At 62.2% G+C, this 66,146-nt stretch overlaps 2 protein-coding genes across 2 annotated transcripts; one reads left to right on the top strand and one right to left on the bottom strand.

The window, feature by feature from the left end:
* The first annotated feature begins 25,965 nt into the window (after positions 1–25,965).
* Positions 25,966–48,305, top strand: LOC119113740 (activating transcription factor of chaperone). The gene is made up of 6 exons (XM_037237987.1): positions 25,966–26,096; positions 41,180–41,322; positions 42,159–42,401; positions 45,329–45,576; positions 45,911–46,125; positions 46,190–48,305. The coding sequence occupies exons 1-5, from the start codon at positions 26,054–26,056 to the stop codon at positions 46,074–46,076; spliced, it is 843 nt and encodes a 280-aa protein (XP_037093882.1). The 5' UTR covers positions 25,966–26,053; the 3' UTR covers positions 46,077–46,125; positions 46,190–48,305.
* An 11,671-nt stretch (positions 48,306–59,976) lies between these two features.
* Dic1 (Dicarboxylate carrier 1) lies at positions 59,977–66,045 on the bottom strand (the record flags this gene model as incomplete). Its single annotated transcript, XM_037238359.1, is given in 7 exon segments — positions 59,977–60,783; positions 61,250–61,306; positions 62,510–62,590; positions 63,736–63,810; positions 64,605–64,737; positions 65,230–65,299; positions 65,949–66,045. Coding segments are annotated over 7 exon segments (618 nt in total), but the record flags the coding sequence as incomplete, so codon positions are not given.
* Between the last annotated feature and the right edge of the window lie 101 nt (positions 66,046–66,146).

Raw genomic sequence — 66,146 nt, 5'->3', positions numbered from 1 at the left:
CTTCGGCGAAAGGAGGAGAGTGCACCGCCCCGTGCCCCCCCCCCCCCCTTCTGGATCCGCCACCGGTCGCGCCTTGTGCAGGGCTAGTGTCCGGTGAAGCCCCGCCCGTGTTCTGAGTGGCGCTGGCGTCCCGTGCTGGGCGGCTGTTCCCGCCCAAGATCGCTCTGGCAGACCTCCAAAGTTCCCAGTCGTTGCGCTACCCGGTGACCCTCGGGAGCCGCCGGCGGGTCGGAGCTGGAGCACGCGCCGCGTGGAGCCGCCTGGCCGGCCGCGTCGCTGTCGCAACGGGGCGGCGCCGCTGGAGCGGTGTGCGCGGGCGCCGGGGCGGCATCTGCAGAGGTGGAGCTGCGCTGGAGGGGGGGGGGGGGGGGCACTGGCTGACCTTGGCTGTGCCGGTCGCCAGGTGCCGGCTGGCCCGCCTTGCAGCTGGGCGGCCAGCAGGGAGAACGGGTGCCCAGTCGCGGTGTGTTGTCTAATTGCTATCGGTTGCGTTTGACAGCTGATCGGTCCGACCTGCTCGAAAAAGCCGATGATTGAGATGTGCGGCCGGTAATGAGAAATGCCGCGTCGCGGGTTTCGTTGACGCGGGCCTCCTCGTAAACAAGAAGCACTCGCACAGGTCCGTGCGGGTCCCTGCCTCGAGCGGGCGTAGCTGGACCGTCAGCACAGAAGCGCCTGCTCCCAGAGCTCACCCCTGGCTTCTCCGCGGCGTACTCCGTGTCGGCGGCGAGCCGGTGGCCCCGGCTCCGGCTGCGGGCACGCCGGGGCACGCCGTCCTCCCCGCCTGTGGGAGTCCCGCCCCGCCCGCCGACCCACCCGGGCGGGCGGCCGACTGCGCAGTGGCCCACTTCGGGCGGCGGCCGTCACGCGGACGCCGCGTGACGGCCGCGGCCGGCGGCGGCGCCGCGGCTCGGCTCGGCCGCGGCTTGCCGGGGCCGGGCCGCTGGGCCACGCCGGGACAGCCCGCACGACCGTCCGAGCCGGCGCGTGGCGCGAGGTGTCGGGCGCCTCGGGCGGATTGCCGAACGGCCGAGTCGTTGCGCGCGTTGGGCTCATGATTGGGAGACTTAGGCTCGATTCCTGTAGCAGGGAAGTCGCTTGCACGGCCTTCGTCGGAGAGGGTGACGCCGGCGGTCGTAACCGATACACGTGCCGGTGAAGTCCGGGCAAATTTGTTGATCCGACAGTTCCAATGTCGGCAGACGGGCACTGGCTGCTCGTTCACCCTGTGCTCCGCGTAGGGGGGCAAAAACCGCCAGCACCCGGTTAGAAGGCCGCGTTTATCAATGCTACGCGGACCACCCGTCTCCGCCCTCTCCCAACGCCCCCTCATGTCTCCCCGAAGCGGCTGAGGGTCAAGACCGAGGAAGACCCGCGAGGCCTTGGTTCAGGAGTCGAAGTTCACGGTGTCCCAACGCGGAAGTGATTCCAGGCGCGTCCGAGGCGACATGCAGACAGCTTCCGTGGCCCTGCTGCGCCACGCCACACCATGTGCAATTACGCAACGCCGCCGCCGCCCGCTGCGTTATTGCTGCATGCTCGCGCCGCGGCGGGTGTCAGCGCTGGGTTTTTGACAGGTGACATTTGGAGGTCGCTTCGTCGACAGTTTTCTTTTTGTGGTGAAGCAGGTTTTTCACTGCAGACGCACGCGAACTTGAATGCTTAACACAGTCCAAGGAGAAGTCAAGGCCTGCTTCGTTTCACTCAACACAACCCCAGCATAAAACGTCGGCCTGCTTCGCTTCAAACTTGCTGCCCGTATCGAAACTGAACGTGACGTGACGTGACGCGGCGTGACGAAGACGAAGCATCCTTCTCGTGCCTGTGTCAGGCCCACGGTTCAGGCCAACTGTAAACGGGTTTGAGCGGTCGAAATGTCAGTTTTCCGCCGTGTGTTCTGCGAAGCTGAGCCGTTTTTTGGCGGTGTTCACCGTCCCAGCACCGCATATCCGATCAGCTGTCGCGGTGGGCGGTGAGCGCCTCGCTGAGCAGAGCCAGAGCGACGCTCCGAGCTGGCACGCTGGGGGTTAAAAAAAAAAAACGGGTTCCGGCCCGCGCTCCTCTCGGCCCTGTCCGGACCGGGCAGGACCCGGTGACGGGTGTAGTGACACTTGGCTCCGCAACCCAGGAACGCCTGGACTCGCCGTGCGTGTGAAGGGGGGGGGGGGCTGGCAGACCGGCAGGGCCCAAGTCAGATGCCCCAGCTGGCCGCTGTTGTCCGGACTCGCTCGGAATCGGACTCGGACTCGGACTCGGACTCGGACTCGGAATCGGACTCGGACTCGGACTCAGACTCAGACTCGCTCTGAGCCGTCGGAGGCGTGCCGTCACATTGCCGGCCGACTTCCAGCGTATAGGCTCGGGATCATGAGAGCCCGATGTGAGGTCAACGGAGGAACACAGGCCGATGTGGGGTCGTCAGAGTGACACGGGCCGGTGCGGGGGTCGGCACAGCCGGGCGCCCGCGAGAGGCTCCGCCCTCGGCTGGTCCGGCTCCCCTGGCTGCTCCCGGAAGGCGGCCTTGGTCGCACTGGCTGCCGGCGGTCGACTCCGCTGGGTCCGGTGACTGCCGCGCCCTTGCTGCTGCTGACTGCTGCACTTCTGCTGCTGCTGACTGCTGCACACCTGCTGCTGCTGACTGCCGCACTCCTGCTGCTGCTGACTGCTGCACTCCTGCTGCTGCTGACTGCCCCGCCCCTGCTGCTGCTGACAGCCGCACTCCTGCTGCTGCTGACTGCTGCACTCCTGCTGCTGGTGACTGCTGCTCACTCGTGCGAGTGGCCGCAGCGCCCGTGCTGGGTGCCGTGGTCGAAGCAGTGAGAGGTGAACCTGGCGGTCTTGGAGTTAAGCGCTCAGTGCTGGATCAGGAGATCTGGGTTCGGTTCTCGCTGCGGGTAACTTTCAGCAGTCTCGTCCCGTGCTAGGTGTGTGCGGCCGCGCCAGTAGCTTCAGTGGTCACTTACACAGACTGGTCGCGCTGCGGCGGGCGGAACTACCGCGGTACGGGCTCCGGTCGCGCGCCAGCTCGGAGCGGCCTCTCACCCGAGCCTCACTCTCTCCTCGCTCACTCTCTCCTCCTCCCCTCACTATCCCCCCCCTCTCCCCGTCTCACCAGCAGGACCGGTGCCCTCGGCCGTCTGGCGGCGTGGCGACGAGGTTTTTGCTGGGGACGTCGAGGCCGCTGTGCCCCACGCTCCCCTTCAGTCCAGGGGGTCGGTGCTGATGGAGGTGCGAGGACGCGCCGACGTCAGGTTTTTTTGCGCTCGTAGAGTGTTGCCAACTGACTTGTGATGAGCGAGGTGTGCAGATAGCCGAAAAGGGACTGGCTGGTTCGCAGCACGAGCCGTGAGGATCAGGGGACGCGAGGGCTCCCAAGGACATAGCCCGGACACGAGGTGTCCCGTGGGTACGGTCGGAGCACGAGGACTCCCTCGGGCACGGTGTGGACACGGGGACGCCCAACGATACGGTGTGGATACGAGGACGCCCAACTATACGGTGTGGACACGAGGACGCCCAACAATACGGTGTGGATACGAGGACGCCCAACAATACGGTGTGGATACGAGGACGCCCAACAATACGGTGTGGATACGAGGACGCCCAAACAATACGGTGTGGATACGAGGACGCCCAACAATACGGTGTGGAGACGGGGACGCCCAACAATACGGTGTGGATACGAGGACGCCCAACAATACGGTGTGGACACGGGGACGCCCAACAATACGGTGTGGACACGGGGACGCCCAACAATACGGTGTGGATGCGAGGACGCCCAACAATACGGTGTGGATGCGAGGACGCCCAACAATACGGTGTGGATACGAGGTCTCCCGAGGACACGCTCTGGAGCTCGCCACCCAGCACACCGTCGGTCAACAGCGTTCGGGCGGTGTCCACGATGTCCACGCGCGGTGTCCACGGGCGGTGTCAGGCCCTGATGTGGCCAGCCGGTGCGACGGCGGCGGCGGCGGCGGCGGCGGCGGCGGCGTGACCCACGCACCCACCCCGCGCAGCCGACGGCTGCGCGCCGCCAGGAAAGTCGCCGGCTGGCGGGGCGTGGTCCGGCCGATGTCTGGGAAAGCCGCGCGGCGGCCCCGCCCACCGATGCCGCCACGCCGCCGTCACGTGATCGGCTGGCCATATTCGCCCCTGCTATCATTCAACGGTGTCGGCGGCCGGTACCAGCGCGTGGGCCGCGACGACGGAAAGAATTCGGTCGCGGCGTGCGAACCACGCCGCCGACCGTCGTCTTTCTCAGAAGCGTCCTGGAAGCGGCTTCGGGGGGGACCCGCGGGCGTGAGTCATTCGAGCCGCTGTTGACAAATCGGCGCCAACGCCCCGGCGTTTGGCTCCGCGACCTGGACCGGCGTCCGTCTCGGAGACGGCTGTTGCGCGACCGTGCCCGTTCCTGTTCGTCTCGCCCGCACTGGTCGGGAGAGGCGGTGGTCGGCGGGGCGTCGTCCAGCCTGCTGGCGCCGGCCGAGCGAGACTGGTCGCCGACGTTACGTAAGCGCCGGCGGTGCCAGCCTCGCCGGCCGTCAGCGATGATTTGCACCCTGTCGCGGGTACTGCTGCCAGGGGAGGGGGCGAACTGAGGGAAGGGGAGGGGCAGCGACGGCGGTGGGCGGAGGCGCGGCCCTGAGCGGCGGCCGCATGCCGCAGCTGGCTGGCTCGGTCGCGTCGCTCCGGGCCGGTCGACGCGCTGTGCCGCCCGGCTGCGGAGTCCATGCTCCCGAGGGCTCCGGCGGCCACTTCCCTGCTCAGTCGGTGGGAGTCACCCGGAGGAGGTGGCGCTGGATGACGATGGGGGCGGAGGGACGGAACTGAGGCGGCGCAGCCGTCTGCGCAGCGTTGCAGGGCACTGCCTTCGGACTTCTCGGACCGGGTGCGTGTGTATGATTTCATATATGGACACTCGTGGCTAGGGTCATTGGCGGAGCCACCTCTCGGGAAAACGGAGCCGCGGAATGTTTCCTGCGGCGGGAATCGAACCCGGGACGGTTCGGTCAGAAGGTCGCCACCGGAGCCCGTTCCCGTGTAACCGCGTCAGAGCGGCGGACCGTCGCGCATCTTACCGGTGGGGAAAGGGGGAGGGGACGTCCGCCCGCACGGCAACGGCGCACCGATCGACTTTCGCCGGGCGCGAGCTCTGCTTGAGACGACAGGCGGAGCCGCTCGTTAACTATCTTGTTTGCGTATGTTTTTCGACACCCCGCCCGGGCTGCGCAGTGCGGACCGAAAGCGGCGACGTGTTCGGACCGGTTTTGGACGCATCGCGGCACCTCATCTGTCGGATTGACGGGGGTCACGTCGTTAGTAATGATCTCCTTCACCGGCCGTCACAGACAAACAATAGCTGACTGCTTACGCCGGTGCGGCGGCTGAGCGCGAGGGCCGGCGTCGGTCGACACGGGGCCTGCGGGTGTTTGTACTGCAGTGTCCGCGCGGTCTGTACTGCCGATTCGCTGCCTGTGGCCCGGGACTGCTCGTGGCCGCGCAGTCCTCGGCTTGTAGCCGTTCATGTGTACCATGTTCAGGAACTGTAAGACGTCCGCGGGTGATACCGAGCTGGCGGTTTGTGATGATAGTCTATTGCGGTATGATGCAGTACTAAACTACAATGTTTTTTCATGTCCCTCGAATTAAGGACGCATCTTGCTTGCTCTGCCGAGCATCCGCTTCGCCAATGAGCAGAACGATATAGGCAGGCGCTTCGAGACGTCGATCCCCTCCAAGAGGTAGCTGGACGCCGTGCTGTGCTAATACCTGGCCGTGGACAAGCCCAAACCCCAGACACCAGACACCAGACACCAGACACTAGATACCAAGCCCCAGACCACAGACCTCACACCTCACACCTCACACCTCACACCTCACACCCTGGATCTTAGATTCCAGATACCAGATTTCAGACTCCAGACATGAAACCTCACTCCAGACTCTAGACTCCAGACCTCCAGCCGCCAGCCGCCAGCCGCCAGCCTCCAGCCTCCAGCCTCCAGCCTCCAGCCTCCAGCCGCCAGCCGCCAGCCGCCAGCCGCCAGCCTCCAGCCGCCAGCCGCCAGCCGCCAGCCGCCAGACGCCAGACGCCAGACGCCAGACGCAGCCGCAGACGTCGGACGTGGGCGAACGCCAAGGTCCGCCGGGCCATTAGCCGTACTGTGGCGGCCGCGGCTCCGGGCTGTGTCTAGCGGCCGGGGTGTGTGCGGCGCTTCGGGCGGGTAACGGTCGGGCTCGCCCGGGCCCTGACGATGGGGGAGGGGAGGGGGACCATCTCCGCGATCTTCGCCGGGCTCCGGCCGGCTCGGGCTGGGCCGGCCCCCTCCCTGACTGAAGACAGAGACATGCAGCGGCCATTGCGGCTTCGTCACGGCTCCGCGTACTGAACTGTACAGTTCCACGTCCTCTTGTTCCATGCCCTGTATAGTTCTGCGTCTACAGTTCCGCGCCCGTTATAGATCCGCCTCCTCTACAGTTCGGCGTGCTCGACAGTTTCGCGTTCGCTACAGTTTCGTGTCCTGCAGCGTTTCGCATCCTCTACCGTTCCTTGTCCTCCACAGTTCCGCTATTGTACAGTTCCACGTCCTCTACAGTTCTGCCTCTACGGTTGCTGTGTTCCGCCTGTACAGCTCCGTGTCCTCTACAGATCCGTATCCTCTACAGTTTCGCTCCACAGTTCCGTGTCCTCTACAGTTCCTGTTCTACAGCGTCGTGTCCCGTACAGTTCCGCCCCTACAGTTTCGTGTCCTCTTCAGCCCCGGCTCTGCAGTTCCGCCTCCTCTATAGTTCCATGTCCTCCACAGTTCCGGCTCTACAGTTCCGTGTCCGCTACAGTTCCGCGTCCTCTGCGGTGATTTTGTCACCCGATAATTGGCCGAATATGTTTATTCGACCGGATCCAGTTTCTGACCTGTTTTTCCGACAAATCAAGGACACCACTCTTAAAGTGTCAGCAGACAGGGGGGGGGGGGGGGTAAGATCAGACGCAGTCGGCAGGACGCCTAATGACGGCCGGCGGGCCAGAAATGGCGCGACCCAAGGTCACAGTCGCGTGTGCGACGATGTGGAGAGTCGTGCGTTTCCAGTGTTTGGCAGTGCGCTGGAAGATCTGAGAATGTGAGGATGTCAGACTCAGGATGTGAGGCCGCTGTTGGAGGAGTCCATGAGAAAATAGATGAGAGGAGGAGCAGGGGCGGCTTCCGTTTCCATATAGAACCGCAGCGTGAATGCTATATTTTTTCCAGAGATGAAGGACGGCGCCCCCCCCCCCCCCCACCCCCCAACCCACCTTGCCAAACGCTCCTCCCCCCCCTTTCCCTGGGTAAGACGCCAACACAGCGGTGAAAATGGCTCGTATTGATCAGAAATGCGGGCTGGTACACGAAGCCGTACTGATGCTTGGTAGGCTTGCCGTGACCGCGCTGGACTTTGCCCAGTGTGCTCAATGGGTGTCCTTCGGAATTCCCGTACGGACGATCTGCTGGCGAAAGAGCGCCGGTTTGTTTGTCCGTCGTCCACGGGGTCCTGGCCGGCTCGGTCGTGGCGGTGTTCTCGGCAGAGTACTGAATGATGGAGGGCTTGCATGCTAACGCGTCCAGTCCCATTGGTGAAAGGATTGTCAACGTCTACGGGCTGCAGCCAATGGCGGCCTTGCTATCCCGCTGTTGACGTCATCAACAGCGGGCGTCAGCCAATCGCAACGGTCACCGTTGCCAGCCAACGGCACACACGCGCCTCCGTCGCCTGGCAACGCTGCGGGCTCCAAACTTTGGCACCCGAACGGCGGCGGCGGCGGCTGTCGCCCCGGCCGGTTTGAGAGCCGCTGGTGGGCGGGCGCCGTGGCCGGCTGCCGCGCCGCACAGCGCAGTTCACGGTCCAGCGTTGAGAAGGAACGCGCGCGCGCACTGTGCTCCCCCGGGTGCCGGGATTTCTGCGACAGTGGCGCTCCGCTATGCAGGTGCAATGAGTGCCGGGTACCGCTTCCTGTGGAGACGCGAGATTGTCGTGAACAGCGAGAAATTGACCAAAAGAAGGTAGTCGCCGCTCTGGGAGACACGCCAGCCGCGACCAGCCGGCAGGCAGCCCTTCCTCGTGTCCCCTTGTCGGCGAGCGACGCTCACGGCCGCGGCCCGAGCCGGCCGCTTTAGCCTAGTCCGCCGACGGCGATCTGGTGCCGGCCGTGATCCCCGGCTGCTGGCCGAGAGCCCGGTCGCCGCTCTGGCCGCGCGGTCAGTGCAATACGCCCTGTGATATCACCGACCCCTCCCGCCGTCCGCCACACCCGCACCCGACCCGCCGCCATGGCCGTGGCCTACCTCATCATCCCGGTGACGCCCAGCGCGCAGACGTTCCCGTCGCTGTGCGCGCGGCCGGGCGGCCTGGCCCACCCGAGCCTGTTCCCGCCGGCGCCGCCGGTGCCCACCGACGCGCGCCGCGCCCGCGGCCTCTCGCCGCCGGCGCCCTGCGCGGCCGCGCCCGGCGCCGCGCTGCCGCTGCTGACCGGCCTGCCGCTGGCCGTGGTCGGCGCCGGCGGCCTGTCGCAGCTGATCCTGCCGCAGCCGGGCGCGCCGCGCGCCGACCGCCGTCGCGCCCGTCGTCACGCCCGCCGTCACGGCGCCCACCATGGTGCGCGACAGCGTGGCGGCTAGCCGGTGTGTGAGCGCACTGGCCGGCGGCGGCGCGCCGCGCCCCGCCGTCCCCGCCGTCAGCGTCGGTAAGTGGGGGAGCGGTGCGGTGGAGGTTGGGGGGCGCACCTGACCCGGGTGACGCTGCGGGCGGTGGCCTGTCGTCCACGGGCGGCGGTCTGCCCTCCGCGGACGGTGGTCTGCCGTCCGCGAGCGGTGGTCTGCCGTCCGCAGGCGGTGGTCTGCCATCCTCGGGCGGCAGTCTGCCATCCTCGGGCGGCGTCTGCCATCCGCGGGCTGTGGTCTGCCCTCCGCGGACGGTGGTCTGTCGTCCGCGAGCGGTGGTCTGCCGTCCGCGGGCGGTGGTCTGTCGTCCGCGAGCGGTGGTCTGCCCTCCGCGGACGGTGGTCTGCCCTCCACGGACGGTGGTCTGCCCTCCACGGGCGGTGGCCTGTTGTTCTCTTGCGGTGGAGCTGATGGTCCCGTGGACTGTGCGATGCGTGAAGAGACTGTGACTGGCGGTGGTGGCGGCCTGTAGATCCGTCGGCGACGCCGAGAGAACGCAGCCGCTACTGGAGACCTAATCCCAGATTTGGCGAGATTTCGCGCTCCCGCGTTAGCGAGTGTGCAGTAAAGGGCAATGCCCAGAATTTCCTTTGTGAAGGGAATTACGCCGCTTTAGAAATGATGCGCTGCTTGAAGAAACGCGCAGCGGCATGAAGTCTTACATTTAAAAGTGCAATGCTTTTGAAGCGGATTTATTCGCCTGGCGTGCAGACCGCAGGTAGGAGCCCCCCCTGCGCCCCCCCCCCCCCCCCTCCAGTAGGTGCACTTCTGTGCTCTGTAACGCAGCAACAGTGCACGAAAGTGCGGCGATAAGTCGGGTGAGGACGGCGTGAACTTTCAGGGCAAAGGTCACGTGACGCCGAACGGCCACGGTCAGCACTTACATCAGACAAATGCATGGCATGAGGCATTCTCTGGCTGGTATGCCCTGCCGCGACTTCGTGCTTGAGACGTGGCGCTGATTTTCGCAAAGCGATCGAATAGCCTGTGCGACATAATTGAGGGTTGCGAACATGTTGGGAAACACGCTTGTCTGTTTCCCCACCAACTCTTGGCGTAACAGGTTATAAGCCACAGACCACGTTGGCAGGTTTCCCACCAATTCTTGGCGTAATAGGCTTTTTTAAATTTATTCCGAATGGTCTGCATGGGTGACTTCGGGTTCAGAGTACCCGCTAAACTTAGCTTGTTGCGTGTACCCTGAACCCACCACCCAAGTCGTGCCGTCCAGTTCAACGGATCATTTTGCCCCCGCTCTTTTTGCCAGGTAGAGGTTTTCCAGGGGTTTTCACGTGCCGCACAGTGCCGTGGCACGGCCGCCTCGAGCCTGGGTTGCCCTCGGTGGCCAGTTGCCAGCTGACCTCTCCACTTCAGCCGGGTCAAACAATGCATCCGCTCTGGGACTCGTACCCAGTGCCGCTGGATTACGAGTCCAGCATCTTTCCCCAGGACCACCCAGGCGCGCAGCAGGCTTCAGGTAACAAACCATGTCGCCGTACACCGCCTAACTCTGATGCAGACTAGGACTCACGTGTCAGTCGGGGCATGTTCGTTGTCTCTCGTGCGAGCGATATCGAGACATTCGCGGAACACCACACGGGCCGAACGGACCCGCTGTCCGGATGATAGCGAAGCCTGTCCATCAGCTTCGGAGCACAGTGCAAGCGCGAGCGGCTCGCGCGGCTCCCGGCTCGCGCTGGCGGCCGGCTTCGTCATCCGGACCGGATTCATGTGCGCTGAAATGCGCAGGCGCCTGTCCTTCCCGTCCGTCCTCCGCGTGCCCATTTCATCATCTTCCGCATCGGAGGCATCGCATCGGCACGTGCCGGCGGCGGCGGCGGCGGCGGCGGCGGCCCTTCGTGCCCGGCCCGGTGCGGCCGGGAGGCCGCGACGGGCCGCCGCCCGCCGGTCACGTGAGAGTCGGTCAGCTGGGCGGCCGCGGCACGTGCGCCACGTGGCGACCCCAGCCGCAGGGTCCACCCGCGCGGTGCGCGACCCGTGGAAACGGGCCAGCGGCCGATATCCGTTATCGGACGGCTGGGAAGAGCTGTTGTTGACTCCTATGGTGTGAGGCTTGGGGCTGGGTGCCGCGCGTTCAACGCTGGGTACTCGGTGTGTTGTGGTAGGCGGCAGCCTTCTGATGAGTGGGCGGCTGCGAGAAACCGCGAGCTGGTGCTGTAGTTGGGTAGCCGGGTTCGAAGTATGGACTCCAGCACAACAAAAACGAGTCGGTCCAGTTGGTTTCGAAACAGGATTACTTTTGGGTCTCATAATAAGCGGTGGCTGGTGCGATCTGTTTTGAACGATCTGTGTGGATTGCAGGCTTTTCTGCAACACTGCGTCATTCGTCATTGTGCTGGTGCAACCATTGTTGGCCTGTTGAGCCGTCTGATGCTGCAAGGCCGGCGCGGCCCGGACATCTTTGAGCCGATGCTCGATAGTACCAGCGCGTCTCGGCCGGTGCGACCAGAGAGCGTTCGGAACGCGGGCGCGGCACGTTCTCTAGGGGCGTCCAGGCTGGACTGGGGGCCGCGGCACCGCCCGCGGGCTCGTGCGACCGAGCGCGAGGTGGCCTCGGTAGCCGATACACTCATGAAGCCGCACCCGGTCATCGGCGCTGGCGCGGCGCGGCGAGCCGTTGGCTGGGTGGGCGAGGTGCCGGCGGCGGCTGGGAAGCGAGCGCCGACCTAAGGTGACCCGCCAGCGCGACAGCGTAGCGCGGCGTGTTCGACCCGCGGCCCTGGCGTCGGCGGCTCGCGGCCTTTGGCCGGCTGCTCCTGGGCGTTTCACGCTGCCATGGGCGCAGCGCTCCGCGGCGCAGTTGCAGTTCTGCCGCAACGCAATCGGGGAATCTGATGTCGGCGGCGGTGGCGGTGGCGGCGGCGGCGTTGGCGTAGGAGGAGGACCGCGGCGGTGTCTAATCTGCGGCCCGGGGCCAGCGCGGCGGCGGCGGCGGCGGCGGTGGCGGTACACTTCGCCGCCCTGTTGTCGCCGCCCGCGCGCGGGACGGCCGCCCTATCGGCCGACCCATCTGGCCGGAGGTGGCGGGAGGGGAGGGGGAGGGGAAGGCACGGCCGGTCCCGGGGTCGGCGGGGCGCCCGCTCCGCGCACTGCGCCCTCATGTGGCGCCCTGCGCCGTCGGGCCACGATGCGCGCTGGCGGCAGGCAGCGGGAGACGGCGCCGGTGAGTGGTCTCGGCGGCGGCTGTCGTCGGCGACGGCGGGCGTGCGCGGTGCGTGTGGCGGGTGTCCGGTCGGGCGCGCTGTGGAGAGTGTGGAGTCGGTGGAGTGTGCGAGTGTGGTGAGCGGTGGAGTCGCACCAGCGTGTAGACGGACTGCGTGTGTGACGGCGTCGTCCGAGGCGATCCATCTCGAGCCTCTGAATCGGCATCGTCGGTAGCGAGCCGACGACGCCATGCCATGATGCCCTGGCCATAGGCTACAGATTCCCTGTGGCGTCGAGCTCGCCGCCGGCGTGGTGCGGGGACGCCTGGCAGTGTCTATCCAGCGGTGGCGCTGGGACCCGATCCAGACGCCACCTGCTGGACCTGTCCGGACGCCGCTGCTGGACCCGGTCCAGCTCGTTCAGCGGTCGGCGCCGGCCCAGAGCGGCCGCGGCTGCAGGCTGTCGGAGGGGCCACGCGCGGTGCCTGTGCGGCGAGGTTTTTCCCCTTGGCTCGCGGTGAAAGCCGTCGTGTTGGCCTGGACCGGCTCGGGCCGGGCGGTGACAGGCGTCTGACGTCTGACTGCCGTCTGACGAATGACCTCTGTTGTCTCGTGTCTGACGTCTGGTTGTTTGCCGTCCGACGGCTGTTGTTTGACGCAGTGTCTGCGAAGACGTGTGCCAAGTCTGCAGACTGTTGTCCTACGATTAGCTGATGGTTGACACTAGCGCCCATGAGCGTCACCGTCTGTTACGGTGCTCTATCGGAGGGAGCCGAATCACAGCTGTTGGCGGGTCCCAAACGCACGTCCTCGCTGTCACTGGCCAGGCACACCACCCTGGAGCTACTGCGTGCTCGCCGCCGCCGCTTGTCCTGAATGCGACGCCGCCGCGGCCTGCGGCGGCGTCCCTCTCTGCGGGGACCGCCACGGCGCGTGTTTATTCCGCGCCGCGGCCCCCGGCAAGGTCCGTGATGCGGTGGCCGGCTTTCGGCCGGCCGTAAATGCCCGGCGGCGGCGGACCCGAGAGGGCGCGGGGGAGGCAGGCGAGCGGCGCCGGACGGGGGGCTCGCATAGGGTGGGTGACGAGCCCCTGGCTATAAACAGGGGGACAGGGGGAGGCCATTCAAGTGATGGGCCGAGGAATGGCTGCAGACGGAGGTGCGCGCGGTGGCGGCGGGTCGGGGCGACCGTGGGGGGGGGGGGGGGGGAGTGACAATGGGCAACCGAGGATGGCTCGGGTCGCATTGTCGGAACATCGCCGCCAGGCTGAAGTGGGCGTCGTCAGAGCGCAGAGAGTCGAATGTGCCGCACTGCCGACAGCACTGCTCTCAGGGCAGTGCGCTGTGGCGACGGTGCGCGGCCCGGTGCCCCCGTCTGTCACGAACTGGTGTACCTCAGCACATTGCCACCTGGCTTTCCGTGCGTGGGTTGCCGGCGTGGCTGTCCTCTTTGACGCGTCGTCCGTGCGGCGCGTACGTCGCCGCGGCGTCCGTGCGGCGCGGTCGTCACCGCGGCGGCCACCGGGGCGGGTGGCGCGCGGTCTACCGCCGTCTGTGTACATTACCGGCGTCTGAACACGACAACGCGCCCGGCTGTTAGCCTACTTACCGACGGTCGGAGGAGTGTCCATGCTGACGGACCGGTGAAGTGTCCGTGGTGATGGCCGGTGGAGGGTCCTTGCTGACAGCCAGTGGAGTGTCCGTGCTGACGGGCCGTGTCGCCGGTCCGGCGGCGGCTCCTCTGACGTTCGGCGACGATGGGGGGACCTGCAGGCTCCGGTCATCTCTCGCGCTCGTCTGCCGGATGTGACCAGTCGTAGTCCAACATGGAATCTTTGCGGGGAACAAAGGTGTGACAATCTCGGAACAGTGGGATGTCAGGAGTAGTCTGGTCACCGCTGGCGCGACCAACAGTGCGTTGGTCTCCACGGCCGGGGCGCAATGTGCCGCGGCTCGGCGAAAGGCTTCGCGGCGTCCGCCACGTGATGTGGGCGTGACTTCAAGGACGGAAGCTGGCGCTGCTTTTACAACCTTGAGTGGTGCTGGTCTGGTCATGACGGCAATTCGGTGGCCCGATATCGGCCCGTGTTTCCCGCCGTGTTTGGCGGGCTGCACGATTGTTATTATTCGCTGATGCCACGGGCGCTTTCTGCTGATGTGGGCCGCTGCGGGTTGTCGCTTGACCTTGTTTGGTTGTTGGAAGCGGCGTTGTTAATTAGAACACTTATGGTACTGGCCAATTATGATAGTTTGTGCGACCTAGCCACGCCTGTGTCGGTGTGCCGGTTGCGCATTGCAACTACGCAATGACCTCGGGGTATTCCAGTCACTCGCACCTCCCGTGACTTGGGCCTCCACCAGTTCGGCGTTGCCGGCGTAAATCCACCGGGCTGACGGCGTCACGTTGGCGATGACACCCGGTCACCGGCGAGGGGGCCGGTCCGGAAGCGGAGGATCGGTGACGGAGAGGGCCGAGCGGCCGGCGGCGGCGCGACTGTCACGGCGCGTGACGGCTCTTCGGCGCCGGCTGACCTGTGTCGGACCTTTCTGCGGTACGACGCTGTGCGGCGGCGAAATCAGTTGGCCACAAGTGGGGCTTCCATCGTTGCGACCTTTCGTGAGAGGCTCAGCTGGTTGTGAGTCGCGGTCGCTTCGCAGTGTGTTAGTTTGAGCACTACCCGAATTGAGGCGTTGTAGTGTATCAGCGTTTACACTGAAGCTTCGATCGCGACGATTCGTTTGGGCTGGCGGCGGACGCTGCGTCCTGCTTGACCCGGCGCGACGCAGCGCTGGGTTCGACTCCCGCTGAAGGAAGCTTTCCAGCGGTCATCCCCGGTGTGGCTGCTGAGGTGAAGCGCGGCGCAGACTCGCTTCGCGGCGGGGATGCCGTCGTCTGTGTGTTGTGCGTGGTCTTGGTGGACGTGCGCTTGTCCGGGGAGGCCCTGGTGGACGTACGCTTGTCTGGGAGGCCCTGGTGGATGTGCGCTTGTCCGGGGTGGCCCTGGTGGACGTGCGCTTGTCCGATAAGGCTCTGGTGGACGTACGCTTGTCCTGGGAGGCCCTGGTGGACGTGCACTTGTCCGGGGAGGCCCTGGTGGATGTACGTCTGTCCGGAGAGGCCCTGGTGGACGAATATTTGTCCGGGGAGGCCCTAGTAGACGTAAGCGTGTCCAGGGAGGCCCTGGTGGACGTACGCTTGTCCGGGGAGGCCCTGGTGGACGTGCGCTTGTGTGGGGAGGCCCTGGTGGACGCACGCTTGTACACGGAGGCCCTGTTGGGCCTACGTTTGTCTGGGGAGGCCCCGGTGGACGCACGCCTGTCCGAGGAAAGTTCCGGCTTCCAGAGTTATGAAGGTAGGCTCTTGGGATACTCGCCCGTGACGGGCGGCGTTGATTGCCGGCCTGGCTGTGGGAGCAATGCCAGCTAATTAGGGCATCGTGGCGCATGGTTGGTTTGAATTTGCGAGTGTATCATTAGCCGGTGGCCCAGCCCTCCGGTGATTCTTGTCAGCGCTCTAGTGCCGTGACTTCGACGAAGTGGCGGGTCATGTCACCGTTACTCGTCACCGATATCGCTATCGTTATCGTTATCGTTATCGTTGTCGTTATCTCCCCGTCGAGATAGCGCCGTAGCGTTTGTGGTGACGGGACGTTTGTGGACGCTCGGTCGGGTCGGTGAAGTGGGGGGCGTGACTGGCCATCTCCGCCCCCTAAACGGGCGAGGCCGCCGCGGGCGCAGGTCCACCGGTGGCTGGTGTTTTTCCATCGAAAGCTGGAGAGCAAGCCATTGAAAGCTGTGCAAGCGAACCGGTGCGAGCAGTTGAAGGCGCTCAATTGTTGACTGGGAGCTGTGGTGTCAGTGTGCTAAATTGCCTATCTGTGCCATAGATATAACGGCCAGGGCTGGACTCCGCCTTGCAGGCTCGTGATTTTGCTCGTGGAGAGGAGACTTTGCGCTCAACACAAGCCTGTTGTAGGGAGCTGATTAAGAGGCACCAGCGGTGCTGACGGCAGTCGGTTTAGCCCGCCCAAAAGCCCAAATCATCACCATCATCAGCTTCGCGCAGATGGCCGGAAACAGTGATCTGCCACCCCTGGCATGGGCCTGTTTTTTATTGGGGCCTTCATGGTGCACTCAGCATCTGTGTCCATGTGGCGTCGCCTGTCTCCTCCCCTGACGGGAGTGTCGGGTGCCGCCGGGAATCGAACCCCGCACCTCCAGTTTCACAGACGCGCGGCGACAACACTGAGCCATCGGTGAACCGCTGCAAGGTACCATCGTGATCGACGTGGTCTCGTCTGGCTCTCCGCAACTGAAGCCGAAATGCTTGCTCACCTCCAGGGTGTGGTACCCGACTAGTTGCAGAACTGGCCGTATGAGAAGTGGGGGTTGTATATGTGTGTGTACATGCTGTTATCCCTTTGCCACTGGGTCCTGCTGCGAGGAGTATGCTGATGCCACCTGTGTGGTTGTCGCGGTTAAGGTACGCGTGTGTCCTGCAATCACATCTGGTGTCCCGAGTTATTCTGGCGTGGCGACGCCATGTTCATCGTATCGACATCGTGCCGTAGGGGTCATCGTGTTGCTCGGTGCATCGCGTCCACCCCTCAGTGCCGTTTTGTTTGTCTTATGAAACCCCGCCCGTCCCCTGTGATGTCGAACGCCCAAGATGTGAGCCCTAGTAAATCACGTGATGTCTGGCCGAGTCGCACTCGCTTCTCACCGATGCCCTGTGTTGACCGTGTCTATCTGTCGGCAGGTGAGTATCGGTGGCCGGAGCTGAGTCCGTCGCGAGCCAGCCGGTCAGGTAGGTGCTGAACCAGGTGGTCAGGCGGGTGGTGAACAAGCCGGTCACGTGGGTGCTGAACCAGCCGGTCAGGTGGGTGCTGAACCAGCCGGTCAGGTGGGTGCTGTACGGATGTCAGGGCGTGGTGGGAGGCTCCTCCCGGCGCTGCTGCTGCCTCAGCATTGCCAGGAAGCGTGGCCCAACTGTGGCGTGTGTGGGATGCGGGCTGATGTGATGAACGCGGATGGACGCGGGGTTACCTGCGTGAGCCGAAATGGGCCCTGCATGCAGCGAAATGCCGCTGGGTTTGTTGCATGCGTCTGCTGCCGATTTGCCCCGAGGCGCTGCCACGTCGTGTCCGACGCGGTGCTGGGTACCCACGCGCCTCGTGCCGTGTTGGGCGCCGCCCCCTAGCGGCAGAAGCGGCTGCGGCGATGGGCGCCACCTAGCGGCAAATGAGCATGGCTGCACGACAGGGAACGGGAGTGCAGAACAGAACAGGAAGGAGCAGGAAAAAGACAGACGAGAGAGCGAGGGGATCAGTAGGGGCGGAGACGGAGAGAGGGAGAGAGGAGAGAGGAGAGGAGGGAGGAGGAGGAGAGAGGAGAGAGGAGAGAGGAGAGAGGAGAAGGAGAGAGGAGAGAGGAGAGAGAGAGAGAGAGAGAGAGAGAGAGAGAGAGAGAGAGAGAGAGAGAGAGAGAGAGAGAGAGAGAGAGAGAGAGAGAGAGAGAGAGAGAGAGAGAGAGAGACCGGCTGTGGCTCTGGGGCTGCCAGCGCCCGCGCGTGTGACCGTGTGACCGGCGCCGGCCGCGTCAGCGTGACCGGCTAGCGCTGGGCGGACCGGGCCGTTCCAGGGGTCGACCACGGCCAGACGGGCGCGCCTTCCGCTGCTTCGGCTGCCCTCAGTCTTGCCTGTCGCGCCGCTGTCGGGCCGTTTGGAAGCTCCGAGGCTTGTCATAACGCGGCGACGGAGCCGGTCGGCCCCCGTCGGCACTGCCGCGGAGCCAACATCCGAATGGTGAAATGTCGGTGTGGAGTTTGGAGCTAGTGAAGCCCGTTAAGTACTTGCAACTTGGGTGGTCCAGGGTTGCAAAGCTTTATCGTGTCTCTAAAGCACTGGAAAATTTGGGCGTTGCTGCACCGCTGCGGAACTATTTGTGAGGACTGGGAAGCGACATCTATCGGGCTCGCCGACGCAGCTGCAGTGTACGCAAGGACGAATAGATGGCGCGCGGTGTCCTGCACGGACGATCGGACCGCCAAGGCGGGCGGCCGGCCATCGGTCGCGTCGCAGCTCCGCCCCCCGCTCGCCGCGGCCGGCGTGTGTGTTTGTATTGCCGCTGCGCGGTCCGCTAGGGAGCGCCTGGAGTGGGCGGCGAGTGACCTTGACGGACGGAGCGGCCGTGTTTGGGTGGCGCGCCGGCTGGCTGATCTCGCAGCTGACGCGGCCGGGCCGCGGTGCGTCGCGGCGGGCCGCGCGGCCGACGCGCCGGCCGCGCGGCCAGGACGCGGACGTCGAGAGCGCGACACGGAAGAGCATGCTGTGCGCGTGGCGGTGGGGTGCCGGCGCCGCGCGCCACGCCCGTTCGCCGTGGTCACCCAGCTCTTTCCCGGCGCGTTCGCGTTCCGCGGACTGCATTCTCGAAAGCTCAGCTTGCTGGCCGTGAACTGCGGCGCACCCACTCAGCTGCATTGTGAGCATAAGCTCATGCCGTTTCTTTCACTCGACAACATTTAAAGGTCGTACTGTGGGGCCCAAGAAAGCGTTACAGTCGGATTTGGATGGATCTCCCTCTGGTTCCGTCGGCCTCAGCCGCTGCCGGACCAGGCGTCCCGTCATCCCTGTCCGTCCCGTGCTTCGCGGCAGAGGCGCTCCCTCCCGTTCCCCGCCGGTCGTGCCGGCACCGCCGGCGCAGGCCCCCCCCCCCTCCCCCACCCCTCCCCAGCGCGCGGCGGCCACCTCGGCGCCGTGTTGGCGTAGGACGGCACCTTGCGCAGGTCAGCCTCGGCGGCGTGACGCACTGCATGACGCGCCGAGCGGCCGGCGCGACGCAGCGGGCGGCGGCGGTGACGCAGGGCGGCCCGGTGGCCTTGGCGACGGCTCCGGGTCGGCGCACCGTGGTGCGGTGCTGGGGCGGGATGCGCGCCCGCGCTGAGCCGCCTTCGGCGGCGAATGCAGGCACCTGGCAGATGGGGTGGCGACATGTACGGGCGCCGTGCACGGGGCGTTGTGCTTCATTGCGGGAGACGGCGCAGGAGGAGGAGGAGGAGGAGGGAGAGGGGCGTTCCCGCGACTGCCAAGCGGTTTTGACGGTGCGGGAGATAACGTGACGAAATGGCCGGTGATGCCGCGCCGTGGAGCGTGACGCCCCGCCGCGGGCAGCCAGACAGCCGTGCAATCTGGACCACCGCGGCTCGGGCGACGACAGCTGGCGTCCGCCGACGGACCGATCGCGGCGCGGACCAATCAGACGGCGGCGAGATGGCGGGCCAATCGGGGGCGGCGGCGCTGTCAGCGGTCTGGCTGGACTGAGCTATCGGCGCTGATAAGCGGGAAGTTCAGCGGTTTCAGCTCAGGTCTCGGCATAAGCCGCTGTCGCTGCGGGTCTCCGGGGTAAACGGCACGGCCGCAGCCCCATTGTAGGGGCCCAGCGTGATGTAAGCAGTGCTGCGACTTTTGCTTGGGCTCTGAGGCTGCAATCCCAGTCAGTAAAAAGTTAATTTGATTGTTGCGAGTCTGCGTGATGTATTATTTCGTAGTGTTGGACGTAATCAATCAGTAAACAGCTCCAAATGCAATACGACTTTCGTAATTACGGGATATCTTGATGTTCCTCAAAGCCATAGTGTTTGCATCCATCCAAAGCCGTCCATATTGTTCGCATCCATCCACATTGGTCCGCGTCCATCGCTGCAGCTCGACATACTCGACGTTTTCACGACTGATGTAGGCTGCAGAATATCGGCAACTTATAGGCCACCCGAACCGAACACAGATCTGGGAGCATGCACAGGTGGCTTCTAACGTAAGAGAATACTACCATTCTGGCTGCTGAAGGAAGCAGCAGTCATTCCAGTGGCCGTTATCTGGTCCAGCGAGAACGCGCCACGCGCTCTGATCAGCCGTCAACGGACTGAACGGACGTCACGCGTTCCAGCTGCATATTGCGCCAGACCGGATGGGGCGCTGTGAGACGCGGGATGAATGTCTTGAGTGGAGGTCGCGTGCGTTTGACCGTGAAATAGTGCTGCACTCTTCGTCAGCTGTGTAGCACGGAAATGACTCATCCGCCGTCGGTTGCCGACGTCGGCCAGGCCATCCAGCACCATGAGGTCGGCGCCCGCCAGTGGCGTCGCCAGCACCGGTCACCTGACCTCCAGCTCAAAGGCCCCAGCTTAAAAGCGCCGCTATTTTCGGCGCGAGCGACGGCACACGCGGCAGACGCTTTTGAGCGGCCGGCTATTTTGGGCGGCGCCCGGCGGGACCGGCCGGCCTGTGGCGACATCGACCCGGGTGGGTCGTGGTCACCGGCCGGGTCACTGGCGGGGGCTGTGGCGACATCGACCCAGGTGGGCCGTGGTCACCGGCCGGGTCACTGGCGCGGGCCGGGGCGACATCGACCCAGGTGGGCCGTGGTCACCGGCCGGGTCACTGGCGGAGGGCTGTGGCGACATCGACCCAGGTGGGCCGTGGTCACCGGCCGGGTCACTGGCGGGGGCTGTGGCGACATCGACCCAGGTGGGCCGTGGTCACCGGCTGGATCACTGGCGGAGGCTGTGGCGACATCAGTGCCGTGACCTCTGGCCTGGTCACTGGCCGTGTGGGGTTTTCAAACTGAGCTGGGTGCGCGTATGCTGCACCGCACGGCGTGAGCACATCCGGTCGCTATTTGAGAGCTGGCCTGGTCCATCAGCGGACGCGAAGACGGCAGGCAGGAAGACAGTGGACAGCATGCAGATGGCTTCCATTGGCGTCAGTGCGTTCTAGGTGAAGACGCGCGTAGTTGGAGCGTCGCTCAAATGGCGCGGGCGCTGGAAACGCGCCACGGCCCGAGCCGCCCGTGAGCCTGTGAGATCGGTGCTGCTGCGCCACGTGTTGGGCTCGTGTGGTTTGTCGTGGCATGCCGCCGCGGGAGGTGGGCGGGCTGGCCGGGTGCACGGGCGGGCCGTCGCACGCGCGGCCGGTTCTCGACGTTGACGGCTCACGGCCGCCGTGGCCGCAAGTCCCCTGAGGTGGGCCGCGCCGGCAGCCGGGCGCGCGGCGACGGCCCGGATCGGCACCGTTTGTAGCGCACGGCTGCGGTCCCACAGCAGCCGCTGGGGAATCGCGGCCTCGCAGGCGTGTGGGCGTCAGGCGCCTCCCCCTTCCCCTCCCCACTCCCCCAGTCCCACGTCGTCGGGCTGAGGCTGCTGTGTCGCCGCCGGCCGAGGTCGTCAGCACCTGACTGGCCGCCATGCGAAAGTGGGGTGTATTTGCTCCGTCCCGATCAGGAAATGCTCACTGTGCTTACTCATCTGGATCGAGCTTGTTTACTGGGCGGCTGTGGGACCGCTGCCGGGAGGGCGGGACTCATGGCATGCAGGGGAGATGGCGATGCGGCACCGAGCGGCCGGAAGCGCCGGGCAGTGGGGCCTCCGGGCAGCAGCGAGCCTCGTTAACCGGTCACGCGGTCATGGCCGCGGTATGTTTTCACAGCTCGCGGGCCGCGGTCGTCGCCTCGCGGGCGACGAGTGACGCCGGAGGGGGGGGGGGGGGGGGGCTGGCGGCGAAAGAGCGGGAGCTGGCGCCGTCGCGCTGGCGGCCGCGACCGACACCGCGGCGGCGGCCCGTCTCGACTCGGAAGCGATCAGCGTGTTGGCAGCGCAGCGGCGCCTCGGCGTTCATCAGGCCGGTGCTGAGCGGGCGACGGTGCGGATCATCGCCGCGCACCGGCCGCCGCCAGCGGGCGCGGGCCGCGTCACAGGTGGGCTCACCGGACTGACAGACGGCCCGGTGGCCGGCCCGGCCGCGCCGCCGGAGCGGCCGGCGTCAGCCGATCGGGCGGATACGGCATCGACGGCCGGAGCTGGCCGGTGTCGTCGGCGCGCGCCCGCCGCTGGACCTGACGCAACGCAGGCCGGCGACGTCCGGGTCCGCCGCGCTGTGGCGGCGGCGGCGGCGGCGGCGGCGGGCCTGGGGCACCCACGAGCCCCTCGTGTATATATATATATATATATATATATATATATATATATATATATATATATATATATATATATATATATATACCCGCTCGGGCCATATAGCAGCAGTATATCGTCAGTGTCGAGTTAGTGAAGCCTGCGAAAAGATAACGCCTGGTTCTCTCGCCGTTTTGGGAGAGCGCGGCTGACTTGCCAACCTCGCTCTCCCGTGGCCCGAAGGAGGCGGTGTCTCCTTCCACAGTTCCGGCCGGGGGGGCGCCGCCCCTCCCCTGGATCCGCCACTGCACCCGGTCGCCGCCCGGCCGGCGGAAGACCGCCTCGCCCCTTCCGGCGCACGCGTCGCGCGCCCCGCGGGACCGTCGCGCCCGCTCACCGCCGGTCTCGCGGGACGGCTGAACAGCGCCGAGCCGTCGGCGGCGCGCCGCCTGACCGCCGCCGCCGCCCGGCCTCGGTGTCCGGTGGCCGGCCGGGGCCGGCCGTGTTTACCGCGGTCGCGCCCTGGGTGCGGAGGCGTGTTTGTTGTGGCCCGGACGTCTCCTGACGCGGAGAGGAGCGTCGGTGGGCCGCTGGGCAGGTGTTCGGCGCTCGGGGGACGGCCGCGCTCCGGTGTGGTGGTTTTGAGGCGCTCGGGCGGAGGGAGCTGAACAGCAGCGAATAAGATTAACCGCATTGGCATCAGATGTCCTCGAACGCTGTTTGGTAAGACGTGGAGCGGAACAAGTCGCCCTACTTTTCTGATGTCCATCAGACAAATTCTCAGCCGGCCATCGTCCCATTTTTTTGTCTTCATTAAATTCTGAGAATCTCCCTTTCATCATCTCATGCTTACGTGAGCTTCTAAGTGCGGTTCTGTAAACAAGAGATCTTTCCGCGGCGGAATTTCGAGAACCGCAGCGGTTTCGCAAATCGGTGATTTATCAGGGCGTTTGACGGGACAGTAATATGCACAGGCTGCACGGCGTGGCGCGGGCACCTCACTGTCGATTATTGCGTGCAGGGGTCATGTCGAAAACAGCGCCGGCGTGCACGTTCTCCTTGATCCGCGTCACGTCCACGTGTGGTTGTTTGTTCCGATGAGGAAGTGGGCGCGCCGCCCTTGTACACTCGTCCTCCTCGACAAAGATCGCGATGTCCTTATGCGTTGGGCCTCGGGGCTGCATATCTGGAAAGCCTGCCGTGCTGTAAGCACTGCCCTAATCGGATCTCGCTGTGCAGCGGTCATATCGGATGATCTTGGCCCGCCTGGCAATGCGCTCAGGTCAGAGCCTTTTGGGGATCACTCAGCAGGGATGATCACCGGGAAGTAGTCTGCCATGTGATTCAGTTGGGCCGTGGGGTCTGGCGCGGCTGTCCCTCTCGTGTTCAGGCGGCAACGGCCCGGCGCGGATCGTAATAGAGCACGGCTGAAGGCAAACTTTTCGGACAGCGCTGCCGTCTCGCTGTTTTAGGGCTTTTGGTGACATTTTTGTTGACTGGTTGTATTGAAGAGGGAAGTAGTTCGGGAGGGCGGGGACAACTCTTCCGATTATCTCCGATTGTCTCGGATTGTCTCCATGCATATGGTTTCTGTTGTCTGCACCCGCGTATAGATGAGTGTGACGTCATTCCTTATGCCGTCACCCATTGGCACGGCTGCCATCGGGCATTCTGGCGAAATGGGCAATTCCATCGGACGTGTGGTGGCTTACTCTGCTCAGCTGCCCCTCCCTCGGCGGGATGGCACGTCCCCGGTGGCCGACGCGTCGTTCGCGGCCGGCAGCTCTGGCGTACTCCACCAGAAAGCCTTCCCGTGCTCCTGTCCGACTCGGTCGGCGCGCGCTCCGTCCAGCCGGTGGCGCGGGTGACGGCGGCGGGGGGGGGGGGGGGGGGGGGCACGCCACGCGCCGTCCGGTCCGTCCCGCCAAGCATCGGGTGCATCGGTGTTTCATCAGGCTCTCGCGCTGGCATGTACGGAGCTTCCGAGTGCGACCCGGGTTTCGGGGCCGCGTGGTTCCGACGGGATCGCGTACACGTTCAGACAGCGGCGCGGCGGGCGCCGCAGACGTCGCAGGACGGTCCCGCGAGATGGCGCCGCCGTCGCGGCCGCGGCGTCGGGCTCCGTCGGGCGGGAGCACCGCACCTGGCGGCGAGCGGACAGGACAGGTGCCTCCGAGCGGACACCGTCAACGGGCCTCACGTGTCGCACTCGTCCGATAGGGGACGGGTGTGGTTCTCAGGGCGGACGCCGTCGGTGGGCCCCACATGTCCCACTCGCCGGACAGGCGCAGGAGTCGCGCCTCATGATGCAAGGGCTGATGGGCATTCGGATGCGCTTGTTGAAGAAGAATGGCGGTACGTTGACCTGTTCAGTGGGTCGTGTGGACCGTTTGGGTTGCACCCTCGCAAGGTAATCCGGCCCACCCTGCCGCCGATGACTGTCCGGTGGCACGGCAGCCGTGTGGTGAGCGCCGTCTGCCTCCGGCCGGCCGGTGCGGCGCGGACCGGTGCTATGACCTGACCTGACCGAGGTGTGACCTGACCTGACCGATGCGTGACCTGACCTGACCGGTGTGTGGCCCGACCTGACCGACGTGTGACCTGACCTGACGGGCGCCGTGACCTGACAGGCGCATGACCTGCCCGGCGCTTGATCTGACCGGTGTGTGACACCCGCCGGTCAGCTCACCGAGGCGAACGCGCCAGGCGGAGGCTGTGCCGGGGATGCGTCTGCTATTAAATTGCCCTTCAAAACGTTGCGAAGAATTCTGACAAGTCCTTGGAGAACCCACTTTGGGGTTTTGTTGGGGAGGTTTAGCCACTTTCACCGCCCCTCCCCCCCGGAATTTGTTGGGCGAGACCACTCTCCTCTCAGTGGTGTTGCCGCCGCACAGGTGTTGGCGGTCAGTGAGGTCAATGTTAGCGGGCAGAGAGGCAGACGGGCATGCCAGTTGGAAATTATCCCTCGGGCGCGAAATGCTGTCAGCAGGGCCGCACTTTAAGCTCCCGCACTTTAAAGCTCCAGTTATTAGTCAGCGCAACGGTCAACGATGGCGGCGATTATCAGCGGCGGGCGGTATTTGTTTGCGCTGGCTCGCTCGCGCTCTCCGCGCGGCGTGGCGCGGAAGCGGTTCGGCGAAGTCGGGCAGCCGCCGTGGCCGGCGAACTCGGCCGTGTGCCTGCGTCGGGTGCCCTTCCCGCGAATGTCGAGTGCCCGGGGGGCATTCGGCGAACGCTGCGATGGTGGTCCCCCCTCCCCGCCAGCGTCCCCGCCCCCGCCCGCCCGGTGTCCGGCATCGTATCGCTGCGTCGGACTGATGACGGATGGCTGAACCAGCAGGCAGTGTATTTGACGGCCCTGGGCGCGGCGGCATCGGCAGTAGTTGGCGGCAGTTTAATCATATGCAGTGGAACGTACTTTGCCCGGTACCGCAACTTTGAGTTCCCATTTCGCTGCCGTGCTTCGCTAGTCTGACTTGCCGGGTGTGTTACTTCCTGAATGCGCGGCTCCTCGTGCGCTCCGCGCTAGCGGCTCCGCTGCGGCCGCGCGCCCCGCTTCCGGCCGCCGCCTCTGCGGGCGGCGAGCTGCGCGCCCGGTCCTAACAGCGGCCATTGACCCGCACGCACGTGCGCCCGATCAGCTGATCGGCAAACTCGACCAAGGTCAAGGCGCGCGCGCGCCGCCCCGCCCCGCCCCCGTCCTCCCCGCTGGCGCCGGGCGATGTGGGTCAGGCGTCGGCTGTGACAGGGGCGTCGAGAGCGAGCGGAGGATCGGGATGGTGCGTGGCGTGCGGCGCCCCCCCCCCCCCCCGCACGCCGGGCCCGCGGCTGGAACGTCGCAGCGATTCGGACCTAGCAACACAGATTACGGCGTAAGGCGGACGCCTGCCGGCACGTCGTAATTCCCGCGCTGTGTTACGGCGGCGGGCTGGGGATTTCCGCGGGCCCTCGGCGCGCCGCGGTCGCCATGCGGTGTTTGACGGATGCTCGGACAGGAACTGCGGAATACCCCCCCCCCCCCCCCTCTCCTCCCCCCGCGCCTCGTGAGCCGTGAGCGGCGCGCCTGCCCAATCCGTCTACGCCGGCGCGCCGCCAAAGCCGTCCTGGGCAGGCCTCTGGCAGGCGCTCTCAGGGACGCCATGTTGATCGCGTGACGTCACGGCTTCAGTGAGCTTGCAGCGGTGCCAGTGGGTGGACGCGGCCCGGCGGCGAGCAGATCTCCCCCTGGGTGCCGAGCCGTGACGCATCATGTGCAAGTTCAACTTGGTGGACGCCATCAGCACGAGTATCGGTGAGCGGCCGGAAGGCGAGGTCGGAGGTCAGGCCGCCGGGTCGGAAGTCAGGCGACCGGGCCAGACCGGTGCCGCCCCCGGTGTTGGCTCCGTCCGCCCTCTGCCCCGATTGCCGGTTCTGTTTCATCTGCTCCTCCCCCGTGTCACGTTAGTGTCAGGTTCGGGCAGCCATAAGCGAAGAAGAGTTGAGTGCGAGAGTGTCATTGAGCGTTTTTTAGAAAGGCGACGTTGGCTCTGTGATCGCGCAGCGCACCAGATATGCTCCTCACCGGGGCCGCCTGTCCTGCGTCTGCATCCGCGCGGAGCAGCCCAGACCACGCGGTGCGTGGCTGGCCGGCAGCCGTCGCGGTGCGGTGCGGTGCGGCCCGGGGCGGGCCGCGCTGGGACGCGTCGACTCTGACGCGGGCGGTCACGCGCAGACGACGTAACGGCGCTGTGAGAGCGCGCTGACGTTACTACTCCGCGGTCGGGACGGATGGGGCGTGGGAGCGGGCGGGCGCGGAGGCGCGCGAGTGCGGCGATGCGGAGGGTGGTGAGCGGACGGTTGGACGGCGGTCGGGCGCGCAGAGGCCGGCCCTGCGATCTGGTGTGAGGAGAGTGAATCAGAACAGACGGGTTCAAAGATCGGCTTGTCGTCCTTGAGATGGATGCTCCCCGATATGAAAATGAAGCGCCGAGGGCGTTTTGGCTTTGGCCTTGTTGGTGCTTCTGCTGCAGTTATTCTACCTTTATCATACGCTTCTGACTGGCAAGTGGCCGTGAGCTTTGCCTTGAAGTGCGGTCTTTTTCATAATATATCCGAACGATTGCTGATGGCGTCGTTTCGCGCCTACCTTGTAGCCCATTGACATCGATTATTTTCCGCATAAGAATTTAACAATATCTTACATTGGCCTCCGATTGTGGAAACCCCTGCAACTTTATGCACTAGCAGTTGTCCTTGACAACCCGTTTCGATTGTCCTTCCCCTCCGAAACAGCTGCCGGCCCGCCTCCGTTCGTGCTCAGATGCATGTGGAGGCGTCCTTGCGTGCCGTGATCAGGCAGCGCGGGTTTCCCGAAGTAATCATATCGCGTTACAGAAACGGGTGTTTTCGTCAGCATCGGCGATAGGCACGCCTTGGAACTGTTTCCCGGCAACTGGCCGAACGGACGCTGGAGTCCTTACAGCAGGCTGGTGATCAGCGCGACCCGCCGGCGCGGCCAGTCAGCCGCTCTTTTCAAAAAACGGAACGGTGCGACAGGACTGTCTGAATGGTCCGGCAGCAGCGCGGTACGAACGAAGGGACGCGGTGAGATCAAGCCAGCTGTTGGTTTCGTTAATTTCTGTTTGCGGTAACGCGCTTTCAGTCGGTGGCCGGATACGTATTTGTGTCGTGAGGAGGCGGTGTTAGTGTTTACACCGATAATTAGTGCATGTGGTTGAAACCGACCATTTCGTAGGCGTGAGAGCATTGAAAATTATTGCCAACTTATTGTAACATAATTATTTTGGTCGAAAGCTTTCATAGGGATCATGAATTACGGCTTGCGAATGTACCTGCTGCCTGACTTGTTAGTGGCTACATCGGAAATAAGTAGTGCCTGATGACGTTGCCCGTGGCTTTCTTTAATTTAACAAGGGTTTGTTGGGAACTCATTGTGTAATATTGATCGTGCGGGACGGAAGCTTTTTTGATTGTCGTGTATGTGGTGAGAACGGGCGGAAGGGGGTAGGTGGAGAGCGGGGGGAGGGGGGGGGGGGGGTCTACAAGACCAATCTGCGTTTTCATTGTGGGGCTGCTCAGTTCATGACGAGTCTCGCAACGCGTTGTGAAGCATCAGGCACCGCGGAAGTTAACAAACTCATGAGTGTTTTTCGTGCGCTCACTGTGTCCACTGCTGACTCAGGCCGCGTTGGCCGCGCGCCTCCCGAGCGTTGCGGCGGTGACCCCGGCCGACCTGGCCCGATGTACCGCCGGCCGTGTGCCCACTGTTGCTCCGGAACACAGAGGCCGGCACGGGGCGGCACAGTGCGGCACCCAGCTCGAGACCCGCAGGGCGGACAGGCTGCTCACAAAACCCGTCTGGAATGCGTCACGCCACGCCGATGGATGTTTCCATGACGGCAGGCGGCTAGGCTGTATTAAGCGTTAAACTGGAGTATTAAAAGAAAGAATGATCGCGGCGTCATTGAAAGGCGCTATGTAGCCGCACGGCACGGCCACGCCGGCCGACTGTCGGCACTCGCGGCCGCCGCGCGCCGCTCCGGCGATGTCACGCGGCGTGACGTGACGTGACGGGTCACGGGGTCGCGGAGACGCGGGACGCCGTGCCCCCGATGAGCGGCCGTCAGGTGACGGAACGTCGGCGCGCCGGCTGGGCGGACGCCAGCCGGCCGGGGCACGTGCCTCGGCCGTCCCGTGACGGCGCCGCCGCCGGTGCCGCACGGCCGGGGGGTGCGCGCGCCGGCGACAGCGGTCGCGCGGAGGTCGCGGCCGCGGCCGCGGGCGGCGGGCGCCGCCGGACCGGCCTCCGGCGGCCGCCAGTCGGGAGGTGTCGCGATGGGGAGCGGGTCGTGGCTTGGCTTCCCGATCCGAGTCGACGCTGTCTTATCGCAACCACTCGGCCCATAGACGTGCAGCGGTGTATTTAAGAGCGAGCCTTTGTCAGTATTGATAAGCCGTTACGCGGTTGTCTTCAGCCGGAACATGGCGTGGCATAGCGCCACAAATCATGACGGAGATCAGCAAGCAAATATCAGCCGGGCTTCCGTGGCTGAAATGGCAGTGACATCACGGTCTCCGCAGATTATGCTGAAGTGATCTGTGTGGCATCATTCGGTGTACCCCAGACAGACCCGCCCGTCACTTGACCGGACATGGCGCGTTATCTGTCGGGGATTGTTTTGGATCCGCTCTGCAGAGCACTAGTTTGTTGTGAGATGCCCGCCAGCGCACTGCCGATTAGCAACATGCATCACCGACGTTTTCATGGGCGGCGCCGGGGCGCTTCTGTTGCCGTTGAGGAGGCCCCTTCCGACATCTGTCTGCAATGACGTTGGGTATGGTCGAGCGCGCTCAACACGTTTGCCTGGCCACGCGGTGTGTCACGCACGCTTCTCATGAGATTCTGGCGCCAGGCTTTTGCGCTGTTGCCGGCGCGGGTCGCGGCGGAGGACGCACTGCTTTCTGCGCGGTTGGCCCCGGGCAGCCGGACCTGCCCGCTCTCGGCCGGCGTGACCCGGCGGCTGCCCGCGCTATTGAGTCACAACCGCACTGCACGCGACGCTGCCGGACAACGCCCGTCCAGAGGGCACGGGCGCGGGGCGGTGGAGGCCCTGCGCCCTGGGCTCGCTCCCTAATCCTCCGGAGGGGCGGGGGTCTGAGCTGCGGACCACGCCGCCCGTTTGGCGCCACCCCGCCAGCCGCCGCCCGCCCTGCCCACCCATGCGCCCGCTCCGGCTCGGCGGAGGGATGGTCAGAAGCTCAGCGATGGCACAGTGGAGGTGTTGGGTTTCAGTTCGCCGTGCTGTATGTTGTGCCGTTTGGCGCGATGCTGCACACGTTCAGTTCAGCGTGGCGTTACCACGCTAAGTGCGCTGAGTGGTGTTCCGCGTTAGCAAGTAACAGTCGCGTAAAAGTCCCACTGGTTATCAGCTCGAGTTTCGACGTTCCTTGATCGTACTGTATTCTCTTGCCACGCGCTTCAGCTATCAAACCTTTATTATGCGAAACGGTGGGGGATGCGTGGCGATGTACTGGACGCAAGGCACTCGGCGCATCGTGTACTAAGTTGCAAACCCATTTGGTGCGTGATGGCAGCTATATGTGAGGCCGTCTCCACCGTTCTGTCCATGTCGGCTGTCAGCGTTTTTGAAGACCCGTATTGAAGGCAAACGTTGCCACATGCATTGCTTTTTATGCGAGTAGATGCAGCTTGCAGAAGAGTATGGCGGGCATGAGCTGAAAGGGGAGATAGACGAACCGGGCTATGGAATCCCATTTCCACCTGGTTCTTTAACCAGGATGCCTAATTCAAAGGTGACAATGAAATATAAATGATCTATCTCACGTCTTACGTTGCCCATTTTGCGTCAATGAAAGGTCATGTTAGGATACAGCCACGTTTGCTCAGGGTTTACGATTGAATCAAGCTGTATTTCTAGTAACCAAACTCCGTAGTCACTGCTTTTGGGGCCTGTTTGTGGAAAATATCGTCCGACACCACGAAAATGTCATCCGACACCACGAAAAGTCGCGATATGTAAATTTAGTGTACATATCTTTTGTCCTTGCAAAACATGTGCATGGGATGAAGTGGCGTCTATCTATGCTGATGGCATTGCCATATACGTAGAATTGGTGGCTTTCTTCTCAAAGCATGGAACATTTTTTCAGCGTGAAATGCCAGACGTACGGCGAATGTTAAATTGTTGGCACAGACTCGGTACTGCAGTCAGCGGCCAGCACATCCAACGCCTCTCCAAATCCGATTCCAGCATTTCTGGTGTGGAATTGACTCCGCCCTGACTCAGTGAGACCCCAGAGGACTGGACTGGACTCCGACCGCAGTCGCAGCGGACTCCCAGGGGACCCCCATGCCCCAGGGGACTGGACTGTACTCTGACCGCAGTCGCACCGGACTCCCAGGGGACTCCCAGGCTCCAGCGGACTGGACTGGACTCCTATCGCAGTCGCAGCGGACTCCCAGGGGACTCCCAGGCCCCAGAGGACTGGACTGGACTCCGACCGCTGTCGCAGCGGACTCCCAGGGGACTCCCAGGCCCCAGAGGACTGGACTGGACTCCGACCGCAGTCGCAGCGGACTCCCAGGGGACTCCCAGGCCCCAGAGGACTGGACTGGACTCCGACCCCAGTCGCAACGGAGGGCCAGTCCGGCCCCAGCAGGGGTGTTTTCTTTTGTCGTTAATAGACGCACGGTCGAGCGATGCCAAGGAATTTACGACGACTATATTGAGAGCGCTGTTGCTGGTTGCCTTTGATGGAAGTTATCGTTGCGTTGGACTATGATATCATGCCCTCAAGCCCTTTGGTGTGCGCTGTCGCGGCGATAAACCCCTTACGTCAACACTGTCATTAGAAATAGTGCAAACCGCTCCGACGTCACACCACGACCTCCGCACCGACGCGGGTGCCTGCCCAACCGAGCCCGACTGGGCTGGCGTTGACCGCGTCGGCGCCCGGCTCTTGTGATGCCAATCAGGCGTGGCCGTGCCGCACTGCGCGCCTGCCGTGCGGCGCAGTCTACCCGGCCCCGCCGGCCGGCGGCGCGGGCGTCGTCTGGCCTCGGTCCGGGCTCGGCGCGGAGCGCAGGGGGCACCGCCGCCGCCGCCGCCTCCGCCGCCCCCGGGGCTGCGGTTTTCTATGCGGCGTTTCACGGAGGCTGGGGTGGTCTGCATACCCGCAGCATCCAACGCTTTTGGGGTAAGCGTGGCGGGGAGATGTGATGTGTAGTAATACTCGGGTATTTTTAGCTGGGGATAATGCTGTGACAACTGTTTTAATCCTAGTTCTGCTTAATGGATTTATCCCTGAAAAACCCAAGGCCGCGCTCCGTCCACATCCTATGGCCTGGACATGACGCTGCACAATGCCGTTGCAATGCACCACTCACCGTTCGTGATATTGTTTGCACGTGCCCAGAGCTTATCGAAGAACGACCGTTTCATTTCGGTCGAAATGCTCCACATCAGACGTATTCTGATATGCTCAACAACGACTGACACTGGAGTGACGATAGCGTAATGGTTAACCCGTCGGCGTTAACCGCAGCGCGGAACGAACTCCAACGCCGTGCGGTAAACCAGAGGTGCGGGGTTCGATTCCCCGCGGCGTCCGCCCTTCCTGCCAGGGTGAGAGGCAGGTGACGCCACACGGCTTCAGCAGCTGATTGCGTCGTAAATCCCCAATGACACGACCATGGCTCTCACTAAGTGGCGCCATGTCAGTTGTTTTCATGTCAAGCTGACATCGGATTTTCAGGGTTCTTCTCCCCGCGCTGGTCACCTAACAGTTGTTGGCGCAAAATGGCCATTGCAGTCGGCGCGCCCTTAACCTCTAATCATCATCACCGTCGTCGCGCCGCATTTCTTCCGCCGCGGGGCGGAGACGTCGACGCGTCGGGCCGAGCGGCGGCGGCTGCCGACGTCGACGTCGGCCCCGTGTCGAGTCTCTGGCACGGGCGGCGGCGGCCGCAGCGCGACCCCGTGCCGTTGCCTTGGACACTTCTGGTTGCTGTTGTCTGACCGGAGCCTTTCATAGTCCGGTGTGGCCGTGACTTATGGCCGGCATCGACGCCTTATAAGCTGTTGCCGGAAATCATTGCAGGACGGGAAGCTGTTGCGCAGTTGTTGCGGTATTGATCGGCTGTGAACTGTCACGGCGTAAGCACTCAGTTCACGGGTCAGGTCAACAGAGGTCACGGGCACTCCGATCTGACGACGGAGGGTGACGAGTGGCAATTGGGCAAGCCAGGAGAGTGCCTGGAGTGCCCGGAGTGCCGAACGAACAGCCAACAATATCCTCTGGCGCCTGCGACCGCCGTGTTGAGTGCCGTCTGGCGCTGGTATTGTGTTGTGGGCCCCCTGCTGCGCTGCTATGCATTGTCTTTGTGAGCCGGTGACTCACCTGGTGTTTGCAATGCACATGCGGAGGGTGCTTACGGCCGGCGGCGTCTGGCCTCTGACAGATGACAGGTGGCCGTCTGCGAGCGCTGGGAGCGGTACCGGTTCCGCCGGTCCACTGAGCCCCGGCCGCCGCGTGCCACAGACCGGGGTCCGGCGCTCCCGCCGGCACCAGTCGGCAGCGGCAGTGGCGCGCCGCTGAGGAGGATCTGAAGGGACTTCGCCTGCGGCCGGTGGGTGGTGGGCTAGCGGAGTTACGGCGCGCTGCCGCAGGTCGTTCCCGGCTGCGAGCGCGCCGGAGGCCGCGCCGCTGGCCGCGCGTTCTCGTGGCGCGCGGCGCCGTAGCGGGTGCTGACCACGCCCCTGGCGCCGGCCCGGGGGGGGGGGGGGGGGAGGTCGGGCCGCGCGCTCGTTGGCCGGCCGAGAATAGCCAGCGGCACCGTCACGAGGTCACCCTTTCGGTCGGTGCCCGCCGCCGGGCGTCCGCCGGAACGGGCCGGACCTGCCACCGTTCGTGGCGGGACGAGACTGGCTGGCTGCGGCGCTGCGGCCCGGTGACGTGGCAGGTCGGCCGGCTGCTGCTGACCTGTCCAGCGTTGAGCGGACCTCGGCCGCGTGATGATCTCGAGAGGCGACGGACGGACGGACGACCTTGATCAGGATCTCGGGGCATTGAGAGTGATGGTCCGTGCATGTGACGGGTTCGCGGGTTGGACGCCATCAAGCGTCGGTTTACACGCTGCAATCTATCGTTTGTGGCTTGCGAGCGTTTATACAAATCGCCCCTTCGCCCTCCCCATCTCTGGAGCGGCGCCCGGCTGGCGGTGGTTACGGACGCTGCGCTAGTGCGCTGCGAAACCGGTAGGTTAGGGTAGGATAGGATGACGAAACGGTTGCGCCAGGTCCGGTCCGGCTTGACGTCGACAGTGTTGGCTGGCTCGTCCTTGTCTTAGGCCGGCCGATCGGCGGTGCAGGCTCCGTCTCCAGCGACGCGGAGATAATCGCCCGCCCGACTGCCTCCGCTCGTGCGCCCGTTCGGTTGTTCTGGGCCTGGCATCCCCGGGATGACCGGCGTTGTTACCGGCTCTTACGGGCTGTCTCATTGCACGATCGGTGACGTCAGTGGCGGCCGGTTTGCGCCGCTGACGTCACCGATCCGCGCCGGCGTTCCCAGTCACCCCGCAGTACCCCGTGACCCCGAACCAGTGACGTCACGGGTCATGCAATGGCACGCCGGCTGCGGCCCGTCAGCCGGCAGGCAGGCCTGCTAGCAGCGATCAGCGCCGCTGGGAACTGCCGGCTAGCCGGCGTCGAACGTTCCGGAAGCGGCCCGGGCCGGCGTCCGAGTCCGGCGCGCCAATCCAGGCCGGCGCGTTTGTTGACAGAGTTCAAGGGTTGCGCGCGGCTCGCGACGGGGTCGGCGTTTAGCGGCCGCCGGCGGGGGGCGTCTCAGCGTGGGGGAAGGGGAGACGGGGCTGGTGGCCCGGGTGACGAAGGCCGGCTGGCGAGGCTGGTTTCGAAGGCGCCACCGAGGCGTGGGCATGCTGTAGAAAGATCCGAGGGTCTCAGGTCAGGTCGACGTCTGCCCGGTTCCGGCCCGGTCCGGTCTGGTCTGGTCTGGTCTGGTCTGGTCTGGTCCGGTCTGGTCTGGTCTGGTCTGGTCTGGTCTGGTTCGGTTCGGTCCGGTCCGCTTCGCTGCGAGTGGTGGAGTCGAGCCGCGGTGGCGCCGCCGCGAGCTGGGCCCCCTCTCCTGGAGCCGGGGGCGGTCCGTCCGGGGCTCCCGGCGCACCCCACCTCCGTACTAGCAACGCTCACGGCACCCCCGACAGGTGCCCGGGCGCCCGGACACAGGTTCGTCGTTGCCGCTCTCTAAGGCGTCTGTGGCACCGCGGGCCTCGCGGCCACGCGGCGTCCAGCGGCAGAGACAGAGCGGTCTGCTGCGCTGTGGCGGCGCGAGCAGTGGCAGTCGGGGCCTAATTGGCGCATCATTCACGGCCCCATGTGGCCCATTTCGCCGTATTTATTTACGCTAATGATGAAGCATTTTGTCCAGACTAAACGGGGCAGTCGGCGCGGTCGCCGAGTGTCCTGTTTGTGGAACGGGGACGCCCACGGCACGTGGGGTCGGACCGATACGGCCGGGGCCGAGAGGGGCAGATCACCGACGGGGACCTCGTGACGTCCCGCGGCGCTGACCTCGGCCTTGGTCGGTGACCGTCGGGCCGTAACCGGCCGCAGGCGGCATCGCCGCCGGTGCGAGTGGGCCACCCGTGATGAAATGATGATGTGATGCACCCGTGATGACTCCATCACAAATGCGTCGCGGACTGAAAGCGGGCTCACCGCGGACCACGTCGGGTCGCGGCGGCGGCGGCGGCTCCCCGCCGACCCGGACACGGCCGTGCGGACACGGAGGTGCGTATTGATCGCCGCTCTTAGTTCGCACCTCCGCCGCGGCCAAGCGCGAGCCGCATCGGCCCCCAGGCGCGGATGCGCTCCACTCTCCGTCGCCGTCAATGTCAGTGTCAATCGACATCGACCGCCCGGCCGACCGACCGACCGACCGACCGACCGACCGACCGACCGACCGACCGACCGACCGACCGACCGACCGACCGACCGACCGACCGATTGGCTGGCCGCCCGGTCGGTCGGTGTGCAGTATGTCGCGTCGGCCGGCGTTGCTCGAAGGTCGCGGCTGCACCGGGACGTTTCGGACGACGGCGGCGGCGGCGGCGACGCGCCCACCGCGAGCCGCGGGCCCGGCCGCCGGCGCCGGCAGACGGCGGCGACGTCGCGGAGCCGAGGCGGGGCTCGTGCGTGGCCGGGATGCCTGCAGGGATCTGGAAATCCCGGATCGGACGCGGGATGTGGGCAGCCTTGGCGGCCGCCGGTCGGCCACTTTCGAACCCCGGTGGGTGCGACAGAGACCGTTGCGTCGGAGCGTGCCATCACGCACGCATGCGCGGTCGGCGAGCGCACCCTGAGGCCAGCTCTCGATTGCCGGACGCGCCGAACGATTGCCGAACGATTGCCGGACTTGTTCGTATTGACGTCACGCGTAGCCAACAGGGCGTTCAATAGTTCAATAGTTTCTGCGCTCTGGAGCGAAGCCGACCACGCGTGATGCAGCTGCCATTGGCGTCGTTAACCGCGAGCTCGTGCTTCGCCCACGGAGAACTGACCTGGCGCCAGGGCTAGCCGCGCGCGCGAGGAGGGGGCGCCGTCTGCAGCTCGCGGGCGGCGGGCGGCTGCCGCTCCGAACCGGACCCTGGCCAGCCGCGCCGGCGCGTCGTGCGTCCGTGTCATCTGTCGTGTCGGCCCGGCCCGGTGCGGTCTGGTCTGGTCTGGTCTGGTCTGGTGTCTGGTCTGGTCTGGTCTGGTCTGGTGTCTGGTCTGGTCTGGTCTGGTGTCGCGCCGGCCGGCGATCTGGCGTGGCGTCAGCGGCGGCGCGCGCCGCTCCGGCGCTCCGCAGACGGCCGGCCCGCGCGAGCGTCCGCCGCTTCTGCGAACGGCGCCGCTCGGCTGGCGCGCTCTGTAAACAGCGCCGACTCCCGCCGCGGCCCGGCCGGTGACGCCGGCGCTGCGGCGGCGCGGCGGCGGCGGCGGCGGCGGCGGCGGCGGCCGTCGCGGCGATGGCCCGCTAATGGCTGCGGCCGTGTCAGATCCGTGGCCGGCGGCGTGGCGCGGGGCCCGTGCTGCGTCGCTCCACGCCGCGTCGCGTGTCACGGCCATCTCGGCTGCCGAACGCGAGGGACGTGTTTTTCGGGCGCCGTCTGGAAGTACGGGAACATGTGGCGTCGCAGGCAGCTGGCGTCGTCGCCCTTGGTGCCGGTGTTGGCGTCGCAGCCATTTACGCAGTGGGGCGCATGCAAGCTTCTAGAAGGGGACGTCATGACTGCGGAGTAAGTAGCGCGCGGTAGCACTTACGATAACCTGTTTGCAATCGATACTCACAACTTACACTGGACGGTGTTTTGCCAGCTGGTTCTCGGCCCTCTCACCACAGTTAGCATCAGCGGAATCCCATTTGCTCGTCGGCGAATGGAAGCACATTACTTCTTTGGTAAGCACATCCGACCAGCAAAGGAACCACCTGTGGCATCAGCGTGGAGGCCCAGTCCGAACTTGGCCCAGAGAGGCGAAGCAAGTGCGGTAATTGCGGCTGTTGACATAGCAGCGCCCCCAGCAACGGCCACCGCTTGTTGACACACTACAAACAGCCTTGCATGTCGGGCAAATGGGCAGCTCTCAATCGCGTGTTGATGGCGCGATCGGCGACGCTGTTTTGGACCACACCACCTGCCAATCGCGCTGTGACTTGATCGCGTCCAGGCTCGCCGCGGCGGCGCTCGGCCGGGGAAGCCGAGCCGACCTGTGGCCGCGCGTGGGTTTGGCCCCGGCGCTCTCCGTGGGGCGGCGGCCGCACTTGTGGCGCTGTCGGTCGCTGCCTCGGCGGGCGTCGTTCGCTGATGAGGCACGAGCGTCAGGTGTGTGCAGCGTTTCCGCCGCGAGCGGGCGTGATCGGCTGCCGACGCTGACGGGCGGCAGCGGCTGTTGGGGCCGCACCGTAACACAGGTGATCTGGACGTGTACGGGGCGCGGCGCGACGTGCGGCCGCCGACCCAGGAGTGCTCGGCCGCCGTCCTCGCCCGCTGTCGACGTGCAGGCCACCTCGGACGGTCAGGCGTCCGTGACCGTGGCCCTGGCCGTGACCGTGGGCCGACGGCGGCCGGGGGCGACGCGGCCGGCATCGAGCGGCGCGCCGCCGCCGGCCGTGGCGGCGTAGTACGGCGCGCCGGCGGCCGGCGTACAATGCGCGCCGCCTCAGCCATCGATCGGCGGCGGGCGACCGCGGCGCCGGAGGCGGAGGCGGCGCCGCCGGTGGCGCAGCCGTCGGACTCGCCGGTCGGGCGCGGCAGCGGTGGTGGTCCCGGCCGGGGCTGGCTGACCCGGTCACGCGTCAGATGTGGGCGAAATCAGTCACAAATCAAACGCCACTCAAAACAAATAAATGCCTCGGTGCCGCGGTGCCGTCATCGGCTCCTTGTCGCGGGACGCGCTGACGACAGCTGATGGCATTGGCAGACGCAATCTCCGTTCGGTAATGCACTCTGCATAGGCCGCCGCGGCGTTCAGTTGATCGCGCCCAATCGGCGCTCGCCGTCGGCCGACGACCGGGGCCCGTTGTCCGGCCGGCCGGACGCCGACCTCTGGCCTTCGCCGCGGTGGGCGCCGCGGCGTGGCGCCAGTTGTTTGCGTCGCCGTCTGCGCGCGCCTGGACGGGGGCATAAGCAGACCGCGCCGTCGGCGGGGCGAAAAGCAGCATGTCGTCAGAGCCACAGAACAGGAATGAGGCAAGCCTCGACGCTGGGCTGGAGGCGTTCGTACCCGGCTGTATCCATGACGACACGCGCGCGGGGTCACATGCGCCCGGGGCAAGGGCGTCCGGGCGCCGCGCGTCCGTGACGGGTCTGCGGCGGGGCGGTGACGTGATCTGGCCTGCCGAAGGCTGCCCGGCTTGGCATCGGCAGCCGGGATAAGCCGTGTAATGCCGGCGCCCGACGCTCTGGGCCAGACAGGAATGATGCAGCGCTTTGCGGAGGCCGTTACCGTGGCCGCGCTTTAGCATGCGCTCGGTTGCGTGACGTCGGTGAATCAGGCAAACTGGTGCACGAGGCGGCGCCAGGTTATCCCGCAGTGGCTGCTGGCCGCGCTGCAATATGGGGCCGTAGCATGCGACCGGTCAGCACGCCGAAAATGGCGGTGGGCGACCGTTTATCCGCGCGGCGCGTTCATGACGGCCGTGGACCATTCCCGAACAGCGTCGGCCCTTGGACCCGCCGTCGTGCAGCGCGCAGTGAACGTACGCCGAGGCGCGGCAGCGGGTATTTAAGCGTGCGGCGCCGCGTGGCGCACCAGTGGACCTCGGCCCAGTGTGGAGTCGTCGCCCCTGGCAGACGGCCAAGCGGCGCTGGTGCTGTCGATGTGTTGCCCGGGCGTGCTGCGGGTGCGGTATGCGATCGGCTGAAGCTCCGTTGGTGGCGCTGCGGTGGGCGGCATCAGGTCACGGCAAGAGTGCTTTGCTTTGCTTTGGGCGGGTTCCGTAGGGCAGAGTTCACCTTGACGAGTCACGTGTCCGGATGTAGCCCCCGCTGGTGTCCGGAGGCGGCCACCGGTGCCCGGAGGGGGGGGGGGGAGATCTCCCGCGCCATCCCGCCGGCTCCTGTCCCCCTCCCCTACCCTTCTTTCTTCTCTTCCCGAGATAAGCCCCCCCTTTCCCCCTGCCCCGCCCCGCTCCGGCACGGCATCATCAATCGGCCCCGGCCGCGCCATGCGATGTTTATTGGTGTTTGGCCGAGGAGACGAACGCCGCCGCCGCGGCAGCCGCTACCAGGGCCGGGTCGGCGGGCGGCCGCTCGCTAATGACGCCGAGAGCCCGACTGGCGGCGCCGGTCCGGGAGGCGCCGACTGCGGGGCGTCAGCGGTCCGGTCCGGCCAGGGTGCGGCGCTTCCGTTCGCTTCCTCCGCTGCTCACCACCCTGTGGACCCTTGAGGACGGAATGTGCGCGTCCAGCTGCCGCCGGCGGCGACTCCAGCTGGCCCGGGAGACGTGCACCGGGCACGGGGCGCCGGTCTTTCGGTGGCTGCTCCGGCGGCCTGCTCGTCCGCAGACTCGCCGCCGTGTCCGCGCCTCCCCCCCCCCCCCCCTCCCCCCGATGTGAGGTCCGCCGGCCGGCTGCTGATGTGAGGTCAGCAGGTCCCGTTGTCTGCGGCGGGGCGTCAGACGGCCGCCAAGGCTGCACTGAGATCCGTCCGGTCTGCCCAGGCTGGGACACGGCAGGCCCAGCGGGCCTCTGGCCGGCCGGGCCGGGACACGGCAGGCGCAACCAGCCTCTGACCAGCCAGACGGGCTGGCCGGCTTCACCGGCGGCGCCTGCCTCCCACTCAGAGAGCTGTCTGTGCGCGGGAGCTCTTGGATACTCTCTTGGATCAGCAGTCTTGGATCTTCTCTTGGATCAACAGTCTTGGATCTTCTCTTGGATCAACAGTCTTGGATCTTCTCTTGGATCCACAGTCTTGGGTCTTCCCCGGGATCGATTATCTTAGATCTTCTCTGGGATCGAGTCTGGGATCTTCGCTTAGATCAGCAGTCGGCGATGCCCGGGAAGGCCGCCCGCAGCAGAAGTTGTATCCGCACCGGCGAGAGTGTGGCAGTCACGCGAACGCCGGCGAGAAGACGACGGCGGCGGTCGGTGCCGTGTGGGCACGCCCATCAGATCCTCGTGCCGTCTGACGATGAAATCCTCGCTCGCGCCGCGGCGCGATCCCGTTCTCTGGCGGCCGCGCGCCGGCTGACGTGCACGGCCGGCCGTGGCGCCGCCCTCTTCCCCCGCCCCCGCGGCGGCGGCGGCGGCGGCGGCGGCGGCGGCGCCGCGGTGTTTCCCGCCCCGCTCTTACGTGACGTGACGTAAGCGGCGGCCGGCCCAGGGTCGGCCGCCGGCCGGCCCGCTGTCGGGCGGACGTGATGTAACGGAGCGCCGACCGGCCGCCTGCCCGCCGCCACGTGCCGGCCCGTGACGCACGGCCGCCGGCCGCCAGCCGGGCCGGCGGCGAGACGGCGCTTCAGCCGCGGAGGCGGCAGCGGGCAGCACCGGGAAGGCCCCCAGCGGGCAGGTCTGACGTTCGCCGGGGCGGCCGGGGCCTCTGAATAGCGGCGGCCGGGGCCTCTGAATAGCGGCGTCGCATTGTGCGCGGTACATCCGGTGTTGATGCTGAAAGCGGCTGCTGTGGTAACAGCGGACACGACGTCAGTGGTGGCAATGGCGGGCGAAGATGTGGCGTGAGTATTGCTGCCGGTTGTCATGGCGATTCGGTTGGCGAGGATTGCGTCAGCGCGCGGAAAATCACAGGAATATATTATATACATCGGCATAAGGTGAGCTAGGTCCGCACCAGCAAGTGTGCTTCCAGTGTTCCCAGTATAGCTTCAGGCTCAGTTCACGGCGAACAGCTGTGTCATCACATGTGTGTTGCACAAACGAGCGTTCTGAGAACGGTCTCGGCGGTGCGGCGTCGGGTCATGCCTGCTCCCTCTAGGTCCCTCTGCGGTGACCTAGACCCCGATGGCGACGTTGGCCTTTATGTTGACCTTGCTCGCTGCAGTGGTGTGAACTCGCCGGCGCTGACCCTGACCCCGGCGCTGACCCTGACCTCGGTGCTGACCCTGACCTCGGCGCTGACCCTCACCTCGGTGCTGACCCTGACCTAGGTGCTGACCCTGAACCCTGACCTCGGTGCTGACCCGTACGGCCTCTGTGTTGACCATGACCCCGGTGCTGACCCGGCGTCCTCCGTGTTGATCCCGAGTCCGTTGCGGGCCCTAGCTCCGGTGCTGACCTGTACGTCACTCGTATTGACCCTGACCCCGGTGCTGACCCGCACGTCCTGCCGACAGACCCGCTCTCGGGATGGATGGAGCAGAAGTTTCCGCAGGCGGCCTGGGAGTACCCGATGGTGGCGCCGCCGGCCCTGGAGCAGGGCGGGCCACTGTGCGGGCCGGCTGCCGAGGCCGACTCCGGCCTCCCGGACGACCTGCAGGTGAGGCGCCCCCTCCCCCCGTACCTGCTCCCACCCCACCCTTACGTCCATCCCCACCTCCGTGTCTCCTGTACATCTGTTTGCGTGTCCTGCCTCCCCCGCTCATTCTCGCTGTTTCGCTCTCTTCCTGTCCCGCGGCCTTGCCCTCTTGCCGGCCTTCCGCTCACTTCCCTCCGTCGCCGCGGCTGTTGTCAGGTGACTGTCACGAGCTGGCTACCCCTGCCGCGTCGCCGCCGCGGTGGCGGCCGCTCCGGCGCCGGCGCGCTCGCCGCTCGGCTCTCGACCCGGGCCGTGCGGTGGGATGTCGTCACGTCGCTTGCTGACCGGGCCGCTGCGGCGAGGCGCGGCCGCGGCGGCGATAGTAGTCGGCCGTGCCGCCGGCGCGTCTGGCGCCGGGCGTGCTGCGGGGAAGCGCTGTTGCCGTGCCGCGATTTCCGAGAACGGACGGGCCCGTTTGCAAAACGCCGCGCCGCGTACTATCTGCAGCGGCGCGGTGCAGGCTCGGACGCTTGCAGTGAGAGGTCGAGCGGAGGGTCTCCGTGCGCTGTCGCGAGTGTTGACGCCGGACGAGTTTGGATGGGTATCACGCCACGGCCGTTACGTCAGGCTCCTGGCTGTGAACCCGCGAATGATTTTTTTACAGCGTCGGTGTCGGCCGTTTGCATGCTCCGAAGACCTGTTTGCGGATAGCCGTGTGCTGAGCCCGTGCGGCTGTCATGAGCAACTGTTCCCGGGCGAACGACGGGGCCCGGCACGAGTGACCCGACCGGTGTCCCGAGCGGCGTGTGCGCCCGTGATCTGATCTGACCTGACCTGACCCGCCCGCGCGCCGCCAGGACCTGTTTCTGGACAGCGAGGACGTGAGCGTGCCGGCGCTGCCCTGTGACGACGCCAACACCCTGCTCGAGGACCTGATCTCGGGCTCTGTGCGCGAGAACCCGCAGCTGTTCGGCGACCTGTCGCCGGCCGCCGGCTCGCCGCCGGACAGCGACGGCGCCGGCTCGCCCGGCCTGGAGCCGGCCACGCTGCTGGCCTCGCCCGGCTACAACTACACGCTCAGCCCCGGGCCCCCGCAGCAGGTGAGCGGACGCCGACGGCGCCGGCGCCGACGGCGTGGCGACGGACGCCACGGCGGAGGCTTTGTGCTGCGGCGGAGCGCCGTGGCCGCGCAGTCGAAGCGCCCGATAGCCGTAAGTACTACTACTACGACTTCTGGCGGCGGAGCGCCGCGGCCGGCCGGGGTTCTCGTGAGGTGGGCGCCGGTCGCAGCTGTGCGCGGCTTGGGCGCCGGTCACGCGGCCCGGCGTCCGGAAGTGGCCGTCCGAGGAGACGTCTCACCTCTGGCCTCGGATGCCGAGCTGCTGTAAGGGGCCGCAGTTGCGTTTGCGCGGGCATTGTCCGCAGTGGCCATCTCCTCCGTCGAGTCTTCCGGCTCCTCAGGGAGATTCATTCGAGGATTTCGGTTCGGTTTAACTGCGTCACGTTCGCGTGAGCGTCGTCCACTGTGAGCATCTCCTCCGTTGAGAGTCTCGCGGCTTCTCAGGGAGATTCTCTCGAGGATCCCGCCTCGGTTAATCTGAGTCAGGCTGAGCTCCGGTTGCCGGAGGCCGTGCGCCAGCCGCAGTGGCAGCTGCTGTGTTCACTCGGGTGTCGGCCGCGCGGGCGTTAGGGTCCGGGCCGGTGGCAGTCGAGGAGTCAGCCCGGTATGGTCCGGCGCAGCGCGAGCTCCGCCGGCCCGGCCCTCCTCCACACCTCTCCGGCTGCAGCTGCGGTGATTGGTTGGCCTGCTGCCGCCGAGGAGTGAACCCATTGCTGGCGGCCGCGCGCGCCGGACGGCCACCGCTGTGGGCGTGAGCGGACGGGCTCGTCGGACCAGGGCGAGGGTACACCGGACCGGGGCTGGTCCGATCGGGTCACGGGGTGGCACACGCGGGTCACGCGGTCGCACCTCGCACTTACACGGGCGCGAGCGGACACGTGATGACGCGGCCCCCGTACAGCGGGGTCACGTGGTCCAGATCGCAAGGGTCGATTGTGCACACACGGGGGTCACGTGGTCCGTCGCCGGCTGACGGACTGTCTACCGGTAGCGGTCACGTGGGTGATCACGAACGGACCGCGTGGCGTTCGTCTGGGCCGCCGAGACTTAGCAGCGCCCTTCGCTTGACTCCGGCGCGTGGCGACGTCGGCAGGGGACGAGCGGCGCGCTGGGGCTGCTCGGGTGCGGGTCAGCAGGTCGGCCGACGCGGGCCCGGCCCCCACCGCTGCGGTCTGATGCAACGGCCCGCTGGGCTGGACAGGACCGCCGTGGCGCGCGCGACGGCAGCTGACGAAACGCCGCCGCCTCGCCGCCGGCCGGCCGGCCGCACTGTTGTGTTGTTTGTTTGTCGGGGCGCGTGATGTGGACGGGTTCCCCGCGGGGAGCGGGGGCGGGGCGGGGCGGCTGTCGTCGGGCCTGCCCTGAGGCGCTCGGCCCTTCTGTGTAGGGTGAGTCAGCCGCGCTGCGGGAAGGCGCCCGCCCTGGAAAGCCTGCCAGCGTCGCGCCGCCCCCCAGGGTCGTGCTTCCGCGAACCGAAGATGAGTCGCGCCCGTGTTGTTTCGTGCGTCCGCCGGCGCTTTGATGTGTCGGGCAGGTAACTGATGGCTGGATGCTTTCCGGGCCGACTGCTGATCGCGCACCGGAGCGGTTAGGTGGAGGGCTCGATGCAGTGGGGCTACAGCACCTGTTGAGAGCCAGGTGTGGCACCGGTTCCCGGTGCTAGTCGCTTGAGGACCGGCCCGGGGCGGTTTCTGCTGTTCTGCTTACAGGATGGCGGGTGTGCCTGCCACCTGGCCAGCGTACCAGGATCCCGAGTTTAAGCTGGAAGATGACATCTTTACGGAAGATTTGCGGGGTATCACTCTTCAACTCTTGTGGTAATTTGGCCCTCCTTTACGGAAGATCCGCGGGTATCACCCTTCAACTGTTGTCGTAATCTTGTCAGCTCGCCGGCTTGTGGCAAGACTGCATTCTCCGCCGACTTCGGTGGTCTCGGCGCTCGGGCGATGGGGTCTCCAGGGCACCTTCTGCCGAGTGACTGCGTTGGACTTGGCTGGGAAGTAGATGACACTTTGTTGGATTCCCAGCCATGGCGGCATCCTCGGAAACGGGTTCGCGGATTCTGCTGCAATGCGTGCTTTCCATGCGTCACGTTCACGTGCATTTCCTCATCCAGCTCCATCTTTTATCCAGCCATCTTGCCTTTCCTACAACGCAAATGGCAGCTCAGGTTGAGCTCTATAAAACCTGAATTGGGAATAAGGCGTTCCGGCTTCCGCTAGGCGAGACGAGAGGAGGTTGTGCTCTGCTGATTGCGTGTTGGCCGCGCGTACGAAACTTACCGGTGCTCGCTGTGTGGCGACGGCAGACCCCAATGTTCACGCTGTCCTGCATTCCTCATCGTGTTCCACGCAGTTAGATTGTGCCCTCATTTTGCCCAGGAGTGTTTGTGCCATTTTGGGCGAAACGCGAGAGAGAGAGAGAGAGAGAGAGAGAGAGAGAGAGAGAGAGAGAGAGAGAGAGAGAGAGAGAGAGAGAGAGAGAGAGAGAGAGAGAGAGAGAGAGAGAGAGAGAGAGAGAGAGAGAGAGAGAGAGAGAGAGAGATATATATATATATATATATATATATATATATATATATATATATATATATATCAGCTGTTTATATATGTGCATATATGTACAGTTAATACTATGCACAATGTTTTCAAATGAAAGAGCTATAACCTACCTCGTTATTTGAATAGCACTGTCGTGGGTACAATATGACCCCGCAGTCGGCGCGCAATAAAGCCTGCTTAACAACAAACAAAGCCTGCGTTCGACCCAGTTTTCACCACTTGTGTTTAGAGATATGGCGGCATCTGGAGACGCCCTGCGAATCTTCCACACACCTCTGCCTGCTTGCCGCGACGCGGCGCCATCTGTGGACGACCTGCTAACCTTAGCAATCCCTCTTGCCGCCAGGTGTCTCTGGAGGCGTGGGTGCCGACGCTGTCTCCGTCGCCGGGCGACCCGAACTCGCCGCTGGGTTTGTCGGACGGCTCTGCCGAGCTACTGGCGGCCCCGGACTGGTGTCCGAGTCCGGAATCGCCGCCGGTCAGTCGGCGCGCGCCCCGGCCGCGGCCCTACGACAAGCCGGGCCGTCGCCAGGCGCTCACCGAGGAGGAGCGCCGGCAGCGCAAGAAGGAGCAGAACAAGAACGCCGCCACACGGTCAGTGACGGTACAGCGCGGGTGGGGGGGGGGGGGGGGGGGTGACAATTGATGTGCTGGCGAGGATGAATCTGGAGGGGGGCACCTGAGCACGTATCACCTCCGGGCGTCCTGTCGTATGTTCTGCCGTTCGCGAACGCCCCATGGCGCAATGCGATGCATGGAAGTTATGTTTAGTGGTCTCGGTTTCTTTGCCACGTTTGGTATAGTTTGTACAAGTATGCTACTAGTGTGTGGAATACGCGGTGTACTACCGCGCCAGTGAAGGTTGGTGACTTGGTGAAGCTTGGCTCGCCTACTGCACCTGACCGCGTGTCCACTTCTGCCCCTTCAGCTACCGCCAGAAGAAGAAGGAGGAGCACGACATGGTCAGCGGCGATCAGGAGGTGCTGGAGAAGCGCAACAAGCATCTGCGCGAGCGCGTCGGCTCGCTCACCAAGGAGCTGGCCTACCTGAAGGAGCTGATGCGCGAGGTGCTGCGCCACAAACGCGTCGTGTGACGCGGCCGGCCGCCGTCTGGGACCCAGTACAAAGGGAGCAGGCGCGCCGGGCGGCGGCGCGGCGGCGGCGGCGGCGGCCGGCGCACGCCACCACCGCCGCCGCCGCCGCGCCGCCAGACCGCGAGGGACTGCGACGCTGCGGGAGCCGGTGGTGCGGTGGCCGCGTGGCGGCGGCCGTCGCGCCCGGCCGCGTGACGGCCCGGCCCGAGGGAGCCGCGCCGGCGGCCGCCGCCGCGCCGCCGCCGCTGACCACTTCTCATCTCTAGGTTTAGTTCTGTTTACGTCGATTGTACGTCTTTAGCGCGGAGGTGCTGCATGCGAGGCGCGCGCGGCCGAGTTATTAGTCGGTAGTTGGAGCGGGCTTGTGCATACTACGCATCGCGTTGCGCCGCTGTGCCGGGCGGGTTGTAGACGTCGGAAAGGTCATCACGGCGGGGCATTGTTTCGGATGCTGTGCCGTGACGCATGGGCTCCAGATCAAGGTTGTAAGGACTGAATTCGGCAAAGTCCATTATTTTTCATCATGGACGCATCTCATTGTGGAAGCTGCTGGCAATCTTTCCCTCCTCCTCCATCACACATGTTCGTGGACGACATTTCGCGATAGGCTGAGTGGGGCAGCGCGCCACAGGACCTTGACGAGATCAGGCGTTAGCCAATCGGTTCCATTGCACCGGCTGTCAGCACCGATGCGACGCGCCAGTGGAGCGGTTGCTTTATGGTGGACGGTAAAAATCGGGCTGAGTTTTTTTTCTTCAAATGGTTGTGATGAGAGTCGCAAAACGTCCAACGGGCAATGCACACTCATTGGAACTATCGCATCGCGTCTCATTCAAACATTACTCATTCCGCATGTTCATCTTCGTGACGTTTTTACAAGGGAGCTCTGTTGTGCGCGCGCAGCGTGGGCGATACGTAGTATGCACATGTCGGTCAGTTCCGGGCGGGCCGCCGCTATGAGCCCGGAACTCTATCCCCTCTCTGTTTCTCTTCGAGTCTGTCCTCGTCCGCGCGACTGTCCGCCGCTGCTGGCGCGGCCGGACCGGCCCGCGCGCCGGCGCCGCCGGCCGCGTCCCGGCCGCGCCCAGATAACAGTACACGAGGTGGCGGCTACTCGGGTGTATTTCGGTGACGAGCGACGAGGCGAGCCGGGGCGGAGCCCGCGGACGAGAGCCGGGGAGGAGGGGCGGCGTGACGGCGTCGGGGGAGTCGCCGCGTTACGCCGCGTGTGACGAGGTGTTGAGGCCGAGAGGGTACAGTCACAAGACGTGGCGTCTCACCCGCCGCGGATTCGGCGTGCGCAGTGAACGATCGGCTCGGCGCGCGCATGCGGGAAGGTCTGCCGGCGGCAGGCGGGCTGGACACGTCCGACATCCTCTGGTCGGAGTCGCCACGACTGTTTGTGTACCTCAAGCGGTGGCTCAAAGGTCATATTGCAGTTTGGTCCCCTATCGGTATAAACAACAGCGGGTTTGATATCATATCCGGCGTGAGCAAACGAACGATGGTCTAGCGAGAAAGCTCGCTGATAAAACTCGCGAGACGTTAGGTCAGACTATTGACACTGACCATGTGTTTGCACTTCGTTCTTCACACGCTCTAATGGGTGTTAAGCTAACTGGATGGCGCAATCCGTCTTGCGTGCGTTCTAATGGTTGCAAGCTGATGAGAAGGCGCACTTTACTGACCATACCACCGCACTTTTTATTGCCGGTTTATAGTTATTTTTGTCGCGCGGCCAGGCCTCGCCTGGCGTAATAGTGTGGTACGTGTGATGAGGCGCGCCTGTCGCATCGCTCGGCGCGCCTCTGCGCGGCGGCTCGACCTTGAACGACCTTGACCGCGCGACCTGGCGCGGCGGCACGGAAAACCAGACGGGACGGCGGTCAACTGCATCCGGTGAGGGCGATCACAACGGTGGCCAACGGTTCGGTGCTGCGATGGAACGGGATCGTTGGCTGGTTTGGGGGATGGGGAAGCCCTTGACGATTTTCTTCGCTGTATGGACGCATATCGTCTCTGTAGGCGATGACAAGAAAGCAGTGGGCAAGGCACTGCAGGCCCTGGACCCACGGATGATTGCAATCGACTCGCTATCGGAGGAGGATGCCACGGACGTGCGGAGCTTGAATGCAGCACTTCAAAGGGAGTTCGGCACCTCATCGAGGTGGTTTCAGGGCAATTTCGAGAAACGCTGTGAATATTCCGAAATAAACGTACAGTACGCTACTTGCGAGCTGACGCGCGCCGTGTCGTGTCGCGTCTCCTGGTACGGATCCTGCCTCTCCAGTGGCGGCTGCCTTTGTAGCATCCCAGGTCCGCCTGTTGTTCCCTGACAACCGTCCCTGACAACGAGCTGCGGGGCCATAAAAAACGTGTCGACGAAGCCATTTCATCGTCGGCATTGCAGTTCACCCTGTTCGAAACGTCGCACCTGAAGACGGTGAGCTCGCTCAGCAGCGGGGTGAGGTCGTGGGATGACCGCGCGTGGTTAACGCGATTCAGCCCGGCAGACCGCCGTCCCCCTCTCATGGAGCGGCGGCCGGACCCGCCTGGGGTGCTGTGGCAGCACAACTTGGGGCGGCGGGGGTCCGATGTTGGGCCTGCGGCGCGCAAGGGCACGTTCAGGGGGAGTGCAGCTGTCTGCCACGTGGACCGGTTGGCCGGCAGGGGCCCAAGGAAAACAGGGAGCTGGCGTGATTGACCTGTGGCTCACTGGGACGCATGCGGCGAGACTATTCGTGGCTGAAAAATCGCTGAATAAATCGCCAACTTCACGGGCGATTTATTTAGGAACGGGTTCTGATGTGTGTGAAAATAAGTCCTCAGGTCAATTATGGTACAAAAACGTCGAAAATGGCGATCATTTTTCGACGTCATTCGGTGTTTAAGGTCAAAACTTGGGTTATAAGACAGGGAACTCCATATCACCTAAAATTCAAAAGCCGACTTTATATTTGCGAACACCATAAAGTTCACAAGCAATTTCTAGCGTCCGTCAAAAAGTCTCGACCTCGCAAGGTCACCCTTCAAGGTCAAACGCAGGCTCAAAGGGCAGGGCACTTGACATCATCAAAAAATCACCGGCCGATTGCAACTTTTCAGGAATTAGGATATTCACCAGCGCTTGAACTAGCGTTAGTAAAAAACTGCCGACCTTTCAAAGCTGCCCTTCAGGGTCAAAATGTGGGGTCAAAGAATAAGAAACTCAACATCAGCAAAAAAAATACCGACCGATTTTAGACATTCCGATATCAAACAACTTCGCAAGTGCAATAACTACCGTCCGTCGAAAAGTCCTCACCTTTCAAGGCCACCCTTCAAAGTGAAACGTTGGCTGAAAGGACGCAGATCTCCATATCACCAAAGAATACCGACCGATTTTAAACTTGCAAGCACCAGAACATCAACTGCGGACACAACTAGCGTCCGTCAAAAATTTTGACTTCTGGCAGTTGACCTTGCGAAGTCAAACTACTGCTCAAATTACGGGGAGGTTCAGGCGATTTATCCAGCAATGTACGCAGCGACTTCTTTTCGTATCTCTGAAAAACGTCTGAAGGTCAATTATGGCACAAGAACGCCGAAAGTGACCTTTAGTTTCCAATATCATGTGACATTCAAGGCCAAAAACGAGGTCAAAGGGCGCAGAACTCCATATGACCAAAAATTACCGACCGGGCTTAAATTTGCAGGCTTAAAATTACTCACTGGCGCAAGAAATAACGTCCGTCAAAAAGTCCTAACCTCTTAAGGTCACTCTTCAAGGTAAAAAGTGGGCTCCAAGGGCGGTGAGCTTCACATCACCAAAAACAAAAAGACCCACCGATTTTAAATATCCAGGCATCTACATATTTACAACCGCAAAAACTAGCGTCCGTCAAAAAGCGTCCGTTTTTAAAGAAATAATGTCCGTCAAAGGGTCCTAACCTCTTAAGGTCACTCTTCAAGGTAAAAAGTGGGCTCCAAGAGTGGTGAACTTCACATCACCAAAAACAAAAAGACCGACCGATTTTAAATATCTAGGCGTCTAAATATTTACAACCGCAAAAACTAGCGTCTGTCAAAAAGCTCTGATCTCTCAATGTCACCCTTCAAGCCTAAACCTGGGCTAAAAGGACGGGGAACTCCGCGCGAAGAAAAAATGCTGGCTTATTTTAGGCTTTTCAGCACCGGAATATCCACCACAGAAAGAAGTAGCGTCGACCAAAAGGTCCGGACCTTCCAACGTAATTCTTGAAGGCCAAATTCAGGCTCAAAGGACGGGGAACTCCACATTACGACAAAAATACCAAAATTTTTTTGCTAGCATCAAAGTATCCACAAGCGCAAAACTAGCGTCCTCAACAAAGTCCTGACCTCTCAAGGTCACCCCTCAAGGCCAAACATGGGCTCAAAGCACGGGAGACTCTATATAATAAGAAATACTGATCGATTTTAAACTTTCCAGCGCCGGGACGATCACCACAAAAAGAACTAGCATCTATTAAAAGGTTGTGACTTCTTAAGCTCATCCTTTAGGGTGAACCTCAGATTCCAGAGACGGGGAGCTACATATTGCAAAAAATCGCCGGGCTATTTTAAATTTCCACGTTTTAATATTGCCCGTCTTTTTAGCCCGTCCTCGACCTTGAACGATGACGTTGAGAGTTAAGTGTTTTTTATGGACACTAGTTCTTTCTGTGATGAATATGGTAAAAATCGACCGGTAAATTGTTGGTGATATGGAGTTCCCCGTCCTTCGAGCCTGCGTTTAACTTTGAGGGTTGACCTTGAGAGATGAGGACTTTCTGACGGCCGCTAGTTCTTGCGCTTGTGATTATTTTTTATGTGCAAGCTTAAAATCGGTCGGCGTTTCTGGATGGTATGGAGTTCCCTGTCATTTGAGTTCATGTTTGACAATGAGGGTGACTGAAACGTCAGCACTTTTTAACTGACGATATTTTATGCACTGGTTTATATCGTGACGTCTAAAGAGTTTAAATTGGCCGGTATTTGGTGATGTGTACTTCCCCGTCTTCTGAGCCCGAGTTTGAGAAGAAGAATGACCTTGAGAGGTCAGGACTTTTTGACGGGCACTAGTCGTTTCTGTTATAAATATTTTGATCTTGGCAATTTTAATGTCGGACGATAATTTTTCGGTAATATGGAGTTTCCTATCTCTTCAGACCGCGTTTGATCCTGAAGGGTGACCTTGATATGTCAGAACTTTTTGACGGACGCTATTCTTGCGGTTGTGAATGTTTTGATCATTGCAGATTTAGTATCGGTCGGTGATTTTTGGGTGATATGAAGTTTCCCGTTCTTTGAGCATGAATTTGACCTCGAACGACGACATTGGGAGGTCAGGACTATTGACGGACGCTAATTCTTTCTGTGATGGATATTCTGGTGCTGCGAAACATAAATTCCGCGGGCAATTTTTTCGTAATATAGAGTTCCCCAATATTTGAGCTCCCGTTGGACCTCGAACGGTGCATTTGAGAGGTCAGGAGTCCTTGATGGACGTTTCCTCTTGCGCTTGTGAATAATTTGATGCTTGGAAAATAAAGATCAACCGGTAATTTGTTTTCGAAATATGGAGTTTCCCGTCGTTTGATCTAGTGCTTGATTTTGAAGGTCACATGATATTGCAGAATTAACGCTATTATTGATATTTTCGTGCCATAAATGACTTTAAGACATGTTCTCAGAGAAATTAAGACTTGTCGATGAATGAATCGCTGAATAAATTGCCAAAGCTCCCCGTAATTTGAGCAGTAGTTTGACTGTGAAGTTCAACTGGAATAGGTCATTGTTTTTTGGCGGACACTAGTTCTGCCTGCGGTAAATATTCTAGTGCGGGAATGGTTAAAATCAGCCAGTATTCTTTAATAAAATGGAGTTTCACATCCTTCGAGGCCGCATTTGACGTTGAAGGGTGACCCTGAGAGGTCAGCGATTGTTGGCGTACGCTAGTTCTTGCGATTTGAAATACTTGAATGCTTGCACATTTAAGATCGGCTGGTATTGATATGAATATGAAGTTCGCTGCCATTTGAGCTTGAGCTTGACCTTGAAGGATGACAGTGAGAGGTCAGAGCTTTTTGACGAACGCTGGTTCTTTCTGTGTTGAACGTTCTAGTGGTAGCAAGTTTAAGATTGGCCGATAAACTTTTAGTGATATGGGGTCCCCGTCTTTTGAGCCGGCGTTTTAGTTTAAAGGGTGACCTTGATTGGTAAGGGCTTTTCACGGCGCTAGTTCTTATCCTTGTATGTTCATGTTTTCTTGAGTCCGCTTTTGACCTCAAGGGGTGAGGCTGAGACTTTTTGGACTTTTTTACTTACCACCGGGCTTTTTGACGGACGGTAGGTCGTGTGCTTGTAAACGTTTCGGTATTGGGAGATTTAAAATCGGCCGGTAATTGTTTTGGTGATATGGAGGTCCCCGTCCTTTGGCCTTAAGGTCACATGATCTTGCAAAATAAACTATGCCGTAATTTCGTGCCATAATTTACCTTGAGACGTGTTTTCAGAGAAGTCGGAGCTCGTCGCTGAATAATCGGTGCATAAATCACCAACTTCAGGGACGCAACTTCACGAACATGCGATTGGACATGCCCAGCATGACTGCCCGATGCGTTTAAACTGAAACGGCGTAATACCGAGGGGCGGGCGGTAACTGGGGCTAAATCAGCGCGCTCCAAGCGTCTCGGCTTGGCCATTCATCCAGCTGACCAACCGGCGGCTCGCTCGTTGCATGCGCGCGGGCGCATTGGCAAGCTGGACTGCACGTGGCTTGTGGGCACCGGTGCTGAAGTGACGTGTGCCCCAGCGGTTTTGCCAGAGATGCATACTGCCACGCGTGCGCACAGAACAACAGCTTATCGGAGCGAACGGCGTGGAACTGCAATGTGTGGGTCAGATTTCAGTGGATGCTGATTGGGCCAGCAGCGCTCAGTCCCGCTCGCATGCGAGTGGTAGAAATCTGTCTGCTCCAGCGACACTTGGTACCGATGTTCTGGGGAAATTTGCGACTTCCAGCGTCCATTTCGCAAGGCGGGCCCCGCATATTGGCGACTTCTGTGTCCAGCTGGAGGCCAGGCGGGGTGCGGCGCCAGCACAGCCGGTTGTCGTGCGACTGGCATCTGGCGACATTTTGGATCCCTTCTCGGAACGGGTAGTAGATGTCAGATTTAGTAGATTAGTAGATTAGTAGATTTAGTAGATTTCGGTGCGAGTGCACGGGACGCGGTGCTTGGGCCTGATATTTCCAGGGCGGAGCGGTATGAGGCTGCTCTCTCTTCTTGTTTTGCACGTTCCGGTGTCGGCAACAGGGCGCCGATCCTGGTGAAGAACGCTGGTGCGAAGCCGGTGAAGCTTTACGATAGCTGGGTTCTGGGAGAAGTGTCTGACGGCCGGATAACGGCAGCTGCCGGCGGGAGGCACCCTCAAAGAGAAGGTCCGGTTCAGGCTGATCCGCCGGGCGCTGAAGTGGGTCAGCTGGATCGATTGGCTCTTAGGAAACTGCTCATCAACTATCAGGATGTTTTTACAAATGGTCATGATAAGTTGGGATGTACGCATCTGGCCCAGCTCGCCATCAACACCGGACATCGCTCTCCAGGGACAGTCCGAGCGCGGCGGACTCCGTATGACCTGAGACCCGAGGTCAGGAGAAAGGTCGCTGAAATGGAGGCTCAGGGAGTCATCCAGTCGTCCAGCCCGCCCTGGTCTGCGCCAATCTTGGTGGTCAAAAAGGCAAATGGGTGCCACCGTTTCGCTGTGGACTTAGAGAACTCAGTCGCCACACAGTGGATGAAGTCACGTACATTCCGACGGTTACAGGGTGTTTGAACAGATTTGCGGGATCCCAGATTTTCAAGACTTTGGATTTGAATTCGGTATACTGGCAAGTCCCGGTAGCTCCGAGTGACCGGAAAACCACGTTTACTACGGAAGATAAACGATGTGAATGTCTGGCCATACCGTTGGGTGTCAAGGGCGTCCCGGTTGTTTCTCACCCCTGACCTCGGAGAGGTGCTATGTGGTCTGCTGGGCGACGGAGTGACAGCTTGCTTAGATGACATCATCGTGGGTGGCAAGGTTGTAACAGAACATTTATCTCTGCTGCAATCCGTCTTGCATGGTCTTCGGCAAGCAGGATTGACAGTGAAGAGCTCTAAGGTGGTGCCCTGTCGACGCCGGATCCAGTTCCTGTGACACCTCGCGTCGGCCTTTCAACTGGAATCCATACTGGAATCCAACTGGAATCCATGGTAGGGTGGAGGCAATCAGAAACTAGCCTGGACCGGACACAACGAAGCACGTTCGTCAATTTACTGTCGTGCGTAACCCCTACAGCGACTTTGCACCCGACCAGCAGCTTCCAGCCGCTCCCCTGCATGCCATTTCTGGCGGGGCCCGTCTCTCGTGGAACGATCGGAGAGACCAGGTGCTCGAGAGCCTTAAACAAGCTCTCTGCAAGGCCACGATTTTGCACCTTCCGGACGCGAGGAAGGGCTTCGAGGTCACCGCAGACGCATCAGACACCGGTTTGGGGTACCTGCTTTCGCAACGGGACGCTGATGAAGTCGACAGGCCTGTTTGTTTTGCTTCGAAAACATTTTCGGACAGCGATAAAAATTGGTGCATCCAGAACAAAGAAGCTTTTGCGTTCATTTCACTTTCTGGCAGTTTCGTGCTTATCTGCTCAGTAAGCCGTTCCAGAGGTTTACGAATCACTGTGGTCTCCAGTGGCTACGAAATACTGGGGATCCCAGGGGACATTGCGCCAGATGGATCGAGGAGCTGGAGGAATTCCAGTTCAGCACCCATCACCGACGAGTGGCTGTGACGAATAACTGCCGCGCCGATGCACTACCCCGGGCGCATGTTCATGCGACTTAAACTGCGACAGACCCTGCCACTGCTGTCGTCACGTCCCACACTGCGGAGGAGCTGAGCGTCGAGGAACTACAGGGAGCGCAGCAGACGGAGAAGCCTCTGCGAAGCTTGCATCAGGAGCTCCGGCTGAACATGACGCAAGGGCCGCCTGCTGGCAGGGGCGCCGGCAGAGCTTGGAATCGGAGATCGATTGCTAGCGCCGCCGCCCCCCTCCCCCCCCCCTCCTAGGTAGAAAAAGGAAAAACCAAGCGCCTGCTTTTTCCACGACGACTGGGCGCTCGAGTGCTCCACCTCAAGTACGACAGGTCCGGTCATTTCGGCGCGAACAGGACCCGTGTCTGGGTGCTGCAAGCGGGGTACATGTGGACAGGGTGGATCGAGATATAAGGAACTATGGCCGCAGTTGTTTGGTTTGTGTCCGCTCCAACGAACCTCGGCGTGGTTTGAAAGCTTCGCTGGAGATAACTATTCAGCCAATAGCTCCGTGGCAGCACGTTGGCGTGGATCTGATGATCTGATCTGATCTGATCAGATCTGATCAGATCTGATCTCATGATCTGATGGGATCGTTCTGCCGAAGAGCGACGGAAAGGAGAAATCGTTACGTTCTTGCGGCCCTGGATGTGCTGACCAAAAGCGTAGAGCTAGCAGTAATTCCTGATACGACAGCTTGAAACCGTAGCTTGGACACTTGTTGACATAGTCGTCTACAGGCATGGACTCCTTGAGTCGCTCTGCACGAACCGAGGCCTGGAATTCGATAAACCGAGCTCGACTGCGTTAGCGAGGTTGATGGGTATTGACAAAAATCAGGGAAGCGCCTATTATTCGCAGCCAAATGGAGCAGTTGAACGCGTCAATCAAACAATCGGTTCTTTGCTACGCAGGAACACGCAAAAATTTGGTGGAAGCTGGTACAGGTATGTACGTTTTACTCGTTTCGAATACATGAGCGCCCCTCACCGTACAACAGGATTATCACCATTCTATCTGCAGTATGGCCATGCCTGACCCACGCATTCCGGAGCTGGCTCGACTGGACGGCAGGGTTCCAGGCCACGCCGCTTCAGAGAAAGGTTGGGCAAGAGATTTCGCCCAGAACCTGACCGGGGCTCACAAGCAGGCGATTGCCAGGAAAGATGAGAAGAGGGAGAGGGTGTTTAGAGGCCAGCAGAGTGGAAGTGAAACCCGACACCAAGAGGGAGATGGGGTATTCATGAAGGTGCCGAAACAGTCGGGAATGCCGGGAAAACTCCAGGCACGGTGAGAGCCTGGAGTTTATTGGCTGTCATCAGTTGTACGCAAAGTAATGCGCATCGGATCAAAAAGGATGACCACTTTCGGCAGCGATATGTCCACCATTAGGATCAAGTGAAGGATGTGGGACGCAGGAAAGAGCGACTGCTGCCCCAGACCGAAGAAGGGGTAGCAACACCTACAGCACGGCACACATCAGGTTTGGCAGATGAAGGCAAATCAGTCAACCATCCCAGTGGACAAGCATTGGCCCCTTGCAATGAGGACCTTGATTTGGATTCAGACAACTCTGAAGACAGGGATGAAACCCAGTCACTTGGGATCAACCAACAAGAAGCAGTACAGCAGACGGAGTAACAGGCGACGTCTTGGCACAGTGCCAGAGAACGTCGGCCTTCAGACCGATGTAGCGATTGGACGGTATAAAGCAAGAGGTCGAGGATGCGTAGAGGAAAGGGAGCGTAATTGTGAGAGAAAAATGTGGTACGTGTGACAAGGCGCGCTCGGCGAAGCGACGGGCGCGCCTCTGCGCGGCGGCTCGACCTTGAACGACCTTGACCGCGCAACCTGGCGCGACGGCACGGAAAATCGGACGGAACGCCAACCAACTGTAACCGGTGAGGACAATCACAATATGACCTGGCATGACCTTAGAAGATGCAGGCTCTAGCACTTCCCTAATGCATACAATGCAACTCTTATATTCACCCAGTGCCTGCCTGCTGCAGAGTCTCCCGAGCAGAGGCTAGAAGACGCCCAGACACGTTGTTTTCACACACATGTACTGCACTACCCGTGATCACGTACGAGGGGTACACAAGCCTCTATGACTGTTCAGGCCGGCAGGCACCCAGGCGCAGTCCGAAAGCTCGTTTCCCGAAATTTCACTTTCTTTCACTTTTCAAAGAAAGCTCGCTTTCAGAAACTTCTTCCTTGTCGCTCGTATTTTGCTGCTGTCCACCGCTGGATTCACTAAAGATTGACCTGGATTCTCCGTCATGCCGTCAACATATTTTATGACACCGCACAGAGGACGCTGGACGTGGACAACAGACCGATCGGCGCGCCGGAGGACGCGTGTGTCGGCACCACAGCCGGCCACAGCGCTCACGCTCCTGACCTGACCGGTCCCTCTGGTCCCTGCGCTCACCTGATCGGCCCCTCTGGTCCCTCCGCTCACCTGACCGATCCCTCTGGTCCGTCCGCTCACCTGACCAGTCCCTCTGGTCCCTCCGCTCACCTGACCGGTCCCTCTGGTCCATCCGCTCACTTGACCTGTCCCTCTGGTTTGTCCGCTCACCTGACCTGTCCCTCTGGTCCGTCCGCTCACCTGACCGGTCCCTCTGGTCCGTCCGCTCACCTGACCGGTCCCTATAATCCCTCCTCTCACCTGACCGGTCCCTCTGGTCCCTCGCTCATCTGACCAGTCCCTCCGCTCACTTGACCGGTCTCCGGTCTCTGATCTCCCCGCTCACCTGACCGCTCCCTTCGTTCACCTGACCGGTCCCTCCGCTCACCTGACCGGTCCCTCCTATCTCCCCGCTCATCTGAGCGGTCCCTTTGATCTCCCGCTCACCTGACCGGTCCCTCTGGTCCCTCCGCTCACCTGACCGGTCCCTCAGGTCCATCCTCTCACCTGACCGGTCCCTCTGGTCCCTCGCTCATCTGACCAGTCCCTCCGCTCACTTGACCGGTCTCCGGTCTCTGATCTCCCCGCTCACCTGACCGCTCCCTTCGTTCACCTGACCGGTCCTTCCGCTCACCTGACCGGTCTCTCCTATCTCCCCGCTCATCTGAGCGGTCCCTTTGATCTCCCGCTCACCTAACCGGTCCCTCTGGTCCCTCCGCTCACCTGACCGGTCCCTCAGGTCCATCCTTTCACCTGGCCGGTCCCTCTGGTCCTCCGCTCATCTGACCAGTCCCTCCGCTCACCTGGCCGGTCCCTCTGATCTCCCCGCTCACCTGACCGATCCCTCCGCTCACCTAACCGGTCCCTCTGATCTCTCCGCTCACCTGACCGGTCCCGAGGTGCAAGCACAGCGCCGATCCGACCTCACCGACTATGGCGGCCGCGTGCAGGGGAGGGCCTCCTTATGAAGGCAGGGGTGGGGCCTAGTAATGGGGCCGAGTGGGTGCAGGAGACCGCCACACATCTGATCTAGTGTGCGGTCGGCCTGCGCCATTGCATGTCTTCCTGCGGAGCATGGGGTCAAGGGCCTGTATAGAATCCGAAATGCCAAGCACACGCCAAAACAGTACATCAGTACAAAAGCAGTACAACACAGCCAAAACAGCACAAAACAGTACAGACGCCGATGTTTCGGAGCATCGGGGCCCCAGACGGCGCCCAGGAGCTCCAACCCCGGCTGAGAGGTGTGAGGCTCCGCCCAGCCGTGGTGTACTGGGAATTGGACGCCCGTGGAGTGGGGAGCTTTGAAGACGACAAAGTCCCTCGTTGGTCAGCTGTCAGAGCAGGAGAGCCGCGTTACTAGATCTCGTGTGCTTGTGGTGTGGGCTAGGGCTGGCTGGCAAAAAGGATGGATGTGCGCCTGGCTGTGGCCACTGGGGAGGTGTGGGAGACAACGACAACCAGAATGGAGTTCCGTTCCTTTAATTTCGGTCTGGAATAAACCTTTCCCGCGTTTCCTCCGCCCATCGCACGATTTTGAGTCAGACTGCTTCATTCCTCTGGTTTGATTAGGCCCTTACCCTTCTGGAACGTGGCTACCGTAGCCACGTGACACGCCTACGAACGAAGATGCCGAAGTGACCACGGATTATGGCGGTGGTGACGTTTGTCGTGAGGCCCGCTAATCTCAGCCGGTTGCATCCGGTGGTTTTCCCAAAAATGCGGTGCCCGGCTACACGAGCCTCGTGGCATTAGCCGCTGTGTGTCACAACAGCTAGCCGTAGTGAGGATTAAACCCCGCGACACTCGAGTAGTCCTTGAGCGCTACGATGGCGGTCGTTTCCGAAGTCTTCTGCAGCCAGGGTTTCATTGGTTCATTTTTGTACAGTAATGCTTTCTATTTCCGTCCCGACGGAGCGTAGCGCCATTCTTTTGCCGCTTGTTATCCCATGTGATAATGGGCCTCATCCTTTGAGATGGTGTAGACGCGGGACAATCACGGCGCGGCGGTCACCATCCTGGTCGGCGCGGCAACGTGCCGAACGAAAACTGACCGTGGGTTGTCTTGCTTGTATTGAGCCTTGGTTTTGGTCGCGTTGTTCCTGCAGGTTTGCGTTGCTTCCAGAAATCGTGCGCATTGTTGAAAAATACAATTCTGACATGGTCAGATGTTCTCAGTTGCAGTCTGAACGATGTGAACGGAGGCGCGGCGGTCGGGGAAAGCGATAACGAGTGTCTTGTAACTCGAATAACAAAGGCACATCATTACTGAGCCAGCTGATAAGTTCGTAATGCATTCCTCCAATCAGAGCGCAAGCAAGAGCGCTCGAACACTCACGAATCACGCGCAGAAGTCATAAGCCGTTGAACGTTACACGCTAAAAAGCACCGGGCAACAAGCGAAGAGGCGTGTGTTTAGACTGTACCGCTGCGGGAGACTTCCTAATGGAATGTGTAACCCGGCATGGAAGGTCAGTGAACCGACCCGGTTCAGTGCGGTGGACCGTGCGGCCCATGCGCCGTGACGACGTAGCGTCCTCGGCATCAATAATCCGCGCTCCCGATGACCCCAGCGCGGACGTTAAAGACACCGAGTATCGCCGACGCGTGGACGTTCAAACAACCAGCTCCTGCTGCCAGGCGAGTTTTATTGCAGCGCCGTCATAGGCGGGACACGCGTGTCCTCATCACTGGAAGCGACGCATGCGATTCCGTGGCTGTCGAACATTTTGATTCCGAGACAGCGGCGCATTCGGCAGCCCTCGTCTGACACCCGGTCACCATGCAGACATCAGTCATAGCTAGCACTCATTGGACATAAACTCGAAGACGCATCTAAAACCTGTATAACCCACTGGCCCGCGAGTATCAAGATTCATGAGCCAGTATTGTGTGTCAAATGCCGCTCTCTGCGGCAAGTGCACGCTTGCGGACAGCGGCAGCACGTAACCGGTAAATGCTGATGGTCAAAAATCGAATTCCTGAGGAGAATGGCTGGAGACGGGAGGCATCGCCACAGAACGGCACCACGTGCCACGGAACATCCGCTGAATGACCGCAAATTCGCAGTGAAGGGCTAAGCCCCACAAACGTGAAAGTTCTCAAATCTATGCCCTCAGCGCTAGTAGTCAAATACCTCTCCTAATCCTTCGTGCATGCACACACACACAGAGACAAAGCGCCGACGCACCATATGCACCAGCACTGGCCAAGCCCGATTTGCAGTTCCGCGTAACGTGATCATCAGCCGATATTGCACCATGATTCTGCCCACCATCTACCGGCCAAGCTCGGACTCTGAGTGCGCCTCGCCGCCCCTGGATGGCAGCACTATTTGGGAGCCGGCAGCGTGCCGAAATTTTGCCGGAGTTGTTCCAGGAACATGAACGTCAGGATGGTCTGCGGCCCCAAGCGCACGAAGGCCGGCACGTAGCCCTGAAACGGTCAGGACAACATACAATACCTGCAAGCTGAACTTAAAATCGCGATTTTTAATAAACCTGAAGAATTAACATTCTATCATCTCGCTTGAGAAGCAGCCTGCGTTTGAACTGAGTTGAAGCAAGATAGTTAAGAAGGTTTTAAGAAGTAATCCATTCTTTGAAACTGAATCATACACGCCACACTTCAGCGGAAGACACGTGCACCTCCATCAAATGATTAGGCCAAGCATTTCTCGGCTGGCCCGAATGGCAATTTAAATGACACAAGAAAGCTGCAAACACGCATCCCACATACACAGTCACTACCCAGAACAAACCGTCCCCACCACACCACATTCACCCTGCAAGGAATAGTGATGAACAGCTTCCACCGGACCGTTCCGGCACAAAACATGAGTTCAGCGGCCACATCCGCCGCCAAACAGCCATCCGCCGGGCAGACGGTGGAGGCCACTCACCTTGAAGAAGCCCAGCGGTCCCAGTTTGGCGGTGTGCGTGATGATGTGCCACATGCCCTGGGGGCACGAGCGGTCCGTCACGCGCGGGTGGCGTGACACCGAGAAGGCGCTCAACATCCTGACACCACTGTTCGGCCTGACCGCACCCACCCGGCGCTCTGTGCATACTGGCAAGGGCTGCAGATATATATGTATAATTTCATTTCCAATTTCATCTTTTTCACCTTTCATCATTTCATCCCCACTCCACAAGCCACTTGAAAGGGCTGCAGATGTACATATGCACTGTAAAGAATTGATTTGTCACACGTCTACCTGTTGCCTGCAACAGTCTTGTACAGAATGCTCTCTCAAATGACCATTTTCAGCCAACAAACTCATTCCAGTTCTATTTGTTTAGGTTCATTCACAGTTGTAGAACACTATTTTGATGGCCGTCGTGTCTGAGTGTGTAAGGTGCATGCGTGATTTAGTTTCAAGTGTATATGTAAGTGTTCAGTTCATTTTTGTGCATATGTCGTGTATTTATTATTTTAAAAACTGGACTGCTTTCGTAACTGGGCGCCTGTGGACTGCCTATGCCCTAAATAAACAAACAGACGAGGCAGGTGACGTCATCACGGCGTGATCGGACGCCGCCAGCGGTGTACCAGTGCGCACGTGTAAAAAATCTGTACATAGCGCGATACTTATTTTCCGGGAGCGCCAGACGTTCGGGAGGTCAAACAAGCGCGCGAGTCCACGGACGCTGCAGCTGGCAGCTCGCTCTGAAGTCTCTGATCGTGACGTTGTGGCGGAAAAGGCGAAAGCGCCGGACAGGGGACGAGGCGATCGGGCCACACCACTTAAGCCATGATGTCTTTTTCGGCGTTCAAGTTGTGGATGTCAGAGTATCAAAAAGCCCCCGCGCCAGCGATGTACACAAACACCACATGAGTCCTGAGCGCCCCCGCACCATTGGCCAACACGGCCAAAGCCCCCCGTCGCGTCGCGGGTCGCTTCGGTAAGTCGGCAGCAATGCGGCAAACGACTGATCTCTGGAGCCCCGAACTGTGCAAGTCATGTTTTGCGCTTCGCTAAGCCGCGCCACGGGAATTTGCACCGTCAGCACTTGCACTTAACAGAACTTGTTTTGAGCCATCCCAGCATAGTTACATCATCCGGAAGATTTAAAACCGACTTAGCCCCCGTCACGTCCTACGCTCGGATTAGCTGGCCATGCTTAGGCTGTTCCCTTTTACGACCCCGGCCTCAACTGACCCTGAACTCGCCGGGCTTAGCGTTCATGGTGCGCGTCTTGATGACGTCCATCGGCTGAGTCATGGTGGTGGCGATAGCGCCCTGTCCAAAGAAGGCGGGGTGTCACTGGGAAGTCAGCGGCGGCTCACCGTCATTGGGAGGCGTCGGCGGTTCACCGGGGAATCACACGGGAGTCAACAGGGAGTCACAGAAGTTACTGGGGACACGAGTCACGTGTGTGTGTGTGTGTGTGTGTGTGTGTGTGTGTGTGTGTGTGTGTGTGTGTGTGTGTGTGTGTGTGTGTGTGTGTGTGTGTGTGTGTGTGCGTGCGTGCGTGCGTGCGTGCGTGCGTGCGTGCGTGCGTGCGTGCGTGCGTGCGTGCGTGCGTGCGTGCGTGCGTGCGTGCGTGCGTGCGTGCGTGCGTGTCATTGGGGCTTTACGACGCACTCAGCTGCTGAGGCTGTACGGCGTCGCCTGCCTCTCACCCTGGCAAGAAGGGCGGGCCCCGCGAGGAATCGAATCCCGTACCTCTGGTTTCCCAGACGCGCAGTGGTTAACGCAGACGCGTTAACCACTACATTACCGGCACCCCCCCCCCCCCCCACCCCGACACGAGTCACCTGGAGCCATTCGGGGCTCACAGAAGGCACTGGGACGGCAGCGGTGGGGAGGTGGCTCACCAGAGAGTCACCGGGGAGTCACATTGAGTCACCACGACGCCCTACGGGAGTTACCGTAGAATCAATCGGGAGTCACCGGGGAGTCTCATGAAAATCACTTTGGTCACACGGAAGTCATTGGGCAGTCACGGAGAGCCACAATATACTCACTGGAGTCACACGAGAGCCACAGGGGAGTCACTGGGGAGTCAATAGAATCACCGCGGAGCCCCATCAGTCACATGGAAGTCGCAGAAGTCACACGGCAATCATCGGGGAACAGTCACTCGGGGCCTGGTGTCATCGGTGACGCAAGAGCGGCATCGCTGAGCGCCATTGAGCTGTCCGGGAGTGAGCAGAAAGCAGGCTTGACCATGGATGCTGGGATAATGACGTCGCCAGCCGGCGCTGAACACAACGTGTCCCTATGCTTAAACTCGTCTATAACACAACTTGTCTAAAACGAAGGCAAGTGACAACTCGTTCTGAGGCAGCACGAAAGACGCCGGCCGGAGCGACACCGGCGGACGTTATGGAGAGCAGAAGGGCGGCAGCGGCGGCAGTCGGCCGGCCGCGCCCGCCACTGACCGCGGTCAAGCTGGAGGTGAAGTGGGTGGTGACGTTGTCCTGGAACAGGCCCGTGCCCAGCAGCGTCTGCTTCACCTGGCGGGACGGCACGCGCGCGCGGTGAGGCGGCGGCAGGACGCGGGCGGATCGCACGCACCGAGACCCATCGACGACGGCGAACAGACGTCCGCGCGCGCGAGACGCGGATGTCAACGCCAAGTGAACTGCACCGCAAAGTGATGTGAAGAAGTGAAGTGAAGAAGTGAAGAGAAAAAATGAAATAAAAAAGTGAAGAAGTGAAATGAAGAAGTGAAGAGAAGAAATGAAGTAAATAGATGAAGCGAAGTGAAGTGAAGTGAAGTGAAGTGAAGTAAACTGCACCACGAGATGAAGTTGAGTACTCGGTCAGGCGCAACGTCACGCAAGCGAAATGCCCGGGGCTGTTATGTGTCCACTCGCAAGCGTAATCATGAGATCGCTCTCAGACACCTGGCACTGCTACACTTTTAGAAGCGCTTCACCCGGCAGGACGCCAAGCGCTAAAACACTCCCGCCCCGCCAACCAAGTCCCGATCCTGGCCCCATATACAACCCACGCACCCATGGAGACGGCAACGGAACACCAAACACACGGCACGCCACAGCCGCCTGAGCTCCGCCCTACCCCGACCATCTGTGCCACCTCTTCCTGCCCCAGGCCCGTCGCTCCGGGCCCAGTCCCCGCCTCCCCCTGCCCCAGGTCCGCCGCTCCGGGCCCAGTCGCCGCCTACCCTGCCCCGGGTCCGTCGCTCCGGGCCCAGTCGCCTCCCCCTGTCCCAGATCCGCCGCTCCGGGCCCAGCCGCCGCCTCCCCCTGCCCCGGGTCCGCCGCTCCGGGCCCAGTCGGCCAACCTGGTCGTAGAAGCTCAGCTGGCCGACGGTCATCAGGACGGCCCTCATGGTGGCCGAGGAAGCGCCCGAAAACAGGCGCCGCACGCCCTCCTCGCGCAACACCCGGTACAGACCGTCCACCGCGTGCTTGTAGCTGCCGGCGGCAGGGGCGGCTCACGAGACCAGGCCACTGCATCGCGCGGCGCGTGGAGGTCCGTGTTATCATGGTGTACGTTCACGATGTGTTTGTAGGGGTTCACTAAAGGGAATCACCGCAAAAGTCTACAAGAAAAACAGCGATTCCTGAAGCGTTAGGACCGCTCACGTTCCCGGCGAATTTCGACATGCAGAACATCGAGCAAGAACACAATCATGTGCGCTTAGAAATCCGAAGCATTTATGCCTGGATTACCGGATTTTCCAAACTTTAAGGGTGTAGACCTAATAAAATAGCGTCAGCACACCGTCACTGCTGTCGAGGGGAGACCACGTGCACCAGGCGGCTCGTTCTGTTGGACGGTAACAACAACAGCCCAGTGGAGGTATGCACGGACCAAACGTAGCATCGATGGGCCCCGCTTCACTAGCGCAGCCGACACTGCGTGGCTGGGGCGGAACGCCAGACCTTTCCCACAGGGGCACTCACTTGCGACGCTTCTCCGGAGCCAGCTTGATGTCGTTCTGCATGCGGACGTTAACCATGTCGGCCGGCGTGCCTGCCGAGGTCAAGGTCAGTTCAAGATCAGGTCAGGTCACAGTCCTGTGAGCACTGGCAGGCTGGGCACGCATTCAGGACTTGATCGTCATGATCATGACGTGACGAGACGGGACGAGAGAGAGAGATGTGACGAGAGACGAGACATGACGTGACATGACGTGGTCATGATCATGACGTGCTGAGCATTCGTCATGATCTGTCCACACAAAGCGATCCACGTGCCCTGTTTAAACTGCGGACAACGTTATCCAGCGCGGACGAGACTTATGCTTATCGCGCCGAAAAAAAACACAACTAAGGACGAAATAAAGATATCGGCCATAAACTCTGTCCAGTGCCGCTATCGTCCCAGTCTAGGCCTATAGCGCCCACGATACACGATTGCCGTGACTCCGGTAATCCGGACCGGCGTCTTCCTCCAGTCCCCCACCCTTTTGACTTTGAGAACCACCTTGACCTCCTGCCCCGACCTCCGATACCGTCCGCTGACCTGATTGCCTTCCGTAACCTCCGTGACCTCACCCCCATACCGGCAGCCTGTGTGATCTCTTGATCTGTAACCTCCTGGCTTGACCTCTGTGGCCCCTTAGCCACACCCCGTGACCTTTTACCCCACCCCGTGGCGACCTGACCCGCCGCCGGCTCACCGATGAAGCCGCCGCAAGCTCCGCCGCTGGCCGCGATCAGCACCTTCATGTAGAACGGCAGCGGCTGGCCGGCCGGCGCCAGCTGCTGCTTGGCGACCTGACACGAGCGGAGGACAGGTCAGAACGGGGTCACGTGACACTCGATCGGGGTCGGGAGTGGTGCGACTGAGTCACGTGACATCTGACTCGAGTGGGAAC

Source organism: Pollicipes pollicipes, unplaced genomic scaffold (genome assembly GCF_011947565.3).
Source record: "Pollicipes pollicipes isolate AB1234 unplaced genomic scaffold, Ppol_2.1 Scaffold_7262;HRSCAF=8765_pilon_pilon_pilon, whole genome shotgun sequence".
NCBI lineage: Eukaryota > Metazoa > Arthropoda > Thecostraca > Pollicipedomorpha > Pollicipedidae > Pollicipes > Pollicipes pollicipes.
The sequence above is the reverse complement of the archived record's forward strand: the minus strand, read 5'-3'. Positions and strand labels throughout refer to the sequence as shown.

Coding starts and splice junctions, on each gene's coding strand:
- LOC119113740 (XM_037237987.1), top strand. CDS start 26,054: ATGTGCAAGTTCAACTTGGTGGACGCCATCAGCACGAGTATCG. Junction 26,097..41,179: donor CGCCATCAGCACGAGTATCG/GTGAGCGGCCGG, acceptor TCCTGCCGACAG/ACCCGCTCTCGGGATGGATG. Junction 45,577..45,910: donor AACAAGAACGCCGCCACACG/GTCAGTGACGGT, acceptor CTGCCCCTTCAG/CTACCGCCAGAAGAAGAAGG.